General features: G+C 37.6%; 2 protein-coding genes and 2 pseudogenes across 8 annotated transcripts; all 4 read left to right on the top strand.

Annotated features, from left to right (window-relative positions):
• The first annotated feature begins 1,285 nt into the window (after positions 1-1,285).
• On the top strand, positions 1,286-2,139 carry LOC100736026 (vesicle-associated membrane protein 7-like; annotated as a pseudogene).
• A 368-nt stretch (positions 2,140-2,507) lies between these two features.
• Positions 2,508-5,171, top strand: LOC111757212 (PHD finger protein 3-like; annotated as a pseudogene).
• A 20,117-nt stretch (positions 5,172-25,288) lies between these two features.
• Zmym6 (zinc finger MYM-type containing 6) lies at positions 25,289-61,916 on the top strand. 7 transcript variants are annotated; one of them, XM_003471066.5, is made up of 16 exons: positions 25,289-25,462; positions 26,652-26,808; positions 34,857-34,941; positions 35,686-35,935; positions 40,104-40,275; positions 40,375-40,566; positions 42,552-42,702; positions 43,432-43,547; positions 44,271-44,540; positions 45,182-45,332; positions 46,190-46,362; positions 47,673-47,817; positions 48,990-49,130; positions 49,546-49,583; positions 57,678-57,822; positions 59,940-61,916. In XM_003471066.5, the coding sequence occupies exons 2-16, from the start codon at positions 26,716-26,718 to the stop codon at positions 61,790-61,792; spliced, it is 3,975 nt and encodes a 1,324-aa protein (XP_003471114.2). In that variant the 5' UTR covers positions 25,289-25,462; positions 26,652-26,715; the 3' UTR covers positions 61,793-61,916. The 7 variants fall into 7 exon arrangements, with proteins under 7 accessions (XP_003471114.2, XP_013009510.2, XP_013009509.2 ...); XM_013154056.3 differs by having other exon boundaries at positions 25,308-25,484; XM_013154055.3 differs by lacking the exon at positions 25,289-25,462 and adding an exon at positions 25,623-25,760.
• A 2,198-nt stretch (positions 61,917-64,114) lies between these two features.
• Tmem35b (transmembrane protein 35B) lies at positions 64,115-67,462 on the top strand. The gene is made up of 3 exons (XM_003471067.5): positions 64,115-64,271; positions 65,816-65,996; positions 66,951-67,462. The coding sequence occupies exons 1-3, from the start codon at positions 64,143-64,145 to the stop codon at positions 67,148-67,150; spliced, it is 510 nt and encodes a 169-aa protein (XP_003471115.2). The 5' UTR covers positions 64,115-64,142; the 3' UTR covers positions 67,151-67,462.
• The last annotated feature ends 4,627 nt before the right edge of the window (positions 67,463-72,089 follow it).

The raw sequence follows: 72,089 nt of genomic DNA, 5'->3' as shown, positions 1-72,089 counted from the left end.
TCTAATCTCTTCCTCCTCTTCTTTTTCTTTATGCTTTTCCCCGAGCTCTTTTAAATTTCCTCCCACAACATAAAATTGCCATATTGAGGGCTTATTTACTGCATACAATTTTCTGTTTTGTTTTAGATTTTGTTATATAATCACAAATCTGGTTCATATGGTTAAAAGTGGGAAGTTAATATTTACCACAGTCTGTCATTTTCTTGATTGTGATTTCTAGACTTTAGACAAAGTGACATAATTGTTCTAACCAATGTTTCCTGATATACAAATCCGGAGATTGCCTAAGGGTCATAAAAATACTGTAGGCCAATGCCAAATCCAGGGGCTGGGTGAAATAGGCAGCAACTTGTCATCCCCAATAAATTGAAGGGCTAGGTCTTGTAATAGACCCAAAAACCCAAAGCCAGGTACATCTGAAAAATACCTCTGAGAAGTCGTCATCTCATCTTCTAAGGGTTCTCAATAATAGCAATGAAGCTACTCACCATAAGTAATATGCCAGTAAGAACCCAGAAATTAAACTAAAAAATATAGAAAATGAGAAGACACTTAAGATACAACCCCAAATGTCCAGCTTACCAAAGGCAAATGTAGGGGGCAATGAGGTAAAGTAATGTGAAAGCCAAACATCTGGACTCTGAAGTAGTAACTGTGGAAGTAACAAAGCAGATGAATGAGGCTCTAGAAAAACAATCAGAAATTATTTCTCAGATAACCATAGAGGTGATGACCATAATGAAAGACATGCTTAGTGACTCCAGAGAAGATACAGATAAAAAATAGACGAGCTTATAAAAATGATGGTGACTATAATCCCAGCACTTGGGAGGCTAAGGCAAGAGTATCATCAGGAGTTCAAGGGCCTGGGCTATACAGTGAGTTGAAGGCCAACCTGCACTACATAGTGAGACCTTGTCTCAACCAAACAAGACTAAACAAAGCAAAACAAAATGATAGAAATCATGAACACTTGACATAGGAAAAAGGAAGGAATCCATGAAACATTAAAATAGATTTCCAGGAGATTAATACTTCTATTGAAAATATATGCAGCAGAATGAGCTAATGCTGGTCAGAATCTCAAATATAGAAGACAGGATTGTGGTTAATGATCATGAAAAGAAATATGTCTTAAAAATGGCAAGAGAGCATGAGAAATCAATTCAGTAGCTGCTAGTAACGTACAGCAGAATAACATAGGATTGAGCCAGCCTCCTTGGGCTGACCTGAATTCTTCAGTTTTGAGCCTGTATTCTAGAAAGTGCCCAGACAGATTGAAGCTATGGCCATCTTTTTTGCTGTTGTTGCCTGGAGAACTACTACCCTTGCCAAACATGCTCAATGTGAAGGAAACATTTTTTTTTTTTTTTGATACTGGGAATCGAATGCATGACTTTGCACTTGCCAGGCAGGCACTTACGCTGCTGAGCTAAATCCCTGGCCCTGAAGAAAACTTCCTGAAGGTGACAGAGCAAATTCTGGGTAATATATTTTCTAAAAATAACAAAGTAATGTATTCATATGGAAATTACTTGTTTCATTACATCTGCCAAGACAGGGTTGTATATCTTTGTACCGTTAAGGATGATTCTGAATGTTCCTGAGCCTTCAATTTTCTGATTAAGTAAGGAAGAGGTCCCATGCTACTTACAGTTCAAGAGCACATACAATACTTTCATTTGCCATGAATAGCAAGTTCTCAACTGTCTTGCCTGCACAGATGAAACATCACTCTGAGAATAAGGACCTAGATGAAGTGATGGAGACTCAGCCCAAAGGGATGAACTGAAAAGAATCATGGTCAGAAATATAGAACTCAACAATATAGCTCAACAAGGAGAAAGATGGAAACTATTTTTTTTGGTCTTTTTTGTTTTTATCACTACTAGGAATCGAACTCACGACTGCATGCTTGCAAGGCAGGCGCTTATGCCGCTGAGCTAAATCCCCAGCCCCTAAATGGAAACTATTGATGGATAAAACAGAATTGTGAATTCATATGTTACCTTTAAAATAACCAGCAGGAATATTGCCCCAGCTGTGTGTATGAAGGACACCAAATCAGCACCATCATCATCTTTGTATCAGTTGTGTCCTTCTATCATTGTGTCATTTCTCTGTGGTGGATTTGCATAATCAAGTTGTGTACAAAATACTGAGTGAACAGGAACTATCACAAAGAATCAACAACCGGGATCTCATCTTATTAAACAGCTCGGGCATAGCAAGAAAAACCATCAAGAGCGAAAGGACTACCCAGGGTGGGAAAACTTTTTGCCGGCTGTTCTTTAGACAAAGGACTACTATCTAGAATATGTAAAGAATTGACAAAAATCAGATCCCCTAAATTTAAAGACCTGATTAAAAATGGTATCTGAGATGAATAGATGCTTCTCAGATGAAGAAGGATAAACAACAAATAAATACACAAAAAAATTGGTCAACATCACTGGTTACTTGCGATGCAAATTAAAACAATATGTAGATACCATCTAACCCCCAAAATGGCTATTATTAAGAAATTAACCATTAACAAGCACTTGCCAGCTGTGGGGAAAAAGGAACCCTTCTACAGGACTGGTGGAAGTGTAGCTCTTGTACAATCACTATGAAAATCAGTGTGGAAATTCCTAAAAAAACTAGGACTAGAGATTCCATTTAACCTAGTTGTTTCCCATCTTGATATCTTCTGAAAAAAAATTAAAAGCATTATACCACACTGATATTTGTACACCCAGGATTATAGAGGCACAATTTGTATTAGTTAAATCTTGGAAACAACACAAATGCCTATCAAACAATGAATGGCTAAAATAAAACACAGCAGAGTACTATACAGTCATAAATAAGGATAAACTTGAGGCATTTATAGCTAAATGGACGCACCTTTACACCATAATTTTAAGTGAAATAAATAGGACACACATGTACATATTGCATCGTCTCTTCTGTAAGAAACTGAAAGGGTAAGAACCAAAATGTGTAATATATATTTTGAAATAGGAATAAATTGTTCACAAGGAAAGGGGAACTAGGGAGAAGGGAAAAGGAAAGGAAGGAAAGGAGAAAGAAAAGATGAGAAAAGAAGGATAAAATTGGAAACAAAGCTTTGTAAAAAAGAAGAGGAAGAAGAATTGAAGAGAGAAGAGAGGAATGGGGGAAAAGTACCAATATCTATCATGTACATGTAAAGGTGCAAATTCCCTATAATGAATGTGACAGTATGTATACCTAAATTTCATCAATAAACTTAATAATAGAAAAAAAAAGAAAATAATTTTGTTAACAGAAAAAGAAACAGTTTGCAACAAAGCTAATGTCAAGTGTTCAAATGCTGCACAGTTAAGCAGGACAAAAAAACATTTAGGAAGACTGTATCTGCCCTCAAGGTAGGGGTGAAACAACCAGAAAGATGTCAGTTTAAGAGGAAGTCTGTCTTCACTTAAATCTGAGTACCATAGGGAGAAGAGAAAGAGCAGCCAGCATACTGGACAAATCAAAGTGTTACCCGAAGTGTCAGTGAATTTAAGTCATTGTTCATTGTCATCTTGCCTTGAAGGAGGATGCTGGGTTGGATTTCAGGACTAACTTCAATAATCAGGGAGGAGAAAAAGTCAGCATCTCCTGAATTTCAGCCATGCTGTAACTTGAGGGATCAACCAAGGAAGCAATGAGCTGTCCTTCCTGGTAAGCTGCGAGCAAGCTGCAGGCGGGCCAGGGAGAGAACAAGTCAGTGTCTCCCATGGACCTACCGGAGCATGAGCTGAGAGTCAAATGTCCCGTGTCCCCCTGCAACTCCCCCAACCCCATTAACAACTGGGTGGTTTCCAGGTCAGCCGGAGTTGATAGCAGCTAAGGTACATAAAGCAACTAAATGCTTGTATTGTTTGGTTGATTATGCTGACCTGGAGCCAGAGGTCTGAGCATCTCTTGGGAGGATGACAGTATACAAAATAGCAAATATGGGGGATTTGCCTATCTTGCCTTTGAAGGCCAATATTGTTTTCACTCTTTCACTTTGTTGTAATTATTTTGATTCTGTTTTGTTTGATTTATAGTGTTCTGTTTTTGGTTTGATTTTCCTATACCTGATTGAATGAACAACTATTGTGAAGATAAAGAGATACAGTATGGTACCTATTACTGTATCCCAGTATCCTGCTGTGAAGTTCTGTACCAGTTTTACTGCATTGTCTTGCTAGGCTTTGTTCTGTCTTGTTTTGTATTTTAAAGTGATTGTATTTTACTACCTTTAAAATAAAATTTAAAAAATCAGGGAGAAGCCAGTGTACCATTTCATGTATTAAATTGTCCATTTCTTTCAGAGCCTTGTGTTTCACTGAAGAAAAGCAAAGTGAAGCTCTCATGGAATGCAAAATTAACACTGTTAGCAGCCCACGGTTTAAATTTTGAGATAAGGGAGAAGATGAAGAGAATGATGCCATTTTGGGTAAAATGGATGAGAACACTGAAGAAAGGAAGGCAAACACCTGAACACCTGAACAAGAGTCAAAGGAGATAGCAAAATTACCCCATGAATACAGTCAAATTATTGAGGAACCTGAATCTTCTCCTGGTATTTCAGGTGGTGGTGTTGTATAAAGGTAAATAACACCGAAAAGAATCTTGTAGGTTTGTCTAGTCCCAGGGCGTGAAGTGACAGAGTATAATTTGGAACTGAATACCATGGATGTTGATAAAGCCAAGAATTCCCTTCAAATAAATAAAATGGAGCCATTAGGTTATTGTGAAGACACAGAGTCTAATGATACACAGATTACCAAGTTTAATAAGTCAAAATTACAGGTGGTTGGTACTGCTTTTGAACCAGAAGGTTCGAAATTTTTCTAATGTTTTCTAATGTTTTAGAAAATGCTGTTTGTGATGTGTCTGACCAAAATTCAAAAAAGCTGAATATTATTGAAAGTATTGAAATGGAGTCTAAGGAGACAGCAAACCTTCAGAATGATACCACAGCCAGTGTTTTGTAGAGTTAAAAAATATAAACTCCAAATGCACCAAACCTGTAACTCATTCTAAGTAAAACATAACCACAGATACTCCAAGAAAAATTGGTGCACATCAAAAGTGTGAAACTAAATGCTGATGAGCCAGAATTCCAGTGAAATTTTCATAGGCCACTTAAAATGAGGGGGAAAAAACCCCTGGACTTCTGGGAGAACATGGTGGATATATAACAGCAGCTACGGAGGCTCTCTGAGATAGCCAGCTTAGAATCCAGGAATGGTGTGGGAGTCCTAAGTAAGAGGAGATATACCCTGCTGACCCAGGAACAAACTAAGCTGAGAGAAACCAACTGGAAATGCAATCCCGGTGCTATAACAGGAACAGATAAAATCTCAGCACCAAAGCTGGAACCTGCACCTCTGGAAACCACGATTTGAATTTCCTGCTGCCACTGCTGCGTCTGAATTGGCACAGCAGGGACAGAGACGCAAAAGCTCTGAGAGTAAGAATCAGTGAAAGGAGTTGAGAGCGGGACTGGTGGGGAGCCCTGCATCGACCTGCGGTGAGAGGAACAGGGACCCTTCCATAGACTAGGAGGCTCCAACAGAGGACATTCTGGGACCTGGCAGACTAGCCGGAACAGGATGCTGCAGTGACTTTAGTCACATATTCCCCTCTCAAGCGGGATTGGTGGGGAGCACTAGGCCTGGGGGATGCTGCAGACTAAGATCCAGTAGGCTAGCCCAATCCAGGTCCCAGCGCCTGGTGGTGCCCCCTAGCAGTGAAGCCTTCAGTAGGTTGACCTGGAGGGGCAGGCCCAGGAGAGACTGCCCAGGTCTGTGTCTCCCTAATACACTGCAGTAGGCAGGAATGCCTAGCAGGTAGATTCAAACAAACTAACCCACAAAGAAAGAAACTGGGCCTCCTATATATGCTTGTATGGAAGGAACAAAAAGTATGGGAAGAGGAGGCAACAAGAAAGGGTCCTCGGCCCCCAATCCTGAGAACACTGATCCAGGAAAGATAAATGCAAAGAGGATGAGGACAGAAAACATGCAATATCAGAACTGACACCAACAGACATAAAGTGATATCTCCAGAGCCTCATAGATGAGTTCAAAAGTGAAGTATTTAATGAAGTAAAGCAAGATATAAGTAGAATAGTTACAGAAATGCTAAGTACCACCCAAGAAAAAACAGATGGTGGAATGAAAGAACAGAAAAAAAGGGAAGAATTGTTTGATGGAGAAAATAGAGAAAACATAGAATATATGAAGCAGCTTCAAAGAGATTACCAGGAAACTAAAAACTCTATCGAAAGCTGGCATAACAGCATGAAAGAAACTAAGGTTAGTTTTGGAGGACAGATTTGTAATGTGGGAGCATGAAGTGAAAAACTTCTTAAAAATAACAAAATAAACAGCAATAATACAAAGGCTAGAAGATGATAAGAGGATCTATAAATTAAGAATTAAGAACATAAAAGAAGAAGTAGGGACACAAACAAATGAACTACAAAGGCTATTCACAGAAATAATCCAGGAGAATTTCCCTAATTTAGCAAAAGGTAAAGATACTCAGATGTATGAGGCACACAGGACCCCAGCTACTTACAACTGAAACAGAACTACATCCAGGCATATAATAATCAAAATTCCAGAAATCCAATATTAATCCAACAGAATATTAAAAGCCATCAGAGACAAGAAACAGATCACTTACAAGGGAACACCCATCAGAATTACAGCAGGCTTCTTGGCACAAACCATCAAATCACGAAGAGCATTGGGGGGGAAATAATTCAAGCTTTGAAAGATAATAATCTTCAGCAAGATTGATATATCCTGTACAACTGTCCCTAGAAATTGATGGAAAAACAAGGTGCTTCCAGGATAAAGAGGAACTAGGGGAATTTGCAACCACCAATTCAACTCTACAGAGAATACTGCAGGGCATTCTAAAAAAGAAAAATACCAAGATTCGAGAAACAGTGGCAGAGAGGCCACAATGAATGGAGCAGAAAGCGAAATGAAGAAGACACACTGACAACTAATGACAGAAAAAGAGCTTAACAGAAATGAGGCAGAGAAGGTTGGATGGTATGAACAGCTATTTTGGAGAAAACAAGACATCATAATAGCTAGTGCTGATTTAAGATCATCTTGTTTTGAAGTCCCATCAAGCTTTTATTCTTCTGTCTCCATCGGTCTTAACATGTTGTATCTTATCAGATTTTATTATATGTGATAATATAAACAAAAGCTTTTATAGACCAGGAGATTATACAGAAACCATTGTTCATTTTCTGTTAGTTGATTCTAAATACCCTGTAATACTGTCATTCTCTTGAATGGTTTTACATTGTCTTGATATGTTTGATGCTATAGTATATGAAGTTATACTCAAAGATTTCAAGGAAAGAGACACTATGGTAACTACTTTTATCGGGATATCTTGTGGTGAAGCACTATTTTGCTTAAATGATTATGTTTTGATCTGTGCTGTTTTGTTGTTGCCCTCTTTTATCTCAATCTCCATTTTATTATTTACTTTTTTATTTTTATTTTTTAATAAATAAAAAATAGCAGGATATATTATAGTAACCCACTTTGATTTCCTATTAACTTGATTTGAAACCCTGTATTGCTCTCACCATCTTGTTTTGACTGATTTTCCTCTATTCTGTTTTGCTTGATAGTACCAAGTTCAATAGTATAGGCAACAACTGTGAAGACAATAAGATTCATTATGACGCCCATTCTGGTTTGACTATTTGTCGATGTCGCTCCCGGCCGGCAGGAAGGACACACGACAAAGTCTGGCAGTGGACAACCTTTTCTTTTATTTTCTCTCCGTACAGCCTGCCCTGGGATCGCTCCCAGCCGAAGCCTCCTTTGGTCCGCTCCCCGCGGCTCCTTCTGGGCTTCTACTTCCGGGCTTCTTCTTCCCCCCCAGGGGTGGCACCAGTATATATACGGATACAGTGTCCAATCATGTTAAAGTAAGCAAGGCAAGCTGATTGGCTAACATCATCAGTTGCCAGGCAGACTATATTGTTGAGCGGGTTGCTTACGCGGTAAGCAGGAAACTAACGTGCTCGATGGGAGGGGTAATCTACCTCAGGCTTTACTCTTTACTACAGGCCTCACGTCCGCCAAGTGAGGCGACCGGGCTCGGGGCTGCGGCTCCCAACAACTATTATCTTCTTTTGAAGTCCTGTAATGTCTCCAATGTTTTGGTTTTATTGGTTTTGTTCTTTACTGTTTTGTTCAATATTATTATAACTGATGATATAGGCAATTCTAAGATAGCAGAGGCATTATGGTAACCATTGTTGATCACCTTGTATTTTGTTTTTACGTTATGTATTATGTCCGTCCTTTTGATTTGACTGACTCTGCTTTGTTATATCACATTTGGTTTTATTCTCTTCAAAAAAAAAGTAATAAGAACCGTGGGAGTAATAAAACCCAAAATGTGTAATTGTCATTGTACAAAAGAGAGGAAAAGAAAGTGCTCTAAAGGATATAACTGCATGTATATTTAAGTGTATAAGATAGATAACCATACTACTGAGTTTTGTTGGATCATTGAACAGAACTGTTTGCAGTCTCACTGTTTGAATGCCCACTTTATATGCTTTAATTTTGTAACTTGAACAACTATTTCTAAGATGATAATATGTAATCTATTAACTAGTGATTTCCTACTGTTTATGTTTTTCTGAAATTCTGTATAACTTATACCCTTTTTCTGTTTTTTTCTCCTTAAATAAAATTAAAAAAACAAAAACAAAACAAACAAACAAACAAAAACCTGATAAGGCATCAAAGACTGAGATTAAGGCTGTGAAAAACCAAACCCATTCTGTATTCAAAAAGACATCACAGGGTCAAATTTATGCAAACCTCCAAACTTTTAAATCAGTCTTTGAGTGATAAACTTCTACATGTCATCCTAGTTGCTCAAAGGGACCTTGTTATCCTATACAAATGGAACATTCATTACATCTCAGCCATAAGCTGTCCCATGTCTCTGCAGCTGGCATCAGCAACGACAGTGAGTGGTCATGTGAAAGAAGAGCCTGGATATCAGTTTTGAGCATTATAAGGAAGAAGATGAACTGACATTAAAATTCCTGGGAAGAACCCGCAATCTCATCAGAGAAGAAGCAGCAGAAGTTTTTCTTTGGAATGACCACTATTGTTCATTACAGACAACATAACTAATGTAAAAAGAGAAAGGTTAGATGATAGCTCCTTGTTGGAAAGCGAACAGATATAAACAGATGTAAACTCGTGGGATCCCAGCGAGAAGTGTGGATTTTGCAAAATCCACAAGGCAGTAGGTTTATGTGTGATGTGTACATTGAAGAGACATATTTTGGGAGAGTGGGAGTAGTCTCAGAACTTTAAAATTTTTTTATTTAGAATTTTTTATAGAAAGAAATTACTGAATGTACAAATACATTGGCAAAAACCACATCAACCTGCATTAGTTCTGGACCATGATAGAAAGATGGAGCTATTGAATTTATAAATGTATCATCATATTATATTTTTAAAAGCATATTCTGATCAACAGCTGATATACGTGGAAATGTTTTGTCATTGTAGCTAGACAGAGAGTGTAATTTAGTCATTTTGAAAAGAAAACCAAAACCTTGTCTCAAATCAGAAAACTTTAATGCTGTCTTTGGTCTGTGAAGTACATAATTTAATTTGTAGAGCTAGAATAAAAAGTAAGGTGATAATAGAAATTCTATTTTTCTTTTGAAGGTTTTATTAAAAAAATGCTAAATTGCCAATACTTAGAATATTAGATGTAAACAGATTTTTGTGTTCACCCTGTGTCATTGACCTGGACAACATAAACTGTTTTCAATTTCATGTTACAGATTCTCCTGGATTATTGAACAGGAGTTCGATTCCTGGTACCGATAAAAAAGAAAAAGACAAAAAAAAAAAAAAGAATATAAACTTATTAGCAAATTTTTTGTAAAGGAGGTTATGAAGAAAGTAAAAAAGCAACCCAAAGAATGAGATGAACTTTTTGCAAATCATATGGATATAAAAGGGTCTTTTGTATAAAATATATAAATAACTCATTTCAATAATTTTAAAAAGACAGTTAAAATGAGCAAAACATCTTGAATTTATTTCATCAAAGAAGACATACAAATGGTTAATATACATATGAAAAGACATTTATTAGTTATAAGACAAAAAAAACCCACAGAGATATCACTCCATATCCATTAAGATGACCATAATTAAAAAGAGAGATAAGCTGGGCATGGTGGCTCACGCCTGTAATCCCAGCACTAGGGAGGCTGAGGCAGGAGGATCGTTACAAGTTCGAGACCAGCCTGGGCTACAAAGTGAGCTCAAGGCCAGCCTAACTGCATAGTGAGACTCCATCTCAAAAAAGAGAAAAAAAAACCAAACAAACAAATAAAAAGAGAGATAATGAGTAATGTTGACAAGAATGAAGGAAAAAATCTAACACTCACATCGTTCTAAAGGTAAAGTAAAATGTTGCAGCCACTTTGAAATATAGTGAGTTTCTCAAATGATTAGACAGAAATGAACAGAGTTATCATTTAATCCAGTAATACTATTCTCAGGTACATATCCAAGAAAAAAGAAAAATGTGCATACATTGCTTGGGGTGGTGACATGCCTATAATCTCAGGACGTTGAGGCTGAAGGAGAATCGTTGCAAGTTCAAGACCATCCTGGGCTAAAAAATGAGCTCAAGCTCAGCCCGAACTGCATAGCAAGACTCTGTCTTAAAAAGGAAAAAATAGTTCACACAAAAACTTGTACCTGACTGTTTATAACAGTCTGACTATTACACATTGACAAAAAGTGGAAACAACCTGATGTTGATAATCAGATAAATAAAATGAGGTGTATTCATTCAATAGGTGACTATTACTTGGCAATAAAAATCAATGGAGTATTGATATATGCTACAACAAGGAGGAAACAAAAACATTTTTCTAAGTGAAAGAAGCTAATCCGAAAGGATCACATATTATATGATTTTACTTACATGAATGTTCAGAATAGGCAATTTTATACAGACAAAAACTGGGATGGCATAGGGATTGGTGGGAAATGGAAAATGACTGCTAATAGGTATAGGGTTTCTTTGTTCTAATGTTGATTGCAGTAATGGTTGGACAACACTGTGAGTTTACAAAATCTATTGTAAGCAAGATCCTGTAATGTACCACTATCTTAATGGGTGAGTGTATAGTATATGAACCATTTCTTAATAAAGGTGTTATAATTATTTTCAAGGAAGCAACTCATTTGTTGAGAGCTGCTTACACAATGTGCTCAATACAGGGGGCAAGAAAAGTGCTAGAGAACCCAGAGAGAAGAGCACCATGAGGTCCTTTCTGGCCAACGGAGTTGCAGAAAACAGGTTCTATTCCTAAAGGGGTATACGTGTAACAGATGTAACCGGTGATTTCTGAGTCAGAAAAGAACAAATCGATATGCTAAAGGATCTTTGGGACCCACAGAAGAAATTCTCTTCCTCCTTTTCTGACCAAAAAGAAGGAGATGCAAAGGGCAAAGAAGCAGCTTCAGGGAAAACTTTGAGGTCTGAAACTAAGAGAAAGAAATGAAATGGACCTCATTTCTGAAGCCTGTGGAAGAAGTGGGGTCAGAACTGGTGGTGAGGGTGAGGGCCTAAGAGTAGCCAGAATGCAGAGCTGGTATGCTATTTACAGTCACAAATGGGAAACATTCATTTGTGTAATTTTGTTTAGCAAAGGTAGCTTTATATTAGTATCTTTTGTAAGCTTCTTTTGTTTAATATTTCCCTTATCTTCTGTGATTCCACTGAGCATCTCATTGATCTGATTTTAATGTCCTCTGTTATGCTTTCAAATAACTCAAGTGTGTGGCTTTTGCTTTTCTCCCTGTTGATCCCTGTAGGATCAGCTTTGCAGGAGATGGGAGTTTTGGGAAGTGGTTTTTTGCTTGTCTTCTCATGTTTCTCTTTTTTGTTTGTTTTGTTTCGTGCTTTGCAGGCACTTACAGTGAAAAGGCTGTTGTTAATATGCAGATCTCTTTAGTTAGTCTGCTTTTCAATGATAGGCTCTGGGCTTGAATAACTATAGTCTTTTGTCTCTATCTCAAGACTCAACCACCTCTGTTGATTTAGAAGGGAAAAATGCAGTGTAGCTGGCCCAACACCCACTTCATCAGGAATGGGCCACAGAATTATTAATGTCACTAAAGTAATCCAGGTATTGGCATAACGAGAAAATCCATTAATAGCAACAATTATGTGACCCTAGCAATATCAAGCAAATTAGCAACAATAACGTGCAAGACAAATTAAATATTGACATAACTATAAGACCCTATAATATACCACCCATAATCATAGAGAGGAAATCCACAACTATCATATACCACATATGTACTAAATGCAACAATAATACCTGTACTAATTAAGGAAAGGAATTCAACAGTAATAACATAGAGTTAAGTATCGAAAAATAAATAAAGTTTAGTAGTTATACTGGTTTTTTCTTTTTTTTTTTCTTTTTGTCTTTTTCATTTTTACCAGTACCAGGGATCGAACTCGAACTCACAACCACCTGCTTGCAAGGCAGGTGCTTATGCCGCTGAGCTAAATCCCCAGCTCCCTAGTAGTTATACTGTTAAAGACAGAGGTGTTGGGAATGAGAAAAAGCAAGAGAAAATTTTTGAAAAATTAAACAATGAGAGTAAGATGAAACAAAGCATCCTACTAAGGGGTAGAAGGACATTGCAGACTTAGATAATAGTAACAGAAAACAAATGAGAAATAGAAGATGAAAAAGGAAGAAGAAGAAAAGAAATAATATGAAGAGTAAAAGTAAGAAAAAATTTTAGAAGGAAAACAAGAGAATAAAGAAAAAAAGGAGGAAAGACAAAGAAAAATTCCCCAGGTATAAATCTGTGAAGAAGAAAAGGAAAGGAAAGAAAAAATGTTCAAAAACAGAAAAACAAATTCTCTGTATTGTTGAATGAGTGGTTTTCTTCCTTGCTCTGCAGTTTTGGAATCCTACACTTCACTGTTCTCTCTGCCTGGCCTTATGACCTGTGGTTTTGTGAGGTGCCTGCCTTATTCCAGAGGCCCCGCTATTTTCCCCAGACTGTGGCAATGTTCTAGATGAGACTTGTCCTCACCTGTGCTGGCAAATAAGGAAGCCAGTTATATCCTAGATTCATGCTGGATATAGTCAGTAAGGTAAGGGTTCAAATTCTCAATGCTGTAATTTCAGACCCAGCACAACTCAGGCTGGGTCTGATCTCTTACTGTGGGGACATAGCCTGTGTCCTTCTTGGCCTGAGCTCCAACGTCTTGGTGGGTTTCTCTCCAGCCTGTTTCCTGTCCATTGCTGTCTCCCATGGCTACTTCCTACCCACTGTGATAGTTAACTGATTGCCAATTTGAGTAAGAAATAGACAACTAAATTGGGTCAGCATAATTTTGCATGTGGCTAAAGGGATTTACAAAAACCAGAAGACCCACCCTTGGGTGGTGTTTTGCTTACCTTTCTCTTGCTGCTGGGAAAAAATATATGAGACCCAAAATGAAGGAAGGAAATGTCTATTTAGCTCACAGTTCATGGAGGTTTCAGTGCATAATCAGCTGGCTTCAAGACAGGTTGGCATGTCTCGGGGCAACACTTCAAGGAAGCACCCAGCAAAAGCAGCCAGAACAAAGAGGGGGGTAAGGGCAAGCCTCTTTTCCACTTTATCCAGTACACAGGCTATCCACCCCCACATCCTCTCAGAGCAGATGTACCATTTATAAAATCTTCTTGCCTTCCTTTTGCACAGGATAAGGATGTTTACAAAGTAAGAATCTTGGCTCCTTACTGAGTCTCTTAAACTTCTAAACTTCTCAAATTGACACAATATATCAGCCATGACAGGCAGCTTGTGACCTGAATGAGACAGAAGGGAAAGGAAAAGGAAGGCTGCTTCTGTTTCTTTGAGGTGCTTCAGCGCTTACCTTCACCTCAGATGTCATCTCCTGGCTTTCAGCGCAGACTCTTGTGCTTTTAAGCACAGACCAAAAAGTCTGCCTCCTGATTCGAGCTTGCACAAGACACTACAATGAGCTCCAGGCCTTTGGCTGCATCCTTTGGGTCCTAGTGCACAGACAGCTCTTTTGCACTCTTTCACACCTGAGATTTTGGACAGCCACTGTATGTCAGTCTTGTAAAATCTTACATATTTGTGTATCTTGAATTAAATCTGTTTCTCTAGTAGGCACTGACGAAGACTGTGGGAGGGTAAAACTGGGGACCCTGAAGTGACACCATCTCCCTAGCTGTTCTGAGTTCTCAAATCAAACAGTCAACACTCTTCCTGGAATAGTGCCTGATCAAACACTCTCTAGCAATATGGCATATGCCTGGGCCAGGGATTTAACTCAGCAGCAAAAGCGCCTGCCTGGCAAGTGCCAGGTCATGAGTTCCATCCTTGGTACCAAAAAATAAAATAAAGTTAAGTTAAAATAAAAATTAAAATAAAATAACATATGACTTATGCCTGCTCTGGGATCTCTGTATGACTGTTGCCTGCCATGTGAAAGAGTCCCCTTGGAGTAAAACTATGCACTGCTTGTATAGATCACAACTATGGGTATCCCCGGAAGCCTGTGTCACTGGCCCAGTTAGCTACTGCCATTTCTCTCCAGAGCTTTCAGCACACACTTGACTTCTTCAGAGCCAGCTCCTCTCCTGAGGGGACACAAACTGGGAGCCAGGGAGAGAGCATAGTTTGTTCCATTTCTCTCTGCACTGTGGTCCTGAAAGTTTTTATTTTTTTGTAGTATGTGTTTGCAATTCATAGTGAACACATTCAACATGGGAGTTGGTACATATTCGTATCACATCTTAGTCCTTTTTATTTTCCCTTTCTTTATTTTATTTTTTGGTACCAAGGATGGAACTCATGACCTGGCACTTGCCAGGCAGGCACTTTTGCTGCTGAGCTAAATCCCTGGCCCAGGAAACACTCCCTTGTTTCCTAGATGCCCTTCCCATCTGTAAAAGTCTACATCTGTTTCCCTCATCTTTTATTTTGCTATTTAAATTATTTATGCTTTGGGATTTTCATATAAAAAATGGAAAACATTTAAAAAAAAATATTTCAGCTGTTGGCACATGTCCTGATCCAAATTCATTCAGCAGTAAAGCCTGACCGGAACTGATATGAGGCTATTTTCAGATTATATTTGTCATTTAGGATGAACACTTACCAAGTATTGTTAATGTATAGTGTATTTGCTTATGAGTTGCTGCCACCTTTTAAAAAATTATTGAGATGCAAGTCCAGTTGAGTTGTGTTCAGCAGCACAATGTGGAGTGTGTGAATAGTATAAGAGGAAAATCCTAAATGAAATAAGTATAAAGAAAAAAGCTTATATGATTCCAGGCATGAAAAAGAACATCTTACAAAAAAGAGGATTAGGCCAGATTTGCACTTCTCTTTTACAATACTATGATTAAAACCTCAGATTCTTGTACATAACCAATGCATAAGTCTTGGATTAAATTGCTGGAATTTTTGGAAATACCATAAAAGATGAGGTGCAAATTTCTAATCTTACAGTAAAATCCACTCATTCTCTTTCCTATGGGATTATAAATATAGCCTGGAACATAATACTATTTATCAGTCCCCTGCCTGGTTATATATGCACTAATGTATTACTGATAGAATTTGATCAGAAGTGTTATGTGCCATTTCTGGAGTCCGCAATTTAAAACCATGCGTGCCTCCTTCATACTCTCAGAAAGATAAACACTGATTTAGTCCCACTGATGAAAAATGAGGTGCAAGATTACTATGTCCAAAAATGGCTGTTGCAAAAGAGTTGTCTGTGCTCTAGGGACCCAAAGGATGCAGCCAAAGGCCTGGAACTCATTGTAGTGTCTTGTGCAAACTCATATCAGGAAGCACAGCTGTTTATCCTCTGAACTGCAATATGAGAAAAGGATGAGCTTAAAATTTTATTCAAGCTATTGCCTTTTGGGCTTTCTTGTGATGGATAGTTGGTCTTCGTTTTTGAGACAGGGTCTCCCTCTGTAGCCCAGGCTGGTCTTGAAGTTGAGGCAATCCTCCTGCCTCAGTCTCCTGAGTGCTGGAATTATAGGTGTGTGCCACCACACCCAGCTGAGATTTGAAGTTTAATTCACAGGGATTCAAGATATGTATCATATATAACTTTATCTGAGGAAAATAATTGAAAGAGTATTCTATTTTTCAAGATAGTACAAAATGAAAAGGAGAAAGACTGATAAACAATAAATTTGTACACTTAAATCTAAGTAGAACATATTTTGCAACTGGGAATTTATCATCAAAGGAGAAAGTGAAAACTCTTGAAACCGAACACCAATGCTGAAAGGCAATTCCTGCTGGGTATGATGACATGTGCTTGTCATACTAGGTTCCTGGGAGGCTGAGGTTTATTCAAGCCCAGATACTTGAGGCTAACATCTGAAAGGAAATTTCTAATAATATCAGTTATTAAAAGCTACAAGCTATTTCAGTGTATTAGCTATTTATTGTTATATTGCAAACTATCTCAAAATTTAGTGGCTTAAAACAATTTGTTGTTTCTCATGATTGGCTGGGCTCAGCTATTTCACATGATGTTGTCAATTATCATTTCATGGCTGCATTCAGCTAGAAGCTTGGCTTGAACTTCTAAGATAGTACCACTTACATGTCTGGGACCTTGTCAGAGCAGTTCTGTGACATGATGTCTCTCCTCTGTCTTTGTCTCTGTGTCTTTCTGTTCCTCTCCCCTCCCACTCTCATATCTCCTCCCAAACAAAATACTCACTCAGTCATTTAAAGTCTCAAACCATTATGGCAGCATAGGACCAATGTCTAGAATCTCATAGTGTGGATCAGGCCTCTAAAGAAAAACTAGAAGTATAGTTCTTTGCATGCAGCTCGCTGTTCAGGTGCAATTTCTTCAACCCAGATACTGGTGTATTAAATAAACAAGTCATCTACTCTTCATATTCCTACTTCTCTACACACTCAGTACACCCCCGATAGAGACATAAGGACTCTACTGGAAACTCCTGTTGAAAAAGGGGAAGAACAGAAAGAATAGTAACAGATCCAGGTAGGTTTGGTGGTGCAATCCAAGCACTCAGGAGGTTAAGGCAAGATCATTAATTTCCAGGCCAGCTTGGGCTACATAGTGTCTCAAAAAAATTCTGAGTTCTACTTAGGCACCTATTATCAGGTTCCCCTACTCTGAAGAAGAGAATATTCTCTGATTTTGTTTTCTAGGAATGGTTTCATAGTTCACATTTTCTTGTGGCTTTTGTTTCTGTCCCCTCTGTTCTCGGCTTCATGTCATAGTAACAATCCTAATCCATAAGAAATCGTTCACATTTCCAGCTGAGTAAATTTTAGGCTTCTTTCTGTCCAGTAAAGTTGAGACTAGATATATTTTTCATTGAACCTGTCTTTGCCCCTTATAGTCCATGGTTTTGTCTTTGCCAGTACACTTCTCTTAAAAACTTTGGGGATGTTTTATAAATGTTGAGATTTACTCCATGTTCCCAATCACATCCAAGCAACTTTCTGAGACAGAAGTCTCTGTATTTTGTATGTATTAGATTACCATAATACTCATATTTCACAAAAGCACATTTGTATGGGTGGAAGGGTCAGTGAGGCGCTGATTAAGTCTTTATGATGTCTTAGAGTTGCACTTTTCATTTGTCTTTGAGGTTGAGGCCACATTTTTCCTGTAACGTCCTACATTTGTTCTGAGGTCATTTCTTATTCCAATGATCTTTTCTAGCTGGAGGCCCTGTCCTCAGCCTTTTATGTTTTGTCTATTTTCTATTTGAAAATGAAACAATTTATTTTTTAGCTCATTTCTCTTTGGCCATACCATATCATAGATGGTTAAAAGAAATGATTAAGAATTTTATTATTCTGCATGGAAATACCCAAAGCCAAATCCACCAAGTCATGAAGCATACTGTTTTTTCTGTTATCATAAGTAAGAGTACTGCTAAACATTTTACCACATTATAACACAAGTTGGTCTTTCTCTGGCTCTTAATAACCTCTTCTAGCCACGCTGTGTCCTTGCTGTCTTTCCAGACTCTGTCTGTTGCTTGGAGCCAACCTCAACAGGATCTGTTTTATGTTCCAGTAGAAGCAACATCTTATTTTCAAATGTCAGTTCTGCAACAATTGCTTATTGCTAAATAACAGAACGCTTTGTTGTTATTTAGTATTATTAGCAGTATTAGGAAGAAGAAGCAAGAGAAACCCTAGGTACGAGCTCAACAGGACAGGTTTATTTCAGAGCCTGGGAAAGGGATTGTTTAGCGTGGTCTCTGGTGGGCGGAGGATGAGAGTGGTCAGATTCCTTCATTTCAGTCTCTCCTGTTAGATAGGAAAACAGCTAGTGCACTTGTTCTTCATCTACTTCTTACTGATGAGAGATTGTAGTTGTTAGAGTTTTGTTTGCACTGAAGGACAACTCTGTTGGCATGGTCTTTGGCAACTGCATGTTAAACAGCCAGAATCCTATTGGTAAGAAATCTTTGAGACAGATTGATTAGGCATGACACTAATAAACAGGCAAGTAACAGGAGGAGGTGGAGAACAGGCAACATATAGGAAAGATTCCAAGATAGAATAGTGGACTTCCATGAATTCCATCAATTCTACAAGGGGTCCAGAGACATTTGTTGTATGCCTGAACATTTGTGTTTGTCTTCTGCAGAGCTGCAGGCACATTACCATGATTATCTGAAATAAAAGTGCAACATATATGAAGCATGGTGCACATGTTCCCTTGGGCAGCTGTAAGAGGACAAAAGACACTTGATTTTGAAAAACTACCTTTCTCATTTGGTGTGTTTCATCCATTAATAATGTTACAGCCTGGGGGGTGGCATTTAATGCATGGGATAGGTGTTGGGCCAAGGACTCTACTTCTGTGTACCTTAATAGCACCTACTTCTGGGAGGGTCACAGTCAGGAGTAAAACCACCAGGGAGTGTTTTTCACATGGTGCCACTGGTGGTAAACAGCATCCCAATTTTGGGCTTGTTCTGACAGAGGGGAGAGGATAGCCAAGAATATAAGGACATCTCATGTGCATTGTTCTGCCCAACTAGCAGGTATTGGCTGCAGATTCATAAATGTCTGATGGAACCATATCTGTGGGATCTGTTCCATGGTATTTTCCCTATTCCACCACATACGGGGAATAGTAACATATGTTGTACTGAGTCACAGGTATTTAGGTATCCATCCTATCATGTATTTTAAATTCAACACACTGTATAACAGACTCCTTCATGGTAACATGTTCAGATATTACCCATCCCTAATCATTGAGACCAGCATATCCTGTGAGCACTTGCCCTATGTTATCTCATCTGACCAAGTTTTCTATGGCTATGTGGTACCTGTCCCCATCAGGTCCTTGCATATTTTGGAGAGACAAAGCTGTTAGATTTTCAACCATGGCTGGAGGAAGATGCTAGGGGAGACCTCCTTCTGCACTTGAGAGGATTCTGTACCTATCCAGAAGTGGGAAACATTGTGGACCTGTGCATAAGACCATATTATTTGCCATAGTTACCTCAATCAGACATCTCCCAATGATTAGCCAGATTCATGTGATTTGTTGGCAGTGACCATTCACTCTCATCATTAGATCAGCTGCAATGGCTTTTAAATGTGAGAGAAATTCAAGCTACTAAGTGGGAGAAAACAGAATGAGAGTATGGAAGGAAAAAAAAAAACACCTAGTTGGGTGGGAGTAAAATCACAAAAACATCCCTGAAACCAGATATCATAAAGAATCTCTAGATCACTGGGAGAAGCAAAAGAGTAGATCTTATACCATAATATCAAGAAATGTTTTAAAAAGAAATTAGAGAGAAAAAGCACTACTCAGTCACTCTCTTCTATTATAGGAGGTAAAGATGAGATCTTTTTCCACTTTTTTTTTTTTTTTTGGTCTTTTTCCTTTTTATTGGTACCAGGGATCGAACTCACGACTGCCTGTTTGCAAGGCAGGCGCTTTATGCCGCTGAGCTAAATCCCCAGCCCATAAAGATGAGATCTTGATTGATGTGGATCCTGTAGGGAGCAGACAAGGGGGGTTTGGGCACTTTTAGAACTGAGAAGTAAACCCAATCAGGATAGCCTTTAAGTTTAGGTGCTACTTAAGTTGTGGGGTCAGTCCTATTTAGGACACAAGGAATCTAGTAACACCCTAATGTAGACCCAGTCACCTGGCAAAGAGGTGCCTTAAACTTGAGAGGCAGCAGGGCTGGTTGGGGGATGGTGAGACTCAGCATATGACCACAATGAAGTATGGGTTGTATTTAACTAGGATGAGAGTACTTACAGGTGACAGATTCTGGTTTCCTGAGAAGTTGGAATCTAACTGTCTGCTGGTGAGAGGGCTTCCTTACATCAATTCAGAGAGATTCAGCATGGTGAGTTTATAGGGAATAGAGTCCTCAGCCTGAGGAGGGCCTGGGGTAGGAGGTAAATTTAATGTTTTTGTGTTTGGATTGTGAGCATAGTAATTGTATTTTTAAAGATCTTGTTTGACTTGTCCATTTTTCTTGATGACTGGGGTGATAAAGAATATAAATTGTCAGTTTATATTAAGTGATTTTTGTCAGGTAATGAGAAATCTGAGAGATAAATTCTGGCCCATTATCTGGCTGCAGGTAGGCTGGGAGCTCCCACTTCAGAATGATACCAGTGAAGAGAAAGTTAGCCACAGCAGATACCTTTTTATTGGTGGTGGGGAAGGCATCTATCCAATAGAACCAGTAAATAATGGATCCTGTTGGTGGGGGCAGCAGATGAGTGAAATCTGTTTGCGTATCTTTAGGAGACAAGTGGATGTTAGGCTGGTGCATAGAAAAAGGAGGAGGCTGGATGGTTGTCTGTGGGAAGTTCACTGACAGAGATGTCTTCTGAGATTTGGTGTAAAATTATTATCATCTGTGGGGCTAATGTATATGCATCTGAAAATAGGAAAGGGGCAGAGAACTTACCAGAAAATGGGAGTGTAATTAAGTAAGGAGAGGGATATGAGAGTTGTCAGGAAAGAGTTTTCCATGCATATACCACCCCAATTTATAGAAGATGGTCCTTTATTCCTGCAACCTCTGTTTTTCCCCCTCTATCTGGCTTGGGGAACTGGATAAAGGGAAGAGATCTTTAGGTGAGGAGAAACTGAAAGCCATTTCCTGAGCCAGCAGATCTGTATTGTTTCTTTCAGTGGCATATTTTTATCCCTTTTGTCTTAATTTTCTCTTGTTGCTGAGACAAAATACATGACTCCCAAAGATAGAAGGGGAAAATGTTTATTTAGCTAACACTGTAGAAGTTTAAGTCCATATTTGTCTGACTACAAGGCAGGGTGGCTTGGCAGAGGCGCATCTTGGAGGAGAACAGTTCATTGCACCTACAAGGTAGAAAAAGGCAACAAAGGACTTTAGTAGTGTCTTTCTGTCCTTTTTTATTTTATCCAGACTCTTAGGGCAGGAAGCACTCACACCCTTAATCCTAGTGCACTTCTACCTACCAATGCAGCATGAATCAATTTCAGTGTCACAAACTCTAGATCTAGTCACCTCTGAAAAAGCCCTACCTATGACCATATGAGGCATTGGAGGGACATCTAAACACAAACCATAATACTTCTGATGGCCTCTGTAATATATGATTGCTACTTTGGCTGGGAGAAGGGTTGCTTGCAATAGGGCATGAATTGGTTTCCCATTTATGATGGTTGTTCCTTGGCTATTAGAAATCCTCTTCCCTGCCAGATGTGTGCAATGGAATGTAGAATGTTGTAGGCATATTTAGAATCAGTATATGTGTTAATAGCCTTATACTTTGGTAAAATTAATGCCCTGGTTAATTCAATGAGTTCAGTCTGTTTTGAGCTGATGCTGTTTGTAAGAGGGGTAGCTCTGATTCCCTGAAGGAAAAGGCACATTCATTGTCACGACAGTCCTCTACTGCAGCATAAGGGGCCTGATAAAGGGGTATTTTAGAGACACTGCTATCAGGAAACCAGTTGGGTATAGCTGGGGTGTGCGAGTCAGGGAGCAATCTATCCATTCAGGATAGGATTGGTCCTCTGAAGTGCCTTTGAGATTAGGATTGGGTGTAAGTGAAGTGGGGTTTGTAGGGGGGCTGTGATGGAAGGAGGCTGCCTTGATTACTTTTTTCATCACTGAAATAAAATACCCTATATCCAAAGTTAAAAGAGGGAAGATTTATTTAGTTCACAGATCAAAGAGGTTTCAGTTCATAGCTGAGTGGCTCCACGCAGGGTGGCATAGCACAGAGACACTGCAGAGGAAAAACAGTTCATGGTGGGTAGAAGGCAGCAAAGCAGCAAAACAGTAAGTAGCAAGGAAGCACAGCGGCCCTCTTTATGTCCCGTATATCCAGTCTACATACCCTTAGGGTGGATAATGCTCACACCAGGTACACTTTCCCTTAACTAATTATGTCTACAACAATCCTTTTTCCAAATAAGGTCACATTGGATACAAAGCCAACATACAAAATTTAAGAGCAATCCTGTACACCAATAATGAATCACTGGGAAAGAAATCAGGAAAGTAATTCCATTCACAATAACTTCTAAAAATTTATAGGAATCAAACTAAAGAGGTAAAAGATAATGACAATTATAGAATATTAAATAGGTAAATTATAGATAACACTAGGAAATGGAAAGACATTCCTGGTTCATAGATAAGAAGAACTAATACTGTGAAAATGGCCATGTTATCAAAAACAATTTACAGATTCAAAGCAATCCTCATTAAAATACCAACAGCATTCTGTATAGTACTAGCCAAAACAATCCTGAATTTCATATGGAATCAGAAAATGTCCAGAAGAGCCTGCAACCCTGAGCAAAAGAACAGCTCTGAAAGTATCACTATACCAGACTTCAAGTTATACAAGGGGTGGTTGAAACATATGGTAAACACTTAAGTTAAGAAATTTACTAGAGTAAAAGATACATTTCCATCAATCCTTCTCAGAATACTCCATCTTTGAACATACTTATCCCTTCATTTTGCTAGAGGTCCTCTTTTGTGTCTTTATGAGGTGCTAATAAAAAAAGGTATGGTGAATGCTGCTGCCAATTTCCATCCAATGGAAAGACAGGCTTTTGACAAGCTTGTGGTGTGGCCTCACCCACTTCATTCACTGAATCTGGCACCATGTGACTTCTGGCTTTTCTCCAGAGTCAAAATGATCATGAAAGGTAAATGTTTTCAGTTGATCTAGGACATTGAGGTAGGCATGACAGCACAACTAAAGACATGAAAAAAGACCTCTAGAAATACTTCAGAAAATAGCAATAATGTGTTCAAAGCAAAGGGGAATATTTTGAGAGAGATTAATGACAATATGTCTTTTACTGTAATAGAATGTTTAAATTTAAACATCAATTGTATTTTTTATCATATCACATCATATACTATAAACTTATAGTAACAAAATCAACATGGTACTACCATGAAAACAAGAATGTAAACCAATAGAATAGAAGGCACAGAAACAAACCCAAGCCTTTATAGCCTTTTGATTTTTGACAAAGGGGCCAAAAACATATGCTGGAGAAAAAAGTCTCTTTAACAAATGGTGCTGAAAAAACTGGATATGAACATGCAGAAAATTGAAACTAGATTTTTCTCTCTCATCCTGTACTAAAATCAAATCAAATAGACTAAAGATCTAGATATAAAACCAGGGATATTGGAAAACAACATTGGGAAACACTTAAAAGTCATAGGCACGAGCCAAAGCTTCCTAAATAGAACTCCAAAAGTAGAGAAAATCATATCAAGAATCAAAAAATGGCATTAGGGGCCAGGTAAATAGCTCAGCAGCACAAGTGCAAGTTCAGTTTTGGTATCAGAAAGAAAATGGCACTACCTCAAACTAAAAAGTATTTGACACATACACACATATCCATGTTTATAGCACAATTCACAATAGCTAAGCTATAGAAATAGCCTAAATGCTGATTAACAGATGAATGGATAAAAAAGTGGTATATTTAATGAATGGGATATTACTCAACCATAAAGAAGAATAAAAGCATATCATTTGCTGAAAAAAGGATGGAACTAAAAATTACAAATCATTATGTTAAGTGAAATTAGCCAGATTCAAAAAGTTAAATATCACATTTTCTTTTTATATAGAAACCTAAATAAATAAATAAATAAATAAATAAATAAATAAATAAAATGAAGTCATGGGAAACTAGGAGGTAGACGACTGGAGACCAGGAAGATAACCAAGGATGGGGATGGGGTGGGGAATAAAAAGGAGGAATAAATGGAATTGAAATTGTTTAAGATATGTTTGATGCAAGCTCCACTTCTCCAAACAAACCCCACACTATGTAATATCAACATGGACTAATAAAATAAGAAGGATGATTAGGGGGAAAAAATCCAAAACGTGAATAAGAGATTTGAACAGTTAGTTCAAATATGGAGAGCATATTCAGATTTCCCAAAACATGAAAAATGTGCCAACCTCATTGGTAACCTAGGACATGACAAATTAAAGCCACGGTGAGGTGTCACTATATACTCAAAAGGTCAAAATTAAAAAAGATGTTTAGTAGTAATCACTGGCAAAGATGCTGAGTGATTAAAACTCTCATACGTAGTTGGTGAGAGTATAACTGAAATAGCACTTAATTAATTAATTTTTGAGACACATTCTTACTATGTAGTGCAGGCTGGCCTTGAACTCACTTATGTAGTGCAGCCTGGCCTTGAACTCTTGGTGGTCCTCCTCCTCAGATTCTCAAGTGCTGGGATTACAAGCATGTGCCACCACACCCACCTCCAAATTTTGACTTCGTCAAGCTAATCTATATCATCATTTATATTGTCAGGATTCAGTGGGATGTTAGACCACAAGTGCTTAGCAAGCAATTGGCTTAATGAATGTCAGGTATTAGTTACTATTATGTTATGTTAGTTATTATTATGTTATGTTATTATTACAGACCACCTTTATCAACATGGGCATTAAAGAATAGAGCCAGGCACTTTCAGAGCCTTGTAACACCCCCCAAATCCCCCCAATCTCCCATTTTTTTTTTCCAAAATCAAGCCTCGGTCTCTTTAAGAAGTTAACCATAACTGAGGAGAGAGGCCTGCCGGGAAGACCCACTCAATTGTGGTCTGGTGCATTTTGGGAAAAGTGGGTGGAGATCAGGCTGGGAAGGTCCACTCAGCTCAATTCTGCGGCATGATGGGAAAAAAGGGCGGAGACCAGGGCTGAGAAAAATCCACTCAGCTCAGCTCAGGGGCATGACGGGAAGGAAAGGCGGAGCCTGGGGCTACACAGGCGGTGTTGGCCGGAGTTGCTTCCCGATGGGTCAGGTAAAAATTCCTGAGGGAGAAGGTACTTTTCCTCCTGGCGTGGGGGCTCTGGGTCCTATCTGAATTCCGCTCGTGGCTCCTCTAGGAGCTGGGAGGCGACAAAAGGGGGGTGCGCCTTGGCCGCCGCTGGAGAACCAGCAAGGGGGGCGGGGGCGGGGCGGGGCTGGCCGCGCCACGTGATGAGGCGGCGCGGGGCGGGCTTCCCTGTGGCGGCTGCCGAACCCCGTCCCCTCCGGGCGCGATGAGCGGCACTCGTGGGGCTCAGGCTTGCCCTCCGAGCCCGTGTTGACGCACAGGGGTGGGAATTGTTGGTGGAAACTGGGATTGGAAACGCGTGTGATACCCTGGGGGGTCGAACACCGGTTGGTTACCACAGGGTGGCAAGGGGTCAAAAGTTCTTACCTCTTTGGAACAGGCTTTTGAAACATCTGATTCCTGTCCATGGCTGTTTGGATAATGACAGTTTTAGAGAGCTTTTTTTTTTTCTTTGTAATTTGACTATTTACGCTTACAACTTAAAGTAATGTATTTGGGGGTAATAAGAATTTTTTTCCTGAATAGGTCTTTGTTTAGGGGAAGGTGTTTTGGCAATGAGGTTCGGAGGGAGCGAGTGAAAGGTTCAAATGGCCCATCTTAAGAAAAAATATACCTATTTACTTGTGGTGGGAATTTTTTTTTTTTTTTTTTTTTTTTTAAATCTGGAATGCTGCTGAGCTATACCCTCAGTCCTGGGATGGGATCTTGAGCGCTTTTTTTTTTTTTTTTTTAAGCTCTTTTAAGTATAGAGTTAACCCAAGAAATGGGTCTTTGAAGGGTTCCACTGAAGGTTTAGTTATGGTGAGGGTGCGAAAGTTGATATGCCCTATTTTGAGATGTAAAAGCTGATGGGACCTTCAAGTCATAATATTTACTGTATGGAATATTTCTTAAGTTGGTCTCTCTGACAGGTTCATAACTTCCTCTCGTGGCTACTTTGACCATATCAAATATCCCCGTACTTGCCTTTAAAGATACAATAAGAGAGAAGACTTATGTGACGGTAGCTACTAAAGGAGCAGACAAAAAGAATACAGTTACGCGTGCTCCCAGAATTGCTTTTCCTTACTGCACCCTAAACGTTTTGATACAGATAAACACAAAGAAAAAAAAAAAAAAACCATAAATACCAGGTCTTTATGTTGTGTTTTAGGGGTCAATCTATCCATTGCCAAGAAGTTTGTTTTAAACTGAAGAACGCCTCTGCATAAGAAAGAATGAAGGAACCTTTGGATGGTGGACGTAATAAAGCAATGACACCACAGCAAGAGCTTCTGGACAAAATTAAAGAAGAACCTGACGATGCTGCGGTAAGCATTTCCTCTTGATTTTTAAATTTAAACAGTTTTATCTGTTGAATTGAAAATTTTAGCTAGGCGCTTTTTGGTTTATAAGTTTAAACAACCCAAGTGATTTTTTTCACTATTAGATGGTTGGTGTGGTTTGAATGTATCCTCTACAGTTCTTGTTTGGAAACTTAATTCCCAATGTAGCATTACTGGGGATTGAGACCTAGTAAGAAGTGGTTAGATCATGAGAGTACTGCCCTTTTGAATGGATTAATGCAATTATCTCAGGAGTGGGTTACTTAAGAGTGGCTTATTACAAAAGTTGGCTCAGCCCCCTCCTGCTCTCTCTTTCTTGGGTGCTCTTGCTGTTTCACCTTATGCCACATTATGTTGCAGTAATAAGGCCTTGACCAGATGCAGCCCTAATATCTTGGACATCATATTCTCCAGAACTGTCAGGAAAAGAAATTCTTTACCTTGTAAATTATTGAGTCTGCCAGGCTGTGTTGCAGCAAAACAAAATGAACTGAGACAGTGGGAGAAAATCTGTAGTACACATGCCAAATCAGTTTGCTATCATTGAAAGCTCTAAAAAGTTCTCTGTCACTGGACTAAGATAATGGGTAGATCAGTCCTTCTGTGCTTTGAATGAACAAAATTTTGCTAACTACATGATAATGTATAAAGTAATATATAATACCATTTTTTCATATTTGGCATTTAAAAAAATTCTCTATATATAATGGTAGCTTCCTTCATGTAAGTGTTTATTGTTCAGGCTCTGGGGTCCAGGAGAGGACAGTAAGCTAAGTCCCCTCTATCATAGAGCTTACTGATTAATAAAGAAGACACATTATACAAGTAATGAATCCAGTTTTATATGTCATGACAGTGCTTTGGAAAAAAAGCCCCAAACAGGAAATCAGATGTAGTTTGGAGGGATTTAAAGATCTCCCTGAGGGAAGGATCTTAAGTTGAATTATGAAGAATGAACATTCTAGGTAAAGGACATGGGGGAGTGTATTCTAAAACCTACAAATAGGCAAGTTGAGTTGGAAAGATGCATTGTTCTTTGAAAAAATTGTAAAACCAGTGGGCTTGTATCAAAGATACAAAAATTGTGCTGATGATGAACAGTAATAATAGATAGTATTACTATCAATATACAATATATACTATGTCATAATGACATTATTAACTTAATAATCTTTATGTAGGTTTAGAGTGTATCACTCTTGTAACCATCTTATCTCCCTTTTACAAAAAAGGAAACCAAAGCAAAAAAGACGTAGGTAGTTTGCCACAGGTCACAGTTTATAAATGGCAAGGACTATTCAATCCCGATGTTCAGACTTCAGATCCTATGGTGTCCTATGGTGTTCTATGAAATACCTTTGTATATAGTTTGAGGCTAAATTTTTCAGGATCTTGTAGGTTTTGTTTTGGTTTTTGTAAGTGGAATAGTGATATGAAACAGATTTGTATTTATAAAAGAGCTTTCTGACTACCCATCAGGACCCAGATTAGAAACTCCAAAATTAATGTGGAGAATCAATTTGTTACTTTGACACAAACTTTTTCAGTTGGACAGTTCTTTTGCTTTATATTTGATATTTATTGACTTTATTGCATAATCCAAACCATACTATTTTAAAATGACAAATAAAATAGTATTTAATATCTCACACCATTTCACAGCCAGTATCATTCCAGAACAGAGATTCCAGATAGGTTTTGTCTCATTCATGGCCTTAGAAGCAGTGTCTGCAGAATGTGGAGGTAAAGCATCATGGCACACATGACACTTATTTTAAATTGTTTCTCTCTTTCTGCCAGAAGTACCCATTTGCCAAGTTTTGTGGATTCCACCTTTTAAATAGGTTTTGAATCTGTCCCTTATTTTTCTTCCCTGTTTCATAATTTCTTATCTGGAATTTCATATATTTCCTACTAATTCTTCTTTCAGTCACATACTTGACCAAAACTCTGAAAAGTGATGTTTGTATTCTTTATAGATTTGATGATATTGCTCTTTTATTTTTTCTTTGGTACTGGGGATTGAACTCACAACCTCATGTTTACCAGGCAAGTACTTTGAGCTGCTGAGCTAAATCCTTTCCTCTGTTGCTCTTTTTTTTTTTTTTTGTCTTTTTCCTTTTTTATCGGTACTGGGGATCGAACTCACAACTGCCTGCTTGCAAGGCAGGCACTTATGCCGCTGAGCTAAATCCCCAGCCCCCCTCTGTTGCTCTTTTAAGACCCTGTCTTTTCATAATAAATCATAGTGTGACATTCAGATTTAGCCTTTGTTTAGCCTTCAGTGTCATCACTCATCCTTCTTCCTACCTTTTCTAATCTGTGCTTCTGTGAACTACTATTTTCAGGTCACTAAAAGATTCATTTTGTTTTTGTTCTTTTTGTAGTTGTAATCAAACTTGACCTTGGGTTTGCCAGCCAGGCACTGTGCTGCTGAGCTGTATCACCAGAACTGATTTTGTTTTTTGAGACAGGGTCTCATTATGTAGTTTAGACTGGTTTTGAACTCAGTATGTGGCCCCAGCTGGCCCTGAACTTGTGGCAATCCTCCTGCCTCAGCCTTCTGAGTGCTGAGATTAGAGGCATGCACCTCCACTCCTGGCTTCAAAGATATATTTTGTTCAGCTTTATGTCCTTGCTTTTGTACTTGCAGAAGAAGAAATAATCATTGGGGATATAGATCAGCAGCATAAGTGCCTGCCTGGCAAGTACAAGGTTCTGAGTTTGATTCCTGGTACCAAAAAAAAAAAAAGGAATAATCTAGATAGCCTGATAAAATTGTCTACTCTTTTAAGGTCAAGTTTAACTGTCTGTCACTCAAATACAGAATTATTCTTTTCTTCTGTTGTATAGTACACGTCACTTTTATTATGGCATCTACTGCTCAGTGAATTTTATTTTTATGCTGATCATGCTAATCCTATTATCCTGTTATCCTTCAACTCCTTCCCTTACATTCATACTCTGGACTGCATTCTTTGAAGCCAGAGACTGGCCTTGAACTGATCTCCAATTCCTAGCACAATGACTGGTGCCAAGTACATGTTCAGTAATTAAAATAGAAGAGCTTCTGTTACACAGAGAGAAACTGTGTGAAAGGGGAAAAGTTTCAACTTGGGATACAAACTAAGTCGTCCCCCCCCCCCACTGTCTAGTATTTCTTTCATTTTACCTTACATGTTATGTCTAAACTTAACAAGTACTGTGCTATATGTTGTTTTTTGTGAATATAAAAGTGTGATAATGGAACTTGGCCTAACATCTTCAAATGAAAACTTAAATGTATAAGGACCTTTTAAATTCTTCTTGGTTCTTTCTAATGCTTCTATATGATTAGGCTGTATTTTCTCATGATCAAGGATGTGAACTGATCAGAAGGCCAACTGAACAAGTTGTGTATGTGATTTTCCATGCAATATCAATCTTACTAGAACACTGGAAAATAGAAACATCTAAAATGTTTAATATTATCTGATATATTAAGAGTTTGTTTTGGATAGTAAAGTTAGAGTTAAGCTCTCCAGTTTTTCAGGGAGTTTTTATTTCTGCTTATTATAATCCATAATACGTGAACATGTTTTTGTTTTTGTTTTTTTTTGGGGGGGGGACCAGAAATCAAAATGAGGACCTCGTGCTTGCCAGGCAGGTACCATGCCCCTGAGGTGCCTCGGCCCCTTTGAACATGGTGAAAGCAGTTTGCATATATTAATCCACATGCTGCTCTCACCTAGACTTTTTTTTTTTTTTTTTGTCTTTTTCGGTTTTTTTTTTTTTTTTTTATCGGTACCAGGGATCGAACTCACGACTGCCTGCTTGCAAGGCAGGCGCTTATGCCGCTGAGCTAAATCCCCAGCCCCTTCTCACCTAGACTTAAATACTGTTTTATTTCCACTTTGCAAATGAGGATCTGACACACAGATATTGACTTATCAACAGTCACACAATGAAGAATACTATTTGTGCTAGTCCACTTTCTATTGCTACAGAATTCTTGACATTATAAAGTAGTTTATTTTAGCTGAGCATAGTGGCTTATTTCTGTAATTTCGGCTATTTAGGAGACTAACAAGTCGAGTTTTAGGCCATCTTGAACAATGTAGTGAGATCTTGTCTCAGAAAAAGAAGTAGAAGGGGCAGGAAGCTGGGCATGGCGGCACACACCTGTAATCCCAGTACTTGGGAGGCTAAGGTAGAAGGACCACCTAGAATTTGAGGCCATCCTGGGCTACATAGTGAGTTTAAGACGAGTCTAAACTACATAGTGAGACCCAGTCTCAAAACAACAACAAAAAACAAAAGGCCTATGGATGCAACTCAGTATCACAGTGCTTAGCATGCCTGAGGTTTGGGTTCAGTCCCCAAATGCTGGCTCCCAAGTTTATTTTGGCTCACATTTGGAGCCTAGAAATCCAAGACCATGTTACTAGTATCTGATTGGCTTCTAGTGAGTGCATAGTGTTATTTTGTTGTAGTGGGAGAGTGGAAAGGCAAGAAAATGGGCATGAAAGAAACAAAACATGGTAGCTTCATTGTGTAACAACTTGGGTAACTGATTCAGTCCTGTAAGAAATCACCATTCATTCTTAACCACTTATCAGTTCAATTATTTAAATATAGAATGACCAAAAATTAAGAGCTGGGGATTTATCTCAGTGGCATAATCCCCTACCTGGCAAGTGCGAGGCTCAATCCCCAGTACCAATAAAACACAAAAAACAAAAACCAAATTGCATATTTTTCATTAATTTTTATAAGTTAATATAACAGGAAATATAAAAATGACAATTTTATTGGATTTATTCAATACATAAATCAACTGGTTAAAAATAAATTAATTAAAATCAACTGGTCAAAATGACACCTGCCCAAGTGATGTTTGAGGTAAACTGTTAAGTGGTTAATACTTATCTCTTAAGGGTCTTGTGACCTCTCAACACTCTTACTTTGGGAATCAGATTTCTTTTTTTTTTTTATCGGTACCAGGGATCAAACTCAGTACTTTGCACTTGCAAGGCAGGTGCTTATGCCGCTGAGCTAAATCCCTAGCCCCTAGGGAATCAGATTTCAAAATGAGCTTCAGAGGAGACAAACCATATTTAAATTATAACACTAAGTAATTTGGTGCTGTCATAACAAATTGCAATAGATTTACTTCTGTTTGAGAACTTAGAGGTGAAGAGCCAGTTAGTTCTCCAGGCTTTCCTTAAAAGGGCACTAATTCTGTTCATTAGGGCTCTACCTTAATTATTTCTCAAAGGCCACACCTTCAGCTATTTTTACTGTAGGGATGAGAATTTCAGTACGAATTTGGGGGCATGGGGACACAAATATTCAGTTCACAAACATTGCAAATAGTAAGATGTCATAGGCTGGATATGGTGGCACATGCTTGTAATCCCAGCACTCAGGGGGCTGAGGTAGGAGGATTGCTGTGAATTCAAGGCCAATTCGGGCTACAAAGAGAGTTCAAGGGCAGCCTGAACTGCACAGTGAAACTGTGTCTCAAAAAGACAGAAACAAAACTAAACAACAACAACAACAAAGCTTCAAAAAATAAAAATCATAATGAATTGAAATAACCAAACCAAAGGCTTTACAATCATTAGCACTGTCAGGTGAAGTAAAGAAAAGTATTTTTAGATTTTGATTGTAAAGGAAAGAAGATAGAACAGGGTTTTTTGTTGTTGTTGTTTGTTTATTTTGCTTTTTTTTTTTAGAAAGTGTCTTGCTGTGTAATTCAGGCTATCCTTGAATTAACTATGTAGTCCAAGCTGGCCTCAAACTCTTAAGTTGCCCTGCTGTCTCAGCCTCCTGAGTGCTGGGATTGCAGACATGTGCTGCCATACCAGACTGAGAGGGTAGTTCTTAAGGGAACAGGTTCACTTTTAAATTAGGAAGAAAACATTATATAGACAGAGAAGGGTGGAATATGAAGGGTAGAATGGAATGCTCAAGAAGGGAGAGAGAAAATGAATTCAGAATGTAAGGACCCTTTAAGAATGTTGCTTTTTCTGTAAGATAAGAGAACAGTTGGCTGAGTTTGAAGATGAAGGGAGAGTCAAGAGGTTGAGGGAGTTCTCACTTGCTTTTTTTTTTTAACCTGGTGAAATTGAAATATCTGTGAGGAAGAAATATGTGAGGTTTGAACTTGCAAGTAAGAAGACTTAGAGCAGTTACTTTGTGGAGTACAAATATTAAGAGATTGAGTTGATGATAAAACAGAATAATTTCTTTAAAATCTTAAGCATTCTTTTTGATAAGTAAAAAGAGGTATATATAATTTGTTGAATTTGTACCTCTTTGCAAGTTCCAATTAGTAAATAGTGTTTAAGAACACTATTTATTTGTTTAGGAACAACCAGTTGTTCCTAATAGTTCCAAATAGTTTAGGAACTATTTGTTTATATGTTTAGGAACAGCCAGTTGAATGGACCTGTATTAATTCATTCCACAAATATTTATTAGATGCTATAATTATGAAATTAGTAACTGTGAGAATTAGCATTTTTTAGGTACCTATCCTATATATTTTATTAAATCACTTATTTCCCTGTATTGGCCCATGAATTAGGTAATAGCTTTATTTTAAAGATGAGGAAATTTAAAACTAAGGAAGATTCAGTAACTCATTTAAAAGCCAAGATTATATCTGTTTCTGTCTTCTGTCAGAATCCATTATCTTCTCTATTGGGTTGTGTTTACTGTGCTGGGTGTTGGGTATATGGAGGTGAAGAAACAGATGTGGTTTCCATACATGGTACCTTCTAGTAAATGAAGCTTGTGTTAGCCATTAATTATCCAAATAAGTATGAAATAATTTTATGATAAATGTTATTAGAGAAAGGAAATAAAACTATAACAAAGCAACTTAATTTTACTTGAAGGCCAGATTTTGATTTTATTGTAGCAGTGATATTGTATTTGTACATTTATGAGAGAAACATCATTGTTTTTGGAACTGAGATACCTGGATTTGATTACTGTTTGTGTACTTAATGTCTTTGTGCCCTTGGGAAAGTTTCTAAACATCTTTCCTCACTTATAGAGAAATACATATGTGTGAGTCTTATAGGCAGCATCTCTTTTGGTAGCATAGTATACATCATGAGGAATGATGAATTCATGCAGTGGTTCTCAATTTTAGTATTCAGTAGTCTAAAGATATTTCAAATGTAGACAGTTTATTTTGATAAGGATGAAATACCATTACTGTTTCAAAGGTGTCAGATTGTCTTTTTAAACTTCACTTTAAAATGTAAGGAAGCTATTTTAACTCCTAAAATAAAAGAAAAAATAAGTAGTTATGATCTCTGAATAAAGGGCAGTCTTTTTCAAGATAGGTAGTCATTTAATGTGTTCAAAGATTAAATTTATTGTACAACATTTTAAAGTCATGTTAAGGATTAATCTGATTTAGACTGATGAATTTGAGTATAATGAACAGATTGCATTGAAATTTTTGTATCTTTTCTGCGATTAATAGATATGACAGCTAGTAAGTCTGTTGACTACAATTACTAATTTAGATCTAAATTCTAAATCTTGCATGTTTCACTTTATCACTTTCTTGTAAATACATTCTAAAAAATGAGTATTATAGAGATTTGAATAGCTATGTATTATACATTGAGTACATTTAAAAAATAAACATAATGGCCAGGTGTGGTGGTGCATGCTTGTACTCCCAGCACTCAGAAGGCTGAGGCCGCAGGATCACTATGAGTTCGAGGCCACAGTTTGGCTACAAAGTGATTTCAAGGCCAGGCTGAACTGCAGAAGGAGACCTTGTCTCAAAAACAAACAACAATAACAACAACAACAAAAACCCCCAAAAAACTTTTAAAAACATTTTTCAGTTCTGAAAGTTTGCCTTTATAAAGATTAAATCTGGTACAATACATAATAAAATTTGACTTTTGTGAAAGTGATTATGATTAGAACATGTAAACAATGATAGAATTAGTATTTGGTTGAATTTGTAGTTTACTTAAGTATATTTATTTCTCTCTCTTTTTTTGGTCTTTTAAAATAAGGAGTATGCTTGTGCCCAACAGCCGAAAACTCAAGGAAGTGAACTGAAAATCAGTGCTGTATTTTCAGTTAATGAAAGTCCTCTAGGTAAGACACAGAACTGTAAAAGTTAGTTACAGTTAACATTGCTTATTGTATAGTAGAATTAAGGGCCACACTTCTTCTATCTTACTCATCTATAGTTTTTAGGCAATTGGAGCTGGTCTTTACTAGCATTTAAAAAATGAAATAAAATAAAATTACATCAGAATGTGATGCATATAGTAAAAAAATGGATTGTTTCATGAAATTTTCATTTTAATTACTTGTTTATGGTTCTGTATTTTGTTTTGCTTTGTTTTGAGACAGGGTCTTATTTTATAGTTCATGCTGACCTTGAGTTCACTATGTAGTTTAAGGCTGGCCTTCTCCTTAGCCTCCTGATTTCTGGGATTATAGGTGTATGCCACAATTCCTGGCCTGTGACAGTAAATTATACACAATCCTCCACAAATATATGTACGTGAGAAATAAGTTATAATTTAAAATGTAATTTTTTCTTTTTTTCTTTTTTTTTTTTTGGTACTAGGGATCGAAATCATGACTGCACGCTTGCAAGGCAGGCACTTATGCCACCGAGCTAAATCCCCAGCCCCTAAAATGTAATCTTTACCAGGGATCGTGGTTAAAAAAAAAAAAAAAAGTTTGAAACCCCTTGTTTTGGATTACTTATTATTTCATTAGTGTTGGATTTCAAAGCATTAGATTTGAAAACTGAGAAACTTTGTACTGTAGAATATATTTGCCATAATTCTAATCCTAAAACTTTTTCTTCATATTTTGTTTTTCTAGCTCAACAGCTGACCCCTCGCTTTCAACTTTCTGTCCCATCATCAGCCCCAAATATATTGCTTCCTGCAGTTCCAGCTGTAGCTCTTAAAGTTTTTTGTTCTGGTTGCAAAAAAATGCTTCATAAGGGGCAAACTGCGTATCACAAGACAGGATCTACTCAGCTCTTCTGTTCCACACAATGCATCACTGGATTTCCTTTACCTGTCTTCCTTACACCTCCTTCCAAGAAAACCTGCACAAACTGTTCCAAGTATCAAAATTTTAATGCCATCCCTTTTCACTTTACTTTTTCAAATGTGTGTATAGTTTAGTGAGAGATGCTAGTGCTAATTTAAATGTATTTAGCACATTTCTATGGAAGTTGCTTTTCAACTTACTTGGGAATTTGCAAATTAGTCTACTTTTTCAACATCAAATAAGTGACTTAGTGTTAGAAGTATTGCCTAACCCAGTTGTCTATCTTAGTGTAAATTTTCTATGGAAAAAAATAAACCATTTGTGGGAATTACAGGACCACTCATATATATTATAATTGTGAACAGCAACCATTTAAAATTAGTTAACAGTTGTCTTGAAAGTTACTGAAATTTAGAATAAAATAGTAACACTTTTGTAGTATGTAAAAGTTATTTAATTCTTTAGAAGGTAAAAATTCTAAGGAGTTATGACTATCAGTGTTTGTTTGTAATCTCCTTGTGAACTTTCATGAGGTTATTGTTGCTTTACAATAATGCTTAGAAATATGAAGAAACAGCAAAGTTGCATAAGCTTTTTTCTCACTTAGTATTTGAGGAATTTGGCATGTTTTTGCCTGTTTTTGTCGTATTATAATTTTAGGGATATACTGTGAGGTTTCAACTGCAGCCAAGCTTTATCCACTGGAGCCAATGGGACTAGATTTAGTGGCTACCCCAGAATCCCATACCATGAGATAGATATCTCCTTGCTAGCCAGCAGCTGCCACGAGTAGAAAAATGAATGAAAAAAAGCAGATGAAATTTTTAAAAATTTGGAGGCTGGGGATTTAGTTCATGAGTTTGATCCTCAGTACCCCCCCGCCCAAAAAAAAAAAAGTTTGCATTCACAGTGATCACTAACATAGAGTAAGAAAAGTTAAGAGCTTGGTTTTATTACTAGGAATATAGCTCAGTGGTAAAGTACTTGTTGAACATGCGAGGGGCCTTAGGTTGGATCCCCAGCACTGCCCAAAAAAGGGGAGAGAATGGCATGGTAGTTCACACCTGTAATCCCAGCACTTGGGAAGCTGAGGCAGGAGGATTGTGACTTGGAGGCCAGCCTGACCTACAAAGCAAGACCTTGTCTCAAAAAGAAAAACCAAAAACTGCTTGATTTTTAAATTGTGACTCTGTGACTTACAAGCTGAGTAAGATTGGGCCAGATATTTGAACTGTTCTGAACCTCAGTTGTTTATTTGCAAATAAAAGCTAATTCTTAGGCTTTGTTTATGTTGTTGTTTTTTTGAGACAGAGTTTCACTGTGTAATTCAGGTTGGTCTTGAACTCACTCTGTAGCCCAGGCTGGCCTTGAACTCATGGCAGTCCTGCCCCTGCCTCCTAAGTGCTAGGATTACAGGTGTGTGCCACTATGCCTGGCTATAGGCTTTTTTTTTTTTTTTTAAACTTTGGAGATATGTAACAGTTTATCTGCTTGATGTGTTAGTTTATCTTTTTTTTTTCCCCCTATTTTCTTTTTTGGTACTGGGAATTGAACTCAGGGCCTTGCATTTGCCAGGCAGGCACTGTGGCACTGATCTACATCCATAGCCCTTGTTTTGTGTTTCTGAGACAGAGTCTTGCTTTGTAGGTCAGGCTGGCCCTAAACTCACTATGTATTCCAGGCTGGACTCAAGCTCTATAAACAATTTTCCTTCATAAATCTCCTGAGTGCTGGGATACCCAGTATACACCATCATACCCAGATAGCCTAAATTATCTAAAAGTAAATCCTGCTAAGATAAAAATGTCCAACTAACAAGGAGAGAGGGACTTTTTAAATATTTTATCTAAATATTTGCAGTTAGTTTTCAAATGCCTTTGTAATACCTTACTTTAATACACTGTCATTTTAATGAAACTAATATTAAATAGTAAATTTAGTTTCCTGGTTTTAAGATATTTTTTCATCATATCACATATCAAAATACAATGTATTAAAACATTTTTTTTCAGTACTGGAGGATTGAAGTCAGGCGTACTCTATCATTGAGCCATACCCCTACCTTTTTAAAAATTGTTTTAAAAATTTTTTTTGGAGACAGGGTCTCTCTAATGTAGTTCAGGCTGACCTTGAGCTAGTGCTACTCCTGCCTAAGCCTCCCGAGTGCTGGGACTACATGTGTGTGCCACTGCACTGGCTTTGTTTTTAAAATTTTGATACAGGGGCTTGTTCAATTGCCCAGGTGGAACTCAAACTTGCAGTCCTCCTGGTTCAACCTTCCTGAGTATTGAGATTACAGTATTATAGGAATATAATTAAATGAACTAAAATTTGAAGATCATAGCATTACTTACATATCCAAATACATGTTGGTTGTGGCTTTTTTCTTTTTACCATGATGTTGCTTATGTGTGTGTGCATGCTCCTCTACATGCAGTGCTGGGGATTAAACTTAACTTCCTCATCATCACACAACGCGAGTGTTCCCCACTGAGCTATCTCCTTACTCCCTTCAAAAACTGTTTTGACCTCTCAATTTGCCTTTGCCTTTAGAGCGTATAAAAACATTAAATTAGGTTAGGCTCGATTAGGTGATAAATCTGTCTTTTCAACATGTGCCAAAGTTCTACAAATTGCCAAAGCTACTTGATGCCTCATCAGGTCAGCATACTAGGTGATGAAATGGAATACTGATATTAAATGGTGAGATTTAACCGTAAAATTAAATTTTTCTTTTAAGGATTTTTGTAAGTTAAGAGAAAAAAGAAATTAGAAAAAATTATTTTGAGCCCATGTTATTATAGGAAGAGGTGTGTTTTTTCCCAAAATAAATGTAAAGGCATAGTGCTCTTTGAAAAAAATACTCATATAAATACATAAGGTTTAGAGTATATTTGTATTTGTATGTACATATTTTCCTTATGAATTAATTCTTACTTGCTTATATATATATAGAAGTGGCAGATTCGTCTTACTAAATAAAATTTATTGCTGTTTCAGTAAAAAAAAAAATACTACTTTTGTCCAAAATTAATCCTTCATCTGCATAAAAGCATATATCCATTTGATTTCAAAGATTGTCATGTTTTTAAGACTAGGTGAATTTTAGAAAATTAAATTTTGTTATTTCATATTTATCATGGAACAGGCTTGCATAATAAAGATAATATAAGAGACAGGATAGTGGAATGATTAACTCCAAAGTGCTTGAGTTTATAGCCTGGTATCATTGTTTACCCACACTATAATTTGATATCCTTATTTGTAAAGTGAAAATTATAATACTTCCTGCATTATTGTGGTATTTAAATTGGGTAATTTGAGTAAAGAGAACAATGCCTGACATATAGTAATTACTCAGTACACTTGTAACATTTAATATTACTGTCACAATTGTTCTTGACTTTATCACCTATGCTAGTATTTGTCTATTTCTTTCAATTTTTTTTTATATTATTGGGAATCAAACTAAGTATCTTGCACTTGTCAGGCAGGTGCTACACTGCTGAGTCATATCCCCTGCCCTTGTTTCCTTCAGTTTTTATACTTGTTTGAAGAATAGCAGTACTTAGCTTCTGTTTACCAGGGTGTTGCTATCAATGCTTATTGCAGTAATCAGCTGTTACAAGCACAAGGTCCTGCATTTGATTCCCAGTACCAAAAGGAAAAAAAGCTCTTACGAAATGGCTCTACAGATCTTACAGAACTGTTGAGTTATTTGTGGTATTCTTATTTCATTTATGGCTATATTCTATATACCATGCTAATTCTTATATTAGTCTTTGGTATATCATGTTTCCCCATATTTTAATTTAAAAAATCTATTTACTGTTTCCTTTAAGTTTTTACACTGGCAGTGTCGGGTAGTAAAAGGACACATGTGGTGGGGTCTGAGTTGTGGGATGACCACTGAATCTTGTCCCACTGGTTCCAACAGATGAAATTTTTTTTTTGGCTATGAGCATTGGGCTGGTATATTTTAAATTCTTCATTCACACAGCTAATAATTAGAAATTATAAACCTCATTTTAATACATGAGAATTGAGACAGTAATTGCCTTTCTCATCATCACTCAGCTGGAAGTAACAGAACTATTATTAAAACCAGGTTTTCGGATACTTTATCCAGGGCTTTATCCCACTATACAATGACTGCCCCCTAGTAACTACTACCTTAGCTTACAAAGAGGAAGGAGTTACAGTTGTTGCATATTTCATTTTAACTTTGTTATTTATTTTAGAGACATTTTAAATCCAAAGGATGTGATCACAACTCAATTTGAAAATTCTGCTAACAAAGATTTCTGCAGTCAGTCATGTTTGTCTTCTTATGAGTTAAAGAAAAAACCTGTTGTTACCATATATACCAATAGTATTTCAACTAAGTGCAGTATGTGTCAGAAAAATGCTGATGTAAGTTACATTTTACTTTCATTGAGATTCTGTTCAAAGATCAGAGGCATTTTAACTGGCTCTGCTTATTTTGTGTGTATGTGTGTTTCTATTTCCTAGACTCGATTTGAAGTTAAGTATCAAAATGTGGTACATGGTCTTTGTAGTGATGCTTGTTTTTCAAAATTTCATTCTACCAACAACCTCACCATGAACTGTTGTGAGAACTGTGGGAGCTATTGCTATAGTAGCTCTGGACCTAGCCAATCCCAGAAGGTTTTTAGTTCAACAAGTGTCACAGCATATAAGCAGGTATGAACATCAATTTGTCAAACATAGTTAAATTTAATCCTAAACTGGCTGCACAGAGATGAACTGCAAAATAAAAGAGTGAACTCAAGAAAAAAAAGACTCCTCCCATCCTTTCAACCTCATGTGTGAATTCCTCTTCAGAAAAATAGGGTAGATTTTGATACTGTAGAATGACTGTAGAATGAGATGATAATAGGCGTTTTAGGTCAGTTTTTAAGGCTGTCTTCATTACTGAGACTTTATAGTTGTAATTTCAGGATTTTTTGTGTGAAATATTTTGTAGAACAGTGGCAGTGAAGAAAACTGCTTATAAAGAAACTGAGCAAGTCATATCTTTTCATTCTAAAATATGGGTTGGAATGAGTTGTAATTATTTTGGCAACATCATCCTTTTAAAATACTTTAACCTTGTCTACTGCAATAAATAATGAGTTAATCTGGTTGAAAATGTATCATGTGAGTTTATTACTAGGTGATTTGGATTTTTAAAGGTATCTTAATTGTATCCCAACACTTAGGAGGCTGAGGCAGGAGAATCATTGAAAATTTGAGATCTGTCTAGGCTACAAAGTGAGTTCAAGGCCAGCCTGAACTGCATAGTGAGACCCTGTCTCAAAAAGACAAAAAATAAGTAAATAAAAATTAAAAATTTTAAGTTAGCAAATTTTTGATTTGTTAATAGATCAGTTGGTAGTTTATATTCATTAGTCAAAACTTAACTCTTCTAACAATTGCCACTTTTGGCAATCTGGTTCCTGCTGTCACAGGAAAATAATTACTATTTTGTAAATTCAAAAATCGGTTCCATTCGTGGGCTGGGGATTTAGCTCAGTGACATAAGTACCTGCCTTGCAAGTGCACAGTCGTGAGTTCAATCCCTGGTACCAGTAAAAAAAAGAAACCTTATTTAAAAATCAGTTCCATTCTTAAGTTTTAAAGCAGTATTATACTGTATGGGAACTGCATAAACAAGGGTCCTCTTTTACTAGGAAGGTACATGCAATTTTACATTTATATTTCCTTGCCATTTACTCTTACTGAGAGACCATTTAGTTTATCAGTGACAGGATAGTGTAGGGGTTAGAAGCCTAAATTTTGTAGTCTGGGAGATGTGTAATTTCCCACTTCTGTTTATCTTGTAGAACAACCCCCCTTCCTAGTTCTGGAGATTGAACCCAAGGCCTTGTGCATACTAGGCAAGCTTTTTAACACTGATCTATACTCCCAGCCCTTGTCTGTGAGTTAAATGTAAACTTTTTGTTAATGTAATTTTTAAAAGTATTTTACTGGGCTGGGGACATAGCTCAGTGACACAATGCCTGCCTGACAAGCAGAATGTCCCGAGTTTGATTCTCGGTACAAAAAAACTTATAAAACTTGATCTAAAAGTACTTCACTGTGTTACTGAAAGAATTCTATGATACAGTAAGCACACATTGTTTAGCATGGGATCTGGCTTCTGGTAAACTTTCAAAAAGTAATAAATGATAGCCACAATCATTAAAACATGAATAAACAGGCAAATTTTACTATGAAACAGCGTAAAAAATAGTTTTGTAGAATCTCCTGGTATGCATTAAACATCATTTCTGTCTCTTGCTAAACAGTCTTAATAAGTAACATTAGAGGTGGTAGACTTTTCTAGACCGAGGTCAAGTTATGTACTGAATATGGCCTTCTAGACTATCTGGTTCCTTTTGCTTATATGTGGTGAGAAAACTGTTCTGACTATCCAATTTATTACTTGTAAAGTGTTTTGTTGTCACTAAAATACCTAATTTTATCTAATTTTCTGTTTATATTTTATTATTGTCTGAAAGAACTTGATTTTCCCACATTCCAACTTGCAAAACAATCTAATATTAGTGTGGCCTAGTTGTCATGTTCAGATATTTCAATGAATGGCAATGATAGTCCTTTTTCTTTTCAGAACAGTATTTAATCTTACATCCTAGGATCTAACTGTTATTTTATTATCTTAATAGAATTCAGCCCAAACACCTCCGTATGCCCTGGGGAAATCATTGAGGCCATCGGCTGAAATGATTGAGACTACAAATGACTCAGGAAAAACAGAGCTTTTCTGCTCTATTAATTGCTTATCTGCTTACAGAGTTAAAATTGTCACTTCTTCAGGTAATATTTAAATTTGACAAATTTACAGATTCAGTAACTGTTAAGACCATAACTGCTTTTCTCTCCTATTGTTACAAACTAAATTTATCTGTATGGTTAAATAAAGACTCAAGGTTGGTTTATTTTTAAAGAACTGGTTTTTTAGTGCAAATAGTTGTGGGATGTATTTTATAGTTTCACATATGAAAAGAAAAAAATAATTGTAAGTCGTAGGTTAGTTTTTGTGTGAGGGTTGAAGTTGTAGTTAGATTTAAAGCTGACTGTAAAGTTTGCTGATTTTGTGTGTGTGTTTATTATAATTGGCCTTCCATATCTGTGGGTTCTACTTTCATGGATTCAACCAGGCAGATCAAAAATATTCAGGGAAAATAATTGCATCTGTACTGAACATGTAGCTGTTTTCTTGTTATTCCTTAAATAATAGATACAGTAACTGTTTACACAGTGTTTACATTTTATTAGTTATTTTAAGTAGTTTAGAGATGATTTAAAGTATACAAGTAGATGTTTGAGAAGATATATGTAAATTATATGTAAATACTGTGCCATTTTATATAGATAGGGAGGATCTACAGATTTTGTTGTCCTTGGGGAGTCCTAGAACTAATGCCCTGAGGATATTAAAGGATGACTATACTGAGTATTTGTTGTTGTTTTTTTACTTTTAGAATTTTGGATTATTTGTGCACTTGGGTAACATTCATTTTTTAAAAATTTTTTGTCATCAAGGTGTCCAGGTTTCCTGTCATAGTTGTAAAACCTCAGCAATCCCTCAGTATCACCTAGCTATGTCAAATGGAACTATATACAGCTTCTGCAGCTCCAATTGTGTAGTAGCTTTCCAGGTATGATTGAAGGTAGTATTTTTTCTGTGTAGTTCTCTTAGGTGAAATACTCACCTGGTGAAGGTCCGTACTTAGAAAATTTTAAATTTAAACTAAAAAAAAAAAAATCTATTCAACGAGAATTCCAGAAGTCATTTCTACAAAATGATTCACCCGAGATGTTGGGCTTCCTTACTTGAGGTCCTTGCATAAGGTGCTCTTCCCTTCCACTTTCTCACTTAGCTCCTTCCCTATCAAATGGGGTGTGGGTGAGTAGGTTGCAAGGTGATGAATAGTAGGCTGTTGGGGATCATGTGTCACTTCCTATTGACCTGTGGCATGAAATTGAAAGTATGCACTTGTCCCATTTTCTCCTCATCCCAGTCCACACATAAAAATTGAATTTAGTGATTCCATGGAAGAGACTGCTGGTGACCACTGTGTTGTAATGCCATGAAGAGTTAGTGCTGGGCTTGCAGAAGGCGGGTACCTTGGGGGAACAGACAGGCATGTTGAATTTTTTAGCGGTGTGTCTTGGAGATCTTTAAAGCCTGGATTCCAGTCCTCTATCTTCTTATCCATTCATCTACATTCCAATTCTACATTGGAAGTATATTATTGAAACTCATTCAGTGAAAAGATGTTAAAAAAGTTTGAGGCAGAATTAATTTATTAAAAAGAAGTAAAAATCAGTAAGTTACATTATTTCTCAATTGATAAAACCTTTGCTTTGTATTCATTTAGAATGTATTTAACAAGCCGAAAGGAGCAAACTCTTCAGCAGCAGCCCCATCTCAGGGTCAAGTGGTTGTGAGCACGCCCTCCGGGTCAGCAGTGTCAGCAGGAAGAGGTGGCACCTCTTTTTCCAGTTCTGTCAGTGGTGCTGCCCCAGCTGACTTCCAGACTCCTGCTGAACAATCCCAGCAGGTTGCTTTAGCCCATACACTTGTAAAACTCAAATGTCAGCACTGTAACCAAATGTTTGCCACAAAGCCAGAGCTGCTCTTCTACAAGGTAAAGCACAGTTGTGAAAGGATTGCATCCATTAGATGCACTTCTGTGTCTGTCTTTAATAGTTAACTCAATTTGCTTTGAAATGTAAAAGAAAAAAAATTTCAGTTCCCCATTTAATTTTGTACTTTTTAAATATATTGGATTTTTCTTATTAGACAAACTATGTGATATTTAAGCTCCTGAGTCTGATTTACTCCATATAACATTAGGGTCTCAAGGTACATCCATTTTCCTACAAATGATTCTTTATTCTTTTTGGCAGAGTAGTACTCCATTGTGTATAAATACCACCTTTTTTTTTGATACTAGGATTTGAACTCAGGACCTTGTGCTTGCCAGGCAGGTGTCTCTGCTGCTGAGTCATATACCCAGTCTGCTACCATATTTTCTTTTATCTGTTAATCTATTGATCGAAATGTAGGCCACTTCCAAGTTTCAGCTATCATGAATTGTGTAGCTAATGTGGATATACATGTATCTCTGAAATATAGTGTCTTTAATCATTTCAGGAAGATACTTAGAGATCTGGGAATACCTGGGTCAGATGGAATTTCTATTTTTCATTTTTTGAGGAATCATAAAAGTGTCTTAAAGATAAACAGCTGTTTAGCTAGATCTCAATGACTGTTGTTTCTCTGCAGGGCAAAATGTTTCTATTCTGTTGCAAAACTTGCTCTGATGAATACAAAAAGAAAAACAGAGTTATGGCAATGTGTGACTACTGTAAACTGCAGAAAATTATAAAGGAGACTGTGCGATTCTCAGGGGTTGATAAGCCATTCTGTAGTGAAGGTAAAGAAAAAGTTTAGTTTTATCCACAAAGCATATTACAGAATTTTATAAAGTAATTTATGATGACTTGGGGAAATAATACATGACTAATGCTCAAATAGTTTTTCTCTCATGAAGTCTAATTTGAGCATATGTGTGCTGGGTTTACATTTCAATTTAAAACCTGTCTTTTTCCTGACCATGGTGATACATACCTGTAATTTTGGAGGGAAGCTGAAATGGGGGATTCCAAGACTGAATGTCTTAGTGAGACTTTGTCCAAAATAAAAAAGTAAAAAGGGCTATATATAGCTCAGTGTGAAGGTTCTAGTTCAGTCCCCAGTAGTCCCCCCTAAACCTTTTATTTTTTTCAGTGCCGGATGTTGAGCCAAGGTCTTAACACATGCTAGGCAAATACCCTACCATTGACTGATGACAATCGTGGCCCTAAAGTTTGTCTTTTTAAATATTGTGGTAATCTGTGTAAAGGAAAATTATTGAAATAGAATGATCCTGATATAAAAATCTTGCACAGTTAGCTGTAACATCAGGGATCTTTTATTCTTGTATATTTTTGTAAAGTGGTGACTTAAACATTGCTGCTCTCTTCTTGGCTTAAGAAATTTCTATATCTGTGATGTTTGTGAAACAGATGGTCTAATATTTAGAGTATATTTAAAAGGTGATAGGAGTTTAGTTCTGTGGATATACAAACTATTCTTTAATCCAGAGGCAAGCAGTTGTATCATATACCTAGAAATTAAAGTTTATGTCTACATTTGTTTAAAGTTTATATCTAAGACCATAGAAAATCATTTTATCTCCTTGAAGTTAATGTGAATTTAGTGTTTCTTCATTTCATCCCTTTTTGTGCTCAGTTTGTAAATTTCTCTCTGCTCGAGACTTTGGAGAACGATGGGGAAACTACTGTAAGATGTGCAGTTATTGTTCACAGACATCCCCCAATTTGATAGAAAACCGATTGGAGGGCAAATTAGAAGAGTTTTGTTGTGAAGAGTGCATGTCCAAGTTTACAGTTCTTTTTTACCAGGTAAATGTGATACACTGGCTTGTTTTCTGAAATTAGTGCAAATTATTTTCTGTATGTTCAAATTATGTGAAGAAAAATGTAGTGTTTAGAACTGCATAAAGTAAAATATGGGCTTTTGTTGCAAAATTTGAATATTAAGATAAAATCTTTAGAGAAGAAGTTAATGATTTCTGGAGACCTTTGATGGAGGTTATTTGTCTTTTATTTATTAAATTTGTACATCTTTATGAGGTACATTATAGTAGTTCAGTAAATGTATACAGTGTGTGTTATCAAATCAGAGTAATAAGCATTTCTATCTCTTATTAGTCATTTTCATACGTTAGGAATGTTTTGCTCTTCTGTGCCTTATTTTCGCTTTTTAAAAAGCACATTGACCTTGTTTGAAACTTTGAATTCTTTTAGGTTAGAATTTTACATAATATGGCTTTAGGTGGCTCTCTCATTCAGGTTATGCTGAGAAATTTTATGTCACATCTTGTTCTCATTTCATAGGTTAAAGGACAATCACTGACAACTTTTAACAACTTAATTCTTAAAAAAAATTACCTTTCTGAAAGGCCAACAGTGATACTCATTATTAATTGTCAGTAATACATATCTGGTGTTCTGTAATTGTTGTTTCATTTAATCCTCACTACATTCCCAAGAGGTAGGTATGTTATTGCCAGCACATGAAAAGGAAAAGGAGTGAAGTCTAGAGAGAGGTTAAGTGCTCTTGAGGAAGCTGGTAGGTGACAAACTAGATAGCACTTACAGCACATTAGTCAGATCACTGCCTTTTTGCCTCTTTGTCACCTCCAAAATATTATTTATTTATTTTCTTTATTTCTTTCCATACTGGGAATCGAACTTCAAAATGTATGTTCTTGAGGAGGAAGGTAATACCTTTCTTGTAATTAGATGAGCAGGACCAATCACATGGCTTCAGGCAAATAATGTATAATTAGATCTATTTGTCCAGTTAATCAAAATGATTTATGATTTCAAAGCCTCATATTCTTTCTGCTGTATATGCTTCTTCCTAATCTTCTAGAAATAGAATCTGTCTTTAGATTCCTTCCTCAGTAATTTAAAAAACAGAATAGCGTCTTTTGTAATAATTCTCTCAATTTAGGGTATAGATCTACATACAACAAATAAACATTTATTTTTAATTACAGTATTTTAAGGTAGGAACCTTACATTTTGTAGTCCTAACTACTTCATCATACAGTATCTTGTTTTCATGGTGTTTCTCACTTATGATTAAAGTTACCTATTCATTATTTTATAATTTTAAGCCTTTTTTGTCATGACTTCTATCTCAGATGGCCAAGTGTGATGGTTGTAAACGTCAGGGTAAGCTGAGTGAGTCCATAAAATGGCGAGGAAATATCAAACATTTCTGTAACCTGTTTTGTGTCTTGAAGTTTTGTCATCAACAAAATATGAATGATCTTTCACAAAATAAAGGTAAAGTTAAACTTGACTAATGGCATCTTTATGTTAGTGCTAGGATATACTATCAGCACACACAGTTGAAAACAATGTAATAAAATTTCACTGGACTCAAAGAGTTCGAGTTTCCTAAAATTTCCCTTTGAGAATCCTTAATAAATACTCCTTTTATTAATTTTTACAGAAAAAATTTGATTTGATTGCTGTTGATTGATTTATGCATATAGATAATATAGTTATTAGAAAAAACTGCATACTGTTCAACTAATAAAGTAGGAATATAAATAGAAAACCAGGACAAAGGGAGAAGATATAAGTATGCTAATATAGTTCTGTGACTGGTGTAAGATTTGATCTGTAGCTTGCTTTTCACACACACATACACACACACACACACACACACACACACACACACACACACAAAACCCCATAAAAAAACAACACATTAATTATCTGAGAAAAAATAGACCAATTCTTAATGGGTCATAAAGCTTTTCCTGGCTAAGCATAAAATAATTTTGCAAGTAGGACAGTTAATGTGGTCAAAATATTCAGAATAGATAGATGTTTGGTGTGGTCTTAAAGTAGTTCTACCTGTCTCTTTCTGAAGTATTAGATAAAAAATGGTTGATGTTATGTTCTCTTATCAAGGTCTAAAGTGCTTGCTGCCTGATAGACAGAATCCATCTGTTTGCAGGCTCTTCGCCTGCCTTTGCAATCTTATTAATGATTACCTTAGTCGTATATGCCTCGTACTGAACTTCTGTGTTACCATCTATCCCCTGGGACTATTCTGGTTTGCAGTAGAATACTCATTTTGTCATGTGGTTTAAGAATATCAGTGTTATGTGAATGGACAGTTCCTTCATCAACTTACTTATGAAAATTATCATGTTAAATTTTTATTCGAAGCAAGTGTAAGGGTAGGAGTCTTAATATTCATTATTGGACAGCCTGGTTAACTCTGAAGCTGATACCTTATTTTTACCTGTTATGTATCATTTGAAGCTTCTAATTTTACAGAATCAAGCTTTTTAAAGCCTAGTGAACACTAATTTGTTTAGAATCTCCCAAACCAACATTGTGCAGAGTTACTATTTATATTGCTTTTTGAAAACTTAATTGTTAAACGGTGTTTTTTGTGTAAACCTTTTGTTTATAATTACATTTTTGTTGATTTTAATCAGTAAATATTTCTAAGGCACAAACTGCAATGATTGCATTACCTTCTACAAGAACAAATACAACCCCAGTCATAACCAACGTGGTATCATTGGCAAAAATACCTGCTGCCCAGCCTACAGCAAACACTAAGACTGTTTTAAAAGGTATGACTTGATATAAAGGCAGTTGGCTAGAAGGTAGGGATGAGCATTGCCTAGTTTAAGTGACTCTTAATGGTAATATCTTTTTTACATTATATAAAGAATTCTGTCTCTGGGGGAATGGTTAAGCAAGAAAAGTGATGTGGATGGGAAAGGAAGTTATATGTGTGATTTACTTTTTTAAGAATGCAGATGATTTTACTATACCTGCTTATTTATACCAGACATTCTAATATAACTGGGTTGATCTGTAACACGGTTATCCTTACCTTTACCTAGGTACCAGAGGTGGTATTAATGTGAAATTTCTTTGGACTATTTTTTGAGAAATTTTGGTTTAGAATGTAGTCTACTTTAGAGGAAATCAACTTCTTATACATATTCTGGGAATAATAATGTATGTTTTGACTTATAACAGGTGCAGCTACTAAAGAGGCAGCAAAAATCATTGGAAATGTAAGTTTTACTGTTAACATTTTTTTCTAGATAAACCTGGTTGGGTTCACTTTCATTTATGTATCTGGGTACTTTTGTATTTGCAGCTTTTTATAAAAGATGGGATAGTATTTACAGTAATTTCTTGTTTTGAATCTTACAGTTTGACCTTATATGATTAATGAGAATATATTCTGGATTTATTTTACTGTTCCTTTGTGTTCAGATTCCTTAATTTCTTTTTTTTTTTTTTTCCTTTTTTATTTTTTGTCTCTTTCCTTATCGGTACCGGGGATCGAACTCACGACTGCCTGCTTGCAAGGCAGGCGTTTATGCCGCTGAGCTAAATCTCCAGCCCCTAGATTCCTTAATTTCTTTAAATGCTTATTCAATCTGATTGCTTTTTTTTCCTCTTTTCCTATATTCAGCATTTTCTTTTTAGACTAAAAGATTTTCTGAAAATTTAGTATCCTTGTAATGTTGAATTATGTGACACTAAAAATAGTACAAAATGTTATATTTCAAATTTGAAATATTGTGGAATGTCCTAAAAATGAAAGGAATTATGTTTTTCAAGAAGTGTATTATTTCAAATCTTGAAGGCAGAAAAGATTACAAATTTATGCCATTGTTGCCCTTTAGTGGAGGAATATAATCTCATGATGCTGTAGTAGGTCTTAGGTTAATATTTTTGGTGACTACTATGATGTGTTAACATTTACTCTTTATGTAATTAAAAATCTTTTCTTATGTCACATAACAGTATCAATCAAATGATTGTTACGTGGTGCTAAAATGTATGTCTTCAAATTTAGTAACTTTGGACAGACGTTATATGAAAATCTATGAAGATGGCTAAACCACTGTGATGATGCCTCATGTTATTACTTTAGGAACATGTACCCTGCCCAGTATTAGAGTATTCAAAACACCAAAAGTGGTACCAAACACCAAAAACACTTAAAGCAGGTCCTTACCATAGATTACAAAGTTTATAGTCCCTATAGTTTATAGCCAGACAAGGATATTGGAATAAATGGGGAAAATTTTTGGTAATACAAGCATGAAGCATTTTTGATGATTTGAAATGTGTTAAGTCATGGCTGCCTTTCCTGTTTAAAGCACATTGAGGTTTTGGTAGTATAAAAATGAGCAGGCAGGCTGTCTCTACTATCTCTGAAGCTATCAAAATCTTAAAGAGGCTTTAATCTGAATGACATTATAACATCTGTTAATAAGTAGTCTGGACCAGTGATATAGGTCAGTGGCACAGTACCTGCCTGGCAAGCATGAGGTCCGTTTCCGGTATCAAAAAAAAAAAAAAAAAAAAAAAAAAAAAAAGCAGTCTGTATAAGATACATTTATATGTAAAGTGTATTTGTAGATAAAGTAGACTTGCACACAGTTGGTAAAAGGCATTGTTGAAAATTTGCTTGGGCTAAAATTAGAAATACAGAGGTAGCAGGGTGAAGGCATAGTGGTTAGCCTAGGCCTTTAGCTTAACAGTAAAGACACAGGCATAGGTTTTTGACCATATTTTAGTAGCTTTTACTGTTTTTGAAGATGATCCAAATATGAGTTGCTATTCTTTGGTGACAAGGAAAAAAGTGGAAAATGTGTCTGCATGTCAAGAAATCCTCAGTGGAAAAAAATGAGAGAAAAAACTCAAACCATATTAAACTCACTTTTAACAAAAGTCTCACAGTGAACCAGACTGGTTTTCTGTAATGTTGTTGGAAGATAATAATTTCTAATTAATTATTGTTTTCTATAATTGTCTTCAGGCAATATACAACATTAGTTAATGAAGTATCATTAAATTAACTTGTATTTATTTATTTATATTGTATATTAAATTATGTGATTAATAAATTACTCCTGTACTGTTAATAATGATACTGTTACCTACACAGCTGTACAATTAAGATATTAATGTATCCACAAATATTAATGTGTACTTATTAGAATTTTGTATGTAGTTATGTATTTGGTGAATACATTCCTCTTCTACTTCATGTATATGGAACAATTTGTCTTTAATTATGCTAGTTTCTTTTAATTATTCAAGTTTTTGAGGGGCATATACTTCATATTTAATGTTACTGCTGCTATGTATATTTTTCTCATATGAAGTATTTCTGTAATTTACCAGTTATTTAAGCTGTGTTACCAGGTAGCTCTCATTACTACTTTTAGTTTACTCTATAAAATATATAATAATAAGCAATATAGTGCTCTTATGATACGAAAAAAAACCTGACAATTTTAGAATCTTTTTTTTCCTCCAGGAATGTTAGTGTGTATCTCCTTGTAGTTATTTAAATGCTCTTACATTTTAGGAAATGATTAAACATAAAAAAAGTAAAAAGAAAACTATTGAAAGAGTCAGCAGACTTTTCCTATAAAAACCTAAATAGTCTTTTGAATTTTACAGACCAGGCAGTCTCTGTTGCAACTAGGCTTTGCTACCTCTGACAATATAGTGCAGATGTGAACACAGACAGTACATAAATGAATGAGAATGGCTATGTTCCATTAAAACTTTATTTTTAAAAGCAAGTAGAAAAAAAAAAAGCAATTAGGGGTTTGACTTGGCCCACAGTCAATAGCTGGCCAACCCCTGCTGTACTGTATTTTTACCACCCAGAATTAACCAATGTTATATTTGGCTTATTTGCCCAGTCCTCCTCTTCCCTTTCTTCCCCTTCCCTTTCCCTTCCTTTTCCCTTACCACCTTCCCTTTCCTTTCTCTTCCCCTCCCTTGCTTTCCCTTACCTATCTTCTTCCTTTCTTCTTCCCTTCTCTATCTCCTTTCTTCCTATCCTCCTTTTCCTTTTCCTCTTCACTACTTGTAATCCCCTGTTCACTTACTGTTGTGTTTGGTGTGTCTTTTCAGACCACTTTTTGTAACCTTTCATATAGATAATCCATGAAAAATATTTAATATTTTTTTTAAAAAAAATTCATTTTTATGAAATATCCATTCATGTTGATAATAGATTTAGTGCAGTCTTATTGACTGATAATAGTATTGCATTATTTGTAGCTATCATATTTAATTGTTCATTGCCTATTGATGGACTAGATTGTTTCTACTTTTTCACTGTTAAAAATCTCTACCACATTGAATCCTTGTATATGTCTCCTAGTAGCCCTACATTGCTATTTCTCTAGTGTAGAAATGAAAGAATAGAATCATTGAATCAAAAAAAAAATACTTGGATTTTTAGGTTTCAAATTGTCCTACAGAGTTTTACCCCCATGTTTTACCCCCAGAAACAGTTAATGATTGTATTCATCTCCTGTAGCTTCACCATCATTTAATATTGTCATATTTAAAGCTTTTTTTCCGGATCTGTTTGGTGGTATCTTGTTTCATTATTTTGTGTGTTAATGATTACTAGTGGGTTTGCTTATGTTTCTGTGGGTTTTTTAAATTTGAATTTTTTCTTTGCATTTCCTGTTTTTAATTTCCCCTCATTTTTGTGTTGAATTATCTTTTTCTTCTTGATTCCTTATATCAGTAGTCTCCATATATTCATGATTTTTGTTTCTTTGGTTTCCATTACTCACAGTTAACCATGGTCTGAAAATATTAAGTGAAATTCCAGAAATAAGTAATTCACAAGTTTTAAATTGCTTGCTATTCTGAATAGCATTATAAAATTTTATGCCATCTTGCTCTGTCCTCTGGTGATTTTTAAGCATCATTTAGGTGGTGGTCAATTTGAGATTTATTTCTCTTGTCCTGACCTTTGAGTTCCAGATTCATGTATCTAATTGCCTACTTGACATTTACACTTGGATGAGTAATAGCAGTCTCAAATACGTCTAAGACAGAATCCTTGTATTCCCCATAGACTACCCTTCATTGTTCCCTGTTTCTTAAGCCCCTGCTACCTCCATGGTGTGAGCACCATTGTCTGTCTTCTAGATTGTTAATGATCTGCTACCTAGTTTTTCTGAATACATTCTTGTCCTATGTACAGTATTCTTCTGTTACCAGAATGATCTTTTTAAGAAACAATAAATCAAGTCCTGTTACTCTTCCACTGGAAACTTTTAGTGAAGTTCTGAACAAAAATAAAGAAGGGGAAAGAACTAATTTCCACATATTAAAGGTGTAAGAAAGCTATAGATGCTATAAAGTTCCACATATAGTTAAGACATCCAGTATTGGTGCATGAATATACAGACAACTTAACAGAAAAGACTGAGAATAGTCCCAGATATATCCATGGGAATTTAGTAATGATAATGATGTCATTTCTGATCAGTAGAAAAAAATACAGATTATTCAATTAAGATGTGTAACCTAGTAGACATATAGAAGAAAATACAGTTGGATTTCTACCTCATAGTTAAACCACAATAAAGGTCAAAGAAATGAGAAAATAGTTAGATGAAAGAAGTTATAAAAGTACTAGGAAATACATGTAAAACCTAGAAGTGGGCAAAGCACTTCTAAATATGTCATAAATCCCAGAGACCATAACAGAATCAACTGGGAAATTCAACTGTATCTCAAAGAATCAATAGGGAAATTCAATTGTATTTCAGAGAATCAGTAGGAAAATTCGACTATATTCAATTTATGTCAGTAAATCTAGTAAAAAGTATGTCATATCTGTGAATCAGTAGACTCAATACCCAATAGAAAATTGGGCAGAAGTATGATTCATCAGTTTATATACCTGGACATAAAAGCATTTCTTAAACATATGAAAAGACAGTTTTAACATTGGAGAAATGCCATTAAAAGTACAATTTAATCATATTAGCATAGATAAAAATGATGAAAACACTTTTAAGGCATTCTTACATATTGCCATTAGGAGTGTAAATGTATAAAACTGCTTCAGAGCATTTTAGTAGAACATGTTAAAGTTTAAAATGTAAATACCATTTACCCAGGAATGGGTAAATTCCCATTTTTAGGAATTTATCCCTCAGATACATTTTACACATTTATGAAATTAATTATGTATAAGAGTATTAATTTTAGCATTACTTGTAGTGGCAGAAACTTGAAAACAATTTTTTTTATCGGTGATCAGAGCTATAGTGAATTCACTCAAGCTATTATGTTAATTAGAAAAAATAGTCCAAATTACACAGAATCTGAAATATACCCCTTTCCAGTGCCACACCTATTTACATGACAGTGGCCTTGGAGCTGTAGTTTAACTATGGTATATCCATACAGTAGAATAATATGGGGTTAAAAGAAAAATAGTTTTGTGTGTACAGGCCTAGAATAGTTTGAAACCTAGAGTGAAAAATGTAAGATATATACATATATATATATATATATATATATATATATATATGCACACACACATATATAAGTGTACATTGTATTCCCATTTGTGCTTTAAACCTCCCCATAAAGGGTGTGCTTGTTCATAGGTATAGAATAATCCCTGAAAGACCAGCAGTAAATAGGTAAGAGTGGTTGCCTCTGAGGAGAACTTGGTGGAGTAGAAAGTAAAAGAGAAAATAATTTTTCCATTGTTTATTGTTTGAATCTTTTCAGTTTTATGTTTCATTAATATTAAAAACATGCATAGTTTTTAAAGATAAAGGTAAATAGGGCAGAAGGTGTAATACTTCATAGAAAAGAAAACATAATGCTTGCACAAGTACCTAACCATACTATACTAAGATAATTTTTTGGTTACTGAGAAATAGCAAAAGTATGTTACTGCCCTGTTGGAAAACAGACAAACACAATGCTTATGGCCACACAGTTTGATAAAATTTCAGTCAAAAACAATTTGGCAATACCACTAGAATTAAAATCATATACCTATGACCCATCAATAACACTTAAACTTTATTCTGTAAATGTACAAGCACATAGGATATGTGTAAAGATAGTCATTGTGTAAGGATGTATAAGGATAGTCATTGTAGAATTGTTTATAATTGCACAGGATTTGTAACATTTCATTGTTCATCAGCAAAGACTCTTCAAATTACATATGATACATCCAGTGGTGAAATACTATATATGCTGTCACAGAGCAGCTTTATACAAAGTTATATAAATATGTCTAAATAACAAGAACAAGGTGCTGAATCTTCTAATATGTTATCATTGTTTACTTACATACACCATTTCTTTTTTTTTGAGACAGGGTCTCACTCTGCAGTTCAGCCTGATCTTGAGCTCACTGTGTAGCCCAGGCTGGTCTTGAACTTGCAAAGATCCTCCTGCCTCAGCCTCCCTAGTGCTGGGATTATAGCGTGTGCCACCATGCCTGGCTACTTATATAAACCATTCCTAGAAGGATATATAAGAAATTAGGAACAGTGGTTGTATTCAGTTTGAATAGCCGGCAATCATTCATGTATATATGCTTTTATACCATTTAAGTTTTATACTGAATGTGTCCATTACTATTTTCTTCTTTTTTTTTTCTGTGTGTGTGTTTTTCCTTTTTATCGGTACCAGGGATTAAACTCACAAGGCAGGCACTTATGCCGCTGAGCTAAATCTCCAACCCCTCCATTATTTTTTCTAAAGTGGGTGTCCCATCTCATTTAAAATTCAATCCTAATTGTGTTGTTGCTGTTGTTTTGTTTTATTTAATTAATTTATTTTTTGTATTGGGGATTGAACTCATGACCTTGTGCTTGCAGGCAGGTGCTGTGCCCCTGAACTATATCCCCGACCCAAGGACCTTCTGATCTTATATAGTTTGGTTTCTGCCATACTTTCCAATCTTACCGTTTTGCCCTTGAGTCCTGTTTTAGCCTCAGTGGTGAGTGGCGGTGGAGAAAGGGGGAGAGTGGATTGCCCCAGGCAGCACATTTTTTGGGCAGCATTACTGACCAAAAAGGAAATTACATTGTAACAGTTTACTCCATTTTATTTAATTTAAAAAAAAATTTTTTTTTGGTCTTTTTGAAAGAGGGTTTCACTATGCAGTTCAGGCTGGCCTTGAACTCACTTTATATCCCAGGTTGGCCTTGAACTTGCAGCGATCTTCCTGTCTCTGCCTCCTGAATGCTGGGATTAGAGGCATGTGCCACCACACTGGACAGTTAACTCCATTTTATTACTGTGAAAATATGTTGCAGTGTGCAAGAACTCTAGCTATGCCACTGTTAGTCTTGTTCCTAATGCATGCCAGCCAAGCCTTTTCAGACGCAGGATTTTTGGACCCATAGTCCCTCTGCCTGGTGTCTAACCTTGGCCTTTGCATGGCTTACTCTTTCGAATAATTTGGAAGACTTCTGCTCAGATGTTTACTACAAGATTATCCCTCTTCCACACTCTCACTCTCCATTTCCTTACTGGGCTTTATTTTTCTTTACAGCTTGTATCATTACCTCAGATTACACATTAAGGGTTTGTCATACTTGTTTTCCATATCTCCCTCTGGAATGTAAGGCCCATAAGAGCAGGACTCTAGTTTTTTTCTGCTGTTTCTCTATGGCTTAGAAGAGTGTCTTGTTTGTCGTGAACATTTAATAAATATTTACTGAATGAATGAACATGTACATGCATTCTGCTGCTCCTACTGTTTGTTCTTTAATGTTGTTTATAGAGACCTCTGTTTACAAAAGCTTTAAGTTTCCAGGTAGTCAAATGTATTGCTCTTTTTAGTTTGTTTTTATTCTATTATTCTCTATGCTGTAGGAATTCGAAAATTCTCCAGTGACTTTAAGTTTTGCTTTTTTTCATGTTGAGGTCTTTAATTGATAAAGAATATATTTTTGCATATAGTTGAAGATTGGATACAATTGATCTTAGTGACTAATTGATAATCAGCAAGGATTGTTTTCATTATTTGGCTTACACTATAAAGTTGCTATTTTATTATTGTTATTATCTTCCAGTGCTGGGAATCAAACCTAGGGCCTCCCAGTTATTAGGCAATGGCTCTACTACTGAGCTTTCTCCTCAGCCTCATGAGTACTTTTAAAAATCAGTAAATGGAACTCATACTGATTAGAAATTAGGAGGATTAGGGGTTAAAGTATGTATTTTTCAAAGTATGCCTTTTTTCAGTTATATTTCTCTTGATATATATCATTTTTCATATAATAATTACAGTCAATGATAACATACTAAAAACTCTGATTCTTGAATTTGTTTTTAACCAGGAAAATGCACAGTCAAATGCCATGAAACTTGTGTCTTCTCAGCCTTCTAAATTTTTAAAAAACAAAGGCATATTATGTAAACCTGTCACACAGACCAAGGCCATCTCTTGCAAACCACATACACAACACAAGGAATGTCAGACAGGTACGTATGTTTATGCTTTCCCTGTCAAAGTTTTTTGTTTATTGTTTTTGTTTCTTGTTTTTTTTTTTTTTTGTCTTTTTTCCTTTTTTATCTGTACCAGGGATCGAACTCACGACCACCTGCTTGCAAGGCAGGTGCTTATGCCGCTGAGCTAAATCCCCAGCCCCGTTTTTGTTTCTTTTTATTGTGCTTTTTTTTTTAAGACAGTGTCTTGCTATTAGTGCAGGTTGGCCTCAAACTCATGGCAGTCGTTCTGCCTCAGCCTCTCAACTGCTGGGGGATTATAGGCGTGTACTACCATGCCCAGCTGCTTTGATTTTTATAAAGAATGTATTTGGCAATTTCTTGAATGTGAAAACATTCATTAATTTGTAGATTATATATTTTGAATCCATATAAACATAATGCATTGTGCACAGAGTAGACAAATATCTTACATGTGTACATTTCTGTTTTCTAAATGTACAAACTATTATAATTATGAAGATAAGGATTTGGTTAAAGCATTATTGATTTAACCTTAGTTTTATTTTTTTAAACACTGAATTCAATTTTTAGTCACTGAAAGTCAGTTCACATATCTACTGTTATAAGCTACTTTGTCGTTTTACATTGCATTGAAAACAGTCCATGTAAGGGGCTGGGGATTTAGCTCAGTGGCATAAGTGCCTGCCTTGCAAGGAGGCAGTCGTGAGTTCGATCCCTGGTACCGATAAAAAACGAAAAAGACCAAAAAAAAAAAAAAAAAGAAAGAAAGAAAAAGAAAAAGAAAACAGTCCGTGTAATAGAAATTAAATATACATTGGGGGATTTTGTGTGTGTGTGTGAGGGGGGCATATTGATAGAGTCTAGGGTTGTCCCCTGGATAACCCCTGGGTTGTCCCCTGGATAACCCCTGGGTTGTCCAGGCTGGCCATGAATTTGTGGTCCCCCTGCCTCAGCCTCCCAAGTAGCTGGGGTTATAGGGGTTATATGAGCCATCACACCTAGTTACACTGATGTTCTTAACAAACATAGATTCTAGTGTATATATCACTAATTCTTAAAGATTAGATATTTAGGTTCTTTGTCAACACCCTTCTCTAACTGCAATCAAATGCAGGGTGTCAGATACAGTAGGCAAATGTTTTGCCACTGAGCTACTCTCTAAGCTCTAAATTTTTAATATTTATAAGTAATTTTGAGTTAAATTGTGATAACAGATCTTTGTCCACTTGTCTAATTATTTCTTTAGGATAAAACATAAACAGTGGAATTACTGATTCAAAGGTTGTCATAGGTTTTTTTTTTTTTTTTGGTCTTTTTGAGGCAGGGTCTCACTATGTAGCCCAGCTGTCCTCAAATGTGCAATAATTCTCCTGCTTCAGCTTCTCAAGTGCTGGGATTACAAGTATGCACTACTATGCCCAGCTATCATAGATTTTTAAGACTTTTGAAATCTGTTGCTAAATTACCCTCCTGAAAAGTTATCAGTTTTATGTTTTAGCCATCACTGTTACAGAGGACCCATTGCTCTATACTCAGTGATGCTGACTTTTAAAGTCAAAATTATCCTTGTATTTGCCTCCACTTTAATTTTACAGTTCAGATAGGTTGAAAATAAATATAGCATAGTGAATATCAGCACATCCTGTCTAGATTCACTAAATGTTAACTTTTTCTAATGATTGTCCTTTGTTTTTGTAAAAAGAGCTGGGCATGCTGGCACATGCTTATAATCCCAGCACTCAGGAGACTGAAGCAGGAAGATCACTACTGCAAGTTTGAGGCCAACAAAGTGAGTTCAAGGCTAGCCTGAACTGCATAGTAAAACCGTGTCTAAACAAAAGAAAAGAAAAGAAATTTACTCTTACTTCAGACTAATTTCAGAAATCTGTTGGATACTTGGGATTACTTGTACCTGATCCATAGCCTCCAGTTTTATTATAGTCAGTGACTAACCTTTTAGCAAAGGAGAAATTCAGTTTTCAGTGGCATCATGGAGGAGTATGGTTTGTTTTCAGTTAGTGTGTTCTATTTATAAATACAGATATAGCCAGATCTATATGTGAGGAAAAACATAAAAAACATTGCATATTTGTTCTTGAACCTTACAGTAATCCAAATATTTCTTTCAGATTTACCTGTGCTTAATGAAAAAAGTGATGAGGAACATGATTCTCCACCTGCAAAAAAAAAGAAAATAGGTTTTTTCCAGACTTATGACCTCGAGTGTTTAAAAGTTGGTTTTATTATCTGTCCTGGATCAAAAGAGAGTTTACCAAGACCACAATGTGTCATTTGTAGGGAGATCTTACCCAGCGAAAATATGAAGCCAGCAAATCTTTCTCATCATTTGAAGACAAAACATTCAGAATTAAAAGACAAGCCATTAGATTTTTTTGAACAGAAATCTCTTGAAATGGAATGTCAAAATAGTTCTTTAAAAAAGTGTTTACTAGTTGAAAAGTCACTTGTGAAAGCTTCTTATTTAATTGCTTTCCAAATCGCTGCCAGTAAGAAGCCATTCTTTATTGCAGAAGAACTAATTAAACCATATTTAGTAGAAATGTGTTCAGAGGTTTTGGGTTCAAGTGCTGGAGACAAAATGAAAACTATTCCTCTTTCCAATAATACAATTGGATACAGGATTGATGAACTGTCTGCAGACATTGAAGATCAGCTGATTCAAAAGGTCAGAGAGTCCAAGTGGTTTGCCCTTCAGATAGATGAGTCATCAGAAATCTCAGCTGTGACCCTTCTCTTATGCTATATTCGTTTCATTGATTATGATTGTAATGATATTAAAGAAGAATTATTATTTTGCATTGACATGCCTTCTCAAATAACTGGTTTTGAAATATTTGAGCTAATAAATAAATATATTGATAGTAAATCTCTCAACTGGAAATACTGTGTTGGCCTCTGTACCGATGGGGCTACTAGTATGACTGACAGATGTTCTGACTTAAAGTCAAAAATTCAAGATGTTACTGTGAATTCAGTGGCATTTACACATTGTTTTATTCATCGTGAACATTTAGCTGCTGAAAAGTTATCTCCATGCTTACATGAAATTCTTTTGCAGTCAGCACAAATTTTAAGTTTTGTAAAGAGCAATTTGTTGAATTCACGAATGCTAACAATTTTGTGTGAAGAGATGGGATCTGAGCATGTGAATTTACCTCTTCATGCTGAAGTACGTTGGATAGCACGAGGAAGAATTTTAACAAGATTATTTGAATTGCGACATGAAATGGAAATATTTTTAAATCAAAAGCATTCAGATTTGGCCAAGTATTTTCATGATGAGGAGTGGATTGCAAAGCTAGCCTATTTAGGAGATATATTTTCACTTATAAATGAATTAAATTCAAGTCTCCAAGGAACTATGACTACTTTCTTCAGTTTACATAATAAAATCGATGTATTTAAGAAGAAGTTAAAAATGTGGTTGAAGCGCACACAAGAGAATGATTATGACATGTTTCCTTTATTTTCTGAATTCTCAAACTCATCAGATATGAATGTGAGAAACATCAGAAACATTATTTTTGAGCACCTGAAAGGACTTTCTCAGATATTCCATGACTGTTACCCACCAGAGGATGACTTGCGTTCAGGAAATATGTGGGTAATTAACCCTTTTATGAATCACCAAAATAATAATCTCACTGACTTTGAAGAAGAGAAACTAGCACAGTTATCTTCAGATTTAGGATTTCAGTCAGTATTTAAATCAATGTCTATAACTCAGTTTTGGATAAATGCAAAGACACGTTACCCAGAACTCCATGAAAAGGCAATGAAAGTCTTACTGCCCTTTTCAACTGTCTATTTATGTGATGCTACCTTTACAGCTTTGACAGAGTCAAAACAACGAAACTTTTTGGTCTCTGGCACTGCCCTAAGACTTGCAGTCACATCATTAATTCCAAGGATAGAAAAACTAGTAAAGGAGAAAGAAAAACTAGTAAAGGAGAAAGAATAGTATTATCAGTTGCTGATGGCATCAGAGTCTATGTTTGTGTTAAAATTTGTATAAATATCCTAAAATATAATTTCCTAATGTGAATTTGTGTTTGTGGATTAAATAAATGCTTTTATAAATTTTCCCTTTTTGTAAAAAGATTTTAATAATTATAATTTGTACATAATTATAATTTTAAGGTAAAGGATTTAGTTCTTACATGGGCTTACAAACTTGGATTAGTGACCAAGACTGCAGATAATAAAAGGCCCAGTTGATAATGTAATGGCACAATCTGGATGTTGAAACAGTTTGGATTTAGAGGGACAAGAAATTTCAGTCTTCAGCCAGCCAGCCACCAATCCACATAGATTGTAGAAAACAAAGATATGAGTAGCTTGGCTAACTGGAACTGGAAGCAGCATGAAAGTTTGAGACCCTTATTTGGGGCTTCTCTGGCCCACTAGATGAGAGCTTGGCAAGAGCATGATGACGTCTGTAATCCCAGCACTGGGGAAGCTGAGGCAGGAGGACCGCCAGGATTTCAAGGGCAGCCTGAACTGCATAGTGAAAATCTGTCTCAAAAAGAAAAGAAAAGAAAAAAACCATAAAGGGCTAGATAGTAGATATTCTAGGCATTTTAGCTATCCTGTCACTGGTACCATGAGTTCTTTGACTCAAAAGATGGAAGTTAGAGACAGTCAATTAGTAAAGGAAAAGTTTATTAAAGTTACATGAATGCAGTACTGGGCTGCTCCATAGAACAGCAGAGGAAGAAAGTATGGTGAAAATATTTCACAGAGAAAACTTATGGTTGGGGTTCATTGCAACTATGATGGAACCCAAGACCTTTGCATTGAGCTTTCTTCCAGCCCTTTAAAATTTTTTTTGAGACAGTTTTGCTAAGTTGCCCAGGTTAGGCTGAGATTTGCACTCATCCTTTTTTTCTTTTTCTTTTTTGTCGTTTTGAGGCAATGTCTGGCTATGCATTTCAGGTTAGCCTTAAGCTCACTTTGTAGCCCAGGCTAGTCTTGAACTTGCAACAGTTCCTCCTGCCTCAGCCTCCTAAATGCTGGGATTACAGTGTCACCATGCTTAGTTAGATTATGTATTTCTTAAAAGCATTAGCATGTGTAAAGTATAAAAATCACAGTTGTAAACACATGAACATGAAGCAGAATCCACGTGTGATTTTGTATTCAACCCTATTTTGTGCTTAGCAGCTTGTGAGTACCCCCTAATGGGTGTCTCAGCATTTAAATGAGGGTTTCAGTTACCTTCCATCTCCGGCAAAACCAACTCAGTGCCCATCCTATTTTTTCCTTGAAAAGAATGGGTATGCTGACACAGATCTGAGACCTATTTTTACCTCAGAGAGTGGAGATGAGATTAGTGCAATGGTCATTTGCCTCTAAAAGAATGTTTTTCCCCTTGGCTACCAACTGTCACTAGCCACAGTGAACTTTTTTCTCCTTAATTCTGTGGCTACTACTCAGCAGTTCAACATTCACAGATTAATGTGGCTGTTTTTCAATAAAACTTTAAATCTTTGAACACTTAAGATAAGAACCTCATGTAATGGGTCATGAAAGATGTTTGAAAAAAATTTTGTCTTTTTGCTACAGTGTCTTCCTATGCAATCCAAACTGTCTTTGGTCTCAGTTTGTAGCCCAGGCTGGCCTTGAACTCCAAGTGATCCTCTTGACTCAGCCTCCCAATGCTGGGATTACCAGTGTGCACCACCACACCTGGTATGAAAAGAATTTGCATCGTTAAAAAGTGTAGACATCTTGAGGGGAAAAAAAACAGTTAGTTTGCCCATCTAGCCTTAGACGTCAGTGCTATTAGATGAATGCCTCTCTTCCCATGGCTTCTGGTATCTTAATATTCAAACAGCTTTCACATTTTAGTTTCAGCTGAGAGGAATTAGGAGGAAAGTATATTTCAGACAAGGATGGAAAAGGACATTTTTATAATTACTGGTTATTGATCTAAGTACAAATTAGCTTAATGGTTTACAACTAACTTTCTTAGCCCTTACCAGGGGGAATCCTGGTAGACCTGTTACCAGTTCAGGAGGCCTGCCTGTTGGGCTTGGGTGACAGCTCTGGATCCTGTAGGTATTGTGGCTCAGGCAGAGCTGTGGCCGTGCCCTTAGAGGCACATGCAAAACATCCGTGCTTGCTTCTGCTCGGTATTGCTTGGAGACAGTCTTCCCAAACTCGTGAGAAGCTGCCCAAAAGCTGTTTGAATATTGAAGCCAGTGGGCCTCAGTGTACCCATCTGGGCGATGAGGTGCCCCGCCCACACCGTTTCGCGCTGCGCGCTCGGGACAGGAAACGCGCCGGCCTCGGGGCGGGTTTTCGGCGGGATGGCTGGGAGGGCGGGCGCAGCCATGGCGCTTGTGCTTCTCGCGCTGCGCGTCCTGTTGGGCGGCTTCTTCGTGCTCACCGGGGCAGCCAAGCTCTGCCAGCTCTCGGCTCCGGAGTCCGAGCAGATGGTGAGCGGGGCAGCGGGCCCGGGACGGGGGCGGCGTGTCCCCGCGGGCCGCCTGCCTTCCACCAGACTGCACTGGAGCTAGGGGGCAGCGCCGGGCCTTCCTAGGGAGTTCCTCGAGTTCTTGGGGGTTTTCCGGAGGCGGGAGGGGGCAGGACTTTGTCTTCTGGCTGAGCCCTGGCGGGGGAGGGCAGGCAAATTTAGATTGCGAAGAATGCTCGGGCCCCTGGGGGAGGAAGATACGGTGGGAAAGTGGCCTAATGTGCTCCCCACCTGTTTGCTTCAGAGTGCTTGGATTGTTGTGAAGCAGGATTTAGTAATCTTCATTTTGCAGGACAGGAAACTCGCCCAGAGGGTAAAGGGTCAGTCATTTACTAAAGATTATGTAGCTAGTCAGGAAGCAGGACCCAAACTAGATGCTTCTGAGATTCCAGAGTCCTTCCCCCATGAAGCCAGAAAGAGAAGCCTAGAAGTCCTTACCTACCTTCTGCGTTTGGTTCCACACTGGGGTAAGGTTTCATGCCCCATCCACCAATCCCCCCAGTCCGTTAAAGAAGCCCGCCTTGCTTTGTTCTTATGAGAAACTGAACCTTAACGTACTGAAATGCTGATCCAGGCCCTTCACACTGAGCTACATTCCTAACACTTATTTTCATTTTTAGACAAGGTCTCACTAAGTTGCCTAGGCTGGGCTCAAACTTGCCATCCTCTTGCCTCTACTTCCCAGAGTGCTCAGATTATAGGTTGGGCCCCTCTGGGCAGCTAAGAGGAGGCCTGGGACAGGAAGGGAACAGAGGTCTCCCTTTACTAGGCCTGGCCAGTCCATCTTTGCTGGCTTAGGGTGATGGGTTATTGGGAGTAGTAGTGCATGGCTGGAGCCAGATGGTTTAGTTTCTTCCAGTTTTGGGTGGGAGAGATAGTACTAAGTGAAGAGCAGGTAGCCCTGGGGGTTAGGGTATATTTGTCATTTGACCCAGAGGCAAAATGAATCACTTGAACAGCAAGATAAGTCACTGAGCCCCTTCACCCACTCCCTGTATCTGCCATAGTGAGATGTAAGATGCCATAATGGAGACTAAAAATCTGTTTAATGAGTTCTTGAGTCCCATCTTCATATATTTCCTGCAGAGCAGCCTGAAGACAAACCTGGCTCAAAGGAAGGATCTGTGACATTTCTAAGGCTTTGGCATTAGATGGGATGGCCGAGGCAGACGATGGCTGGAGTGCAGGTGCTCAGAGACTCTTTCAGAGATTCCTTCTAACTGGGATTTGGCTCTTTAATCTGTTTATAGGTCTGATGAGGAAGTCAAGCAGTCTCAACACCACCACCCAGCCTTTCTCAGTGGTACCTAGGCTTGTTCTTCATTCCAGTGCTCATCCCTATAAGATAGATGTTCATTCTCTCCTCTCTCAGGCCTGGGTCTGATGTAGGATAGCAGTAGCTTTTCTGGGGAGAGTTGAGAGAACAGGTATACAGTGCCCCTGTGGGGCCTCTGGGCAGTGCATCCTTGGCCAGTGTGGCTGACAGGTATTCCCTGCCACCCCTAGAAAGCCCTGTTCCTGCAGTTTGCCGAAGTGTTTCCCTTGAAGTTGTTCGGCTACCAGCCCGATCCCATGAACTACCAAACAACTGTGGGCTGGCTGGAGCTGTTGGCTGGTTTGCTGCTGGCTGTGGGCTCACCGATGCTTCAAGAGATCAGTAACTTGTTCTTGACCCTGCTCATGATGGGTAAGGGGGCCAGCTGGCCCGGGAAAGTGGGTCTTTTGGGAAAAAAATGATAGATTTAGCTGTTTCACCTTACTGCTGTCACCTTTTATCTCTGGGAACAGACGTACTTCGGCTTTGCTTCGATTTCTACTCTTCAGAGTAGGACAGGTGTTTTTGTAACTTAACATACTATAAAACTGACCCATGTCATCATATACTGCTTTCTCACTCACCATTTGTAAGGCTGTATAGTATTCTATGTGAGAATGTGTTGTAAACTCATAGCCCTGCTCCTTCCACATGCTACTCCGGGGATAGCAGGTTGGAGCAGCAGCTGCCACTTGGCTTATGTGTCTTGTAGGTGGGAATAGAGAGCAGACAAGTGGGACTCCTTGAATAAGAATGCAGAGAGTTTCCCTAGAGAGGCCCCTCCTAAAGCTCTGCCCACAGGAGCTGCTAATGTACAAGACAGCTGACACTTCAGTGACCAGGCGTCTTCAGGCTCTTCTACATCTACCAGCCAGTGTCGGCATTGCCACTACCACCATCCTGCACCCCTGCCCTCCCCAAGCATTCTTTTCCATTTCTCAAACTTTCTTCCTTTTCAGATCTTTGCCACACTTCCGTCACCAATCCTTGGGCCTCCTTCCTTCCAGTAGATACAGAATTAAGGCAGGAAAAGAATCAGAACTTCTTCCCAAATCCTCATTCTCCCACTTAGTCCCTAGTTTGGCTGAATCGTTTCTCTTTCTTGCCCTGTGAGAGGGTCTATTTTAGTTCAGAGAGGCTTCTAATTCTTGGTCCTGCTTTCTCTGTGAGGTCAGAGATGAGTATAGCTGGTTTGGGATGGGGTAGGTAGTTCCGTGTATCACTAGAGGTTTGGGCTTGAGTGGGTCAGCTTAGACTGGAACTCCTGAGCCCCTAGATCTCCTCGATGATCCTGGGGAGACTCAGGGGCCTTGCTTTCCATTTCAGGAGCTATCTTCACTTTGGCATCTCTGAAAGAGTCTCTGAGCACCTGCACTCCAGCCATCATCTGCCTGGGACTTCTGAGGCTGCTGGATATCTGCCAGGTCTTAGCCCAAACTAAAAAGGTGAACAAATACCGTAGGAAGAAGATTCCAAGTGTGTTTAAGAAACCCTGGGAACAGAGAGTCTCTTCCTGCCAGCTGTAATAATACCAGGAACATGCTGGAACATACAGAGCCTACCATCTTATTACCAGTTTGTCCCTGGCCATCCAGTGTTGAAAGAAACATATGGTCTACCTGGCCCTGATTTCTGTCTGTAACCATGCTGCTGTGTTTTGGGGGGTTCACATTATACACATTAATAACCTTTATGTCATGAAAATAGATAATAATTAGAAAAAATCTGAGTCACCCAAAATTCAAATACCCCAAAATAACCACTTTTCATGCCTTGGTGTAACTGTACCTCTCAACCTTTCCTATGGCTTTTTACAAATACATATTTTTAAATGAAAATGAGACAATATAGTCTATTTTATTAACTACTTTTTAAGCGTGACATTCTGCCACTGTTGTTTTACCTCACTGATGTTAATGGCTATATAGTGTTCTACCACAAAGGTATATATTGTATTTATCCCCTATAAGGAATATTTGGGTTGTCCTCAGTTTTCTGTAATTGTAAACTTCACAACAAATCACCTTTGCATATTTACTGTATTTTCATTCTCTAGAAGTGAAGATGCTGGTTCAAAAGGCATTCACATTTTAATGTTATTAATACATATTCAAAAATTTGAAGGCAGGGTTTAAATACCTGCTTCTGCCTATGCCCTTCTGAGCCATACGAGGGATGTCTTCCATTTCTTTTTATTTCTCATAGTTTAAATTTACTGAATAAACAAAGATGGGCATTGAGTCATTTTACAGGACCTGAAATCACCAGCTGTGGTGGTGAGTTGTGGCACTCAGTCCAGGGCTCCTTGACTACATGGATGTGGGGGACAGCCGGCTCCTTGGAATGTTGAGTGGTACAGCAGTGCCAAAGGCCTGGGAGGCCTTGCAGAGCCCTTTGGGGATCAGAAGGGTTTGTGTAGCAGTTCTCAGAGGAAAGCAAGCAGCATGTTAGGGCACTGTCTTAGTTACGTTACTCTTGATGCTGAGACCAAACAACCAAAGTTAGAGGGGAAAAGGTTTATTTAGCTCACAGTTTGTAGCGGTTTCAGTCCATAATCGGCTGGCTCCAAGGTAGGGTGGGCAACAGATCATGGCAGTGGAGGACAATAAAAGCAATAACTAGAGGAAGGGAGAGTAGGCCTCTTTCTGTGTAGCACTCACATCTTTAATCCCAGCATTAGACCATGAATCAATCTCAAATTTTAGATTCAGTCATCTCCAGAAAGCCAGCTACCCATGACCACATGAGACTTGGAAACACATCCAGATACAAACCATAACAGGCATCCATTGCCTTGTCATCAGCCATCTTTACCTAGTCCTTTTGGGAAGCAGTGTGCTTCCTGCAAGGGAAAAGAATGAAGGAAAAGGGTTCATTTATTTCTGTGAGTGTTTAGCCACTAACCTGTACATCCTTCAGGGTAGGGACAGCTTTGAGGAGTCCACAAAAGTAAAAGGCATAAAAAAGGAAAAAGACAAAAAAAAAAAAAAAAAAAAAAAAAAAAAGGCATCTATGTGTATTATTCAACTTCACATTCACTATACAGTATAGTGGCAATTTGTGCTCTGCCCCTGACCACCAACCTCAGGCAAATTGACACTTAGTTGGCTGTTGCCTTGGATGGAACAATAGTATGTCAAGGCTCAAGGCATAGTCAAAACAATAAGGGGACTCTTCTTTCACACAAGTTTAGAGATAGCTTCAGTTTCAGTGTTGGCTCATTGGGCTAATTAATAAAAACATTAAGGACCAACCTTTTGGCTTTCTGTTCTGTTGCTTTCAGTTCATTGGCTACTACTTTTAGAGTTGCAAAATAGCTGCAGCAGCTCCAGACAGCATATTTACAGGCAACATTCAAAGATGAAAAGATAAGACAGTTGTCTTAGAAGACCCTAGATTTCCCTTCATATCTCACTGGCTAGAATTGTCACATTTCCATTCCCAAACCAATCACTAGTGAGGCAGGCAGGAGTTGGCAGAAAGATTATCTGCCACTTTCTAGCTCTCTCTACCTCCCCATGCTGGAGATTAAAACCCAGGGCCTTGTACACGCTACTCAAGTACTCTACCATTGAGCTACATCATCAGCCCTTTTATTTTTTGAAACAAGGTCTCACTATATTTCTCAGACTGGCCTTGAATTTGTGATCCTCCTGCCTCAGCCTTCTGAGTAGCTGAGATTACAGTTGTGTACTATTAAGCTGGCACTCCATAACTTTCTTTTTAAAGATATGAATCATAACAGTAGATATTTCATAGCCTAGAACATAGCGGGGGCTCAGTAAAGGCTATTATTAAGTATTGATTTGTTCTACCTATGAGAATATGGATGTGGAAAGCTTTGACACCTGTGTGTCAAAATTGAGTCTGAAAGTAAGGCCTGATTGAGTCCGGAACCTACTCTGTACCAACTGCCAAAGCTGAAAACAGGCAAGCATGACACCTGGGGTGACACGTTCACTGTGATTAAGACTTCCCTGCTTTCCAGGATTGCCCCTCCTCATGAAAATTTGAAGATAGAATAGGAAAGCCCTGAGATCATGTGGCACCTTTCAGGGTGCCACAGCCAGCCTGTCTCCAGCCAGGACTTTGAGTAAAAGCTCTCACAGTCAGCATGAGATTGAGGGCATCTGTTTACCGAGGCGTGGCATGTGGGCAGATTTGCAGTGACCAGTTCCCCTAGCTTGGCTGTAGAGCTGGCCCAGTAGCTGTGGGACTGGCAAGGTGCTGGAGGAATGAGCTGGCCACCTGAAGTCGAGGAATGGTTGGAATTGACTGCAGTAGGAGTGTCTTGAGCCTCAGCAGTACCTCCTTGGTTGGCCAAGGAGTAGCCAGACCTCAGAAAATACATCCTCCCAATCCACAGCCTAAGTCTAGGCCAGCTCAGTACAATGACATTCAGCTGCTTGGTCTTTAAAATATCTATCTTCCTTTCTATGCGGAAGGCCTTCCTGCCCTATATGACTTTCCTTGGGGACCTAGCTTCACTCCTACAAACCCAGCGCACAGCTGCCACCTCCAGCTGTCATGTCCTGGGGGGTTTTACTTGGAGCTGCTGAGATATGTGGCTGGGAGGGGATTTTGTCCTGTCTCAATACCTTAAAGCTAGGATCCCAGGATCCCAGAGAGCTCTAGCACCTAAAACAAGAGGTAAACTGAATAATCTTATGGGATGATGGAAGGAGGTTCTGGATGGGATTGTTGAGAGTTAGAGCCCAGGTGGACAGAACTGAGGGAGGATTGGGAAACAGCACTCACTTGATCCTGCAGAAGAGCCTGAGAGGCTTAATGGCAGAAGTCCAGATATTGGTATTCCAGGGACTGAGTTTTAGAACATCCTAGAGTTTAAGTATCAAAAATAGTAACAAGACCTTGATTTATGCACTTATCCCCCCTAGGGAGAGGGTAGGATATGCCCACATGTTTTGGTGGTGTTTTGCATGCTTGGGGTGTCTTTTAACACTGTATATGTGCCTGTGTGGGTGTGCACATTTATCTGTAGGCCTGAAAGGAAGGGAGTTAAGGGTTATGAAATATCTCCCCAGTGGCACCCACAGGGCTCAGAGTTTTACTTATGTTGTGGCAAAATCCTCCAAACAACCCTGTGAGGTAGGTATTTTAGTCTCCATTTTATAGTAGTGAAATCAGCCTCAGGGAGGCTGAGTAACTTACCCCCCAAGGTTACATGGCAAGTAACTATGTATCCAGAAGCTGCCAGATTCCTGGGCCTGCATTCTTTCTGCTTTGCTGTCCAAAATGTTGAGTCTGATGAGGATTTCGTTGTGGTCAAAAGGTGAAGTAGGAGGAAACAACCTGGAAGGCTGGAGAGCTGTGAAACCCTTTCAGCTCTGCCAAGGGTGTGGCAGGTAAATCTTGGGGTAGAAACCTTCACCAAGGCAAGTCGGAGGTCACTATGCATGAGTCTGTCTTTGGTGCCTGCATCACAAGACTGTTCGTGCCTCAGTGCCTCACTCCCTCCACCACTGATAAGGGTGGCGCAGGGAGGGGTCGGGTGTTTTTTTCTGGGAAGAGCTCTCTTGATATTCCAGCGTGGTTTCTCTGGAACTCCTTATTGGTTCAGCTCTGTGTGGGTTTACTTTGCATGTCTGTGGTCCACATCTTTGACCACACTTCATCAATAAGGTGGCATGTATACCTTCCTAGTTGCCAAGGCTGGAAAATTTTAAACTGTCTGGAATTGCTTTTTCCTCATTTCTCACAGCTTTTCACCAAAAACTCTGGAATCCATCTCCCTTCTCTTTGGCTGAGTTTGGGTCTCATCCTTTGTCTCATGGATTTCCTTGCCTCTAGTATTCCCTCCCAGCAAGGGCTAAAGGAGAAGGGACCATGATGGGAAGAGGCTGGAATGGGGTCTTCTTTTGGTTGCCAGGCCTCCGCAGTGACCACTCTTTCTCTTATCCAGTTCATGGTCAGGGGTGAATAACAGTTTTGAGGACCTGGGTTTTGGAGGCTGTAGTCCCTGAGTGACCTGGCTGGCTCGATCATGGTGCCTTCAACCTGTGACTTGACGCTGGGCCCAGGGCTGCCTGCCACTGGGCCTCCTCTGGCAGCGTTTGTCTTGTTGGAAGAACCTAGGTTCCAATCCTGTGGCAACACTATTCTAGCAGGATAGCTGTCTATAGCAGGGGAGATAACATTCTTTATAATCCTGTAGAATATAAGTAATACATCATTGTCTTTAAACCTGATGGTTTAAAATGTTAATGTGACCACAAGGCTCTGCCTGATGCGGGTCCTGCTTGCCTCCAGCTGCATCCTCTATCATCCCTGCCTCTCTTCTGGCTCAGTCACCTGCTCAGCCCAGGAACGTGCCTGATTCTTACCCTTCCAGCCTTTGTAGCTCACTTGGCCAGGAATGCTCTCTCTCCCTCCCTCCATCACTAAGTTAATTCTTCTTCATTTGCATGTCCTCAAAAGTAACTCACATAAGGAAGTCTTTCTTGG

Source organism: Cavia porcellus, unplaced genomic scaffold (genome assembly GCF_034190915.1).
Source record: "Cavia porcellus strain 051 isolate PalLab524CR breed Dunkin Hartley unplaced genomic scaffold, mCavPor4.1 scaffold_25, whole genome shotgun sequence".
Lineage (NCBI taxonomy): Eukaryota > Metazoa > Chordata > Mammalia > Rodentia > Caviidae > Cavia > Cavia porcellus.
Note: the sequence above shows the minus strand (reverse complement) of the source record. Positions and strands in the feature narration are given on the sequence as shown.

What these genes read in the sequence shown, in the direction of transcription:
- Tmem35b (XM_003471067.5), top strand. Translation starts at nt 64,143, where the DNA reads ATGGCTGGGAGGGCGGGCGCAGCCATGGCGCTTGTGCTTCTCGCGCTG. An exon ending in CTCCGGAGTCCGAGCAGATG is followed by an intron (nt 64,272 to 65,815) that starts GTGAGCGGGGCA and finishes TGCCACCCCTAG; the next exon opens with AAAGCCCTGTTCCTGCAGTT. An exon ending in CTTGACCCTGCTCATGATGG is followed by an intron (nt 65,997 to 66,950) that starts GTAAGGGGGCCA and finishes TTTCCATTTCAG; the next exon opens with GAGCTATCTTCACTTTGGCA.
- Zmym6 (XM_003471066.5), top strand. Translation starts at nt 26,716, where the DNA reads ATGAAGGAACCTTTGGATGGTGGACGTAATAAAGCAATGACACCACAG. An exon ending in GTGTCACAGCATATAAGCAG is followed by an intron (nt 40,567 to 42,551) that starts GTATGAACATCA and finishes TTATCTTAATAG; the next exon opens with AATTCAGCCCAAACACCTCC. An exon ending in ACACAAGGAATGTCAGACAG is followed by an intron (nt 57,823 to 59,939) that starts GTACGTATGTTT and finishes TATTTCTTTCAG; the next exon opens with ATTTACCTGTGCTTAATGAA.